Source organism: Haematobia irritans, chromosome 1 (genome assembly GCF_050003625.1).
Source record: "Haematobia irritans isolate KBUSLIRL chromosome 1, ASM5000362v1, whole genome shotgun sequence".
Taxonomy (NCBI): Eukaryota; Metazoa; Arthropoda; class Insecta; order Diptera; family Muscidae; genus Haematobia; species Haematobia irritans.
Window position 1 is genome coordinate 145,166,121 of NC_134397.1, and position 72,089 is coordinate 145,238,209.

Below are 72,089 nucleotides of genomic sequence, written 5' to 3' on the forward strand. Positions count from 1 at the left end.
TAGTGGCATCCCGATATTTCAGGTTCCTTTAGACTATTCAGTCCATTGTGATACGACAGTGGTGAATTTCTCTCTTATCACTGAGTGCTGCCCGATTCTATGTTAAGCTCAATGACAAGGGACCTACTTTTAAGTCGTATGTTAATGTCGTTAAAGTCGTATGTCTTTGAACTACGGCAATTTTTCTCTAAAAGTTAAGAAACACATTTTTGATATAAAGAAAAGAAAGTTCTTAAATCAACTGAAATATTGAATATTATATTTAAGATAAAACTGCTTCAAATATAGTCTTAGACTTATTGGTTTAAAGTCTTTTTTTTTTAATTAAGGAAACATTTGGCATTTGTTTGTACGCGGATAACTTTATTAATATACCGTGAAAGAGAAAAGAGAAATTTGATAAATGATCTAGCCATGTCCGTCTGTATCCTAATATTAATTTTATTGATCCTATATTTAAAGCCAGATGTCTTTATTTTAAGACAGCGGCATCTTTGGCTAGGAATCAACACCAAAATCTTTAATGGAAGGTCAAAACCTTTGGATCCAATTAAAGTAGTTTTTTTGTTTGAGTGTAGACCCACCATATAGCGGAAGGGAATATTCATTTGCAAAAAGTGACTGAAAACAAATTAGGGAGTTTATTAAAAACATCGGGATGAAAAGAAAAATGTAGATCTATTCAAATACTGCACTGAAAAAAATATTGTCGTGAGGCCAAATATTTTGTTTAGCGTAGAAGACGCATTTCTCTAATATAAAGTTTCCTTGTCCAAAAGTCGATAAACTTTTCAATGAAGTCGTATTGTCCTTATAATTGAGTGATTTGACTTAAAAATGGGTATGGGTATGAAAGAAAAATTTTTTAGCTAAGGTCAACTTGACTTTAATAATTCAAAAAAAATCTTTAAAATTGTCTTTAAATTTGTTGTCTTTTTGCATCTTGACTACAAACCAAAAAATCGTTCAAAAGTAGGACATGATTTTTTATTTTATTTTAGAGACGTTTTTTACTTGAAACACATCATAATTTCTACTGGAAGTTGTGTCTGAATTTGGAAAATAAAGTTGTCGTTAACTTGCTTTTAAAGGACTTTGATAGCGTATGAAGAAAAAAAGCTGCAAAAGCGAAAAATTAAAATTTGCTTCCTAGAGTAAAGTGCACAGTGTGATTTAAATTTATGTCAGCCAACTTGAAACAAAGGGACCTGGATTCTCTTTTCAACTTAACCCAATCACAATAGACGGACGGGCGAACAATTTCTCACTATCCATATCCCCATAACACTACTAATTTTCAATATCGACTACCCTGCTTATATTCGACCTACTCTATTTGTCTGAGCTACCCAACGAGCATATATCACCTCGAAAGTGTGTGAGGGTGTGTGTGTGCGCGTTTCGGTATGACAAAATTTACATACTCTACATCCACATATCATATTATTTGACTTTGTATGAATGAATGGACAGGCGAGGAGTGAGGTGATTTTTTAAAATGGTTTTCGTAAATAAATTACACAAAACAATTGACGTGAATGTGTTGCCAAGATTTATTTGAGGTAACCAAATTGGTAAATATTCGCAAATGGGTTTTGGTTCGTTTTTTATGATATGTGAATAAACAAATGTGAGTGTGTGTATGGATACATTTGAGTGTGTGTGTTCGAATGGATATTTACTTTATGCATAAATATTATGGGTAAATATTCAACATACGAACCCATTATGGCTGGAACAGCATAGTCTATGCTGGTTATCGAGAGCTTTAAACTTTCAAATGTTCGAATAGACTACAAAACGACGTTGAATAAAATTGCGGAGAATTTCAAAGAAATTGAATTTAAGGCATTTAATTTAAAAATTTATGCTTTTATTCAAAATAATTTTCAGACAATTTAAGGAAAGAATTTATATGGGAAAAGTAGCCTTAAAGTTTGATTTATTATACCCAGCGCCACGCTGTGGAACAGGTGCATATGTTTGGAACAACCAGAAGGAGACGAGATAGACACATGGTTTCTTTGGCAATAATGCTCAGGGTGGGTCCCTGGGCCATGTTTGTCTGTGAACACATTTTTGTGATCAAAGTCCAGGTCTTAGTTTTAGTCCAATTGACTTCAAATTTGGCTCAAGTATGTTTTTTGTGTCAGAATAGATCCCTATTGATTTTGGAAAAATCGGTTCAGATTTAGATATAGCTCGCATATATATCTTTCGCCCGATATGCACTCAAATGTCCCCAGAAACCAGTTTTCCCTGATTTATGTGAAATGTTGCACGGAAAGTACAATTATACATGCCAAATTTGGTTAAAGTCGGTTCAGATTTAGATATAACTCCCATATATATCTTTCGTCCGAGTCTTAGAGAGTTTTACCCCACTTTGCTTTAGATTTTTGCACAAGGAATACAGATAATAGTATCCCAAATTTGGTTGAAACTGGTTCAAATTTAGATATAGCTCCCGCATATATCTTTCGCCCGATATACACTTATAACTATGGCCCAAGAAGCCATAGTTTTACTCCGATGTACGTGAAATTTTGCACAGGTAGTAGAAATAACATTCTGACTATGCATGCCACATTTGGTATAGGTTAGGCGGCAACCAGATGTATCAGGCTCACTTAGACTATTCAGTCCATTGTGATACCACTGTGGTGAAAATTTGGTATAAATCGGTTCAGATTTAGATATAGCTCCAATATATGTCTTTCGCCCAATATGCACTTATATGGCTCGAGAAGCCAGAGTTTTGTTCCGATTTATGTGAAATGTTGCACAGAAGGTAGAATTCACTATGCATGCCAAATTTGGTTGAAATCGGTTCAGATTTAGATATAACTCCCACAAGATGGAATAGAAAATGTAGATCGGCACAAAATAGTGCAGAGTATATTATAGTCGGCCCCGCCCGACTTTAGGCTTTCCTTACATATTCTTTACTAATGTCAGAATAGATCCCTATTGATTTTGGAAAAATCGGTTCAGATTTAGATATAGCTCGCATATATATCTTTCACCCGATATGCACTCAAATGTCCCCAGAAACCAGTTTTCCCTGATTTATGTGAAATGTTTCACGGAAAGTACAATTATGCATGCCAAATTTGGTTAAAGTCGGTTCAGATTTAGATATAACTCCCATATATATCTTTCGTCCGAGTCTTAGAGAGTTTTACCCCAATTTGCTTTAGTAGAAATAACATTCTGACTATGCATGCCAAATTTGGTATAGGTTAGGCGGCAACCCGATGTATCAGGCTCACTTAGACTATTCAGTCCATTGTGATACCACTGTGGTGAAAATTTGGTATAAATCGGTTCAGATTTAGATATAGCTCCAATATATGTCTTTCGCCCAATATACACTTATATGGCTCGAGAAGCCAGAGTTTTGTTCCGATTTATGTGAAATGTTGCACAGAAGGTAGAATTCACTATGCATGTCAAATTTGGTTGAAATCGGTTCAGATTTAGATATAACTCCCACAAGATGGAATAGAAAATGTAGATCGGCACAAAATAGTGCAGAGTATATTATAGTCGGCCCCGCCCGACTTTAGGCTTTCCTTACTTATTCTTTACTAACATTGTGTTCCATCCCAGGGCGTTAGCCAGCTTAAATTTAAAGTCTATAGATTTTATAGAAGTCTAGTGAATTTTGTCCAGCTCGGTTCAGGTTTAAATATATGTATATATATGGGAACATAAACCCAACAAATTTAAAGGATATGAGATGGTATCGAAAATGTAGATCTACACAGAAAAAAATATCACCAAAATATTTCCAATTAAAAAGTTAATTGAAGTTGAATGTTTTTTCAATTAATAAATTAATTGATACAATTATCTTTTTAATCAAGATATAAACATTAAGTTAATAAGTGAATGATTGAAAATTTTAAAATTTTTAATTAAAAAATTAATTGATACAATTAACTTTTTAATCAAGTTCGGAAGACTAAGTCAGTTAAAAAAAGTGATGAACATTTCTTAATCCAAATAAAAACTCTAAGCCAATTCAGAAAGTAATTGAAAATAGTTACCTTTTAAAAATTAATAAAATAATAAAAAATTAATTGGGGTTTGCATTCAAAATCAATAAAATTTTTAATTGAATCAATTAAATTTTTAATTGAATTAATTAAAAAATTAATTGAAAATTGCTAATGACATCAATTAATTTTTTAATCAAGAATTTTTTCTATGCTCAATTAAAACTGTGATTGATACTATCATTTTCGTGATTGAAGACATTTCAATTAAAAAATTAATTGGATCAATTAATTTCGTGATTGAATCAGAATTTTTTTTTGTGTTCAAGGTAGTGCAGGGTATATTATAGTCGGCCACGCCAGACTTTAGACTTTCCTTACTTGTTATACCCACCACCATAGAATGGTGACGGGGGTATAATAAGTTTGTCATTCCGTTTGTAACACATCGAAATATCGATTTCCGACTATATAAAGTATATATATTCTTGATCAGGGAGAAATTCTAAGACGATATAACGATGTCCGTCTGTCCGTCTGTCTGTCTGTCTGTCTGTCTGTCTGTCTGTTGTAATCACGCTACAGTCTTCAATAATGAAGCAATCGTGCTGAAATTTTGCACAAACTCTTCTTTTGTCTGCAGGCAGGTCAAGTTCGAAGATGGGCTATATCGGTCCAGGTTTTGATATAGTCCCCATATAAACCGACATCCCGATTTGGGGTCTTGGGCTTATACAAATCGAAGTTTTTATCCAATTTGCCTGAAATTTGAAATCTAGAGGTATTTTATGACCATAAAGAGGTGTGCCAAAAATGGTGAGTATCGGTCCATGTTTTGGTATAGCCCCCATATAGACCGATCTCCCGATTTTACTTCTTGGGCTTATAGAAACCGCAGTTTTTATTCAATTTACCTGAAATTGGAAATCTAGAGGTATTGTAGGACCACAAATACGTGTGCCAAAAATTGTGAGTATCGGTGCATATTTTGGTATGGTCCCCATATAAAACGACCTCCCGATTTGGGGTCTTGGGCTTATAGAAACCGTAGTTTTTATCCAATTTGCCTGTAATTTGAAATCTGGAGGTATTTTATGACCATAAAGAGGTGTGCCAAAAATGGTGAGTATCGGTCCATGTTTTGGTATAGCCCCCATATAGACCGATCTCCTGATTTTACTTCTTGGGCTTATAGAAACCGCAGTTTTCATTCAATTTACCTTAAATTGGAAATCTGGAGGTATTGTAGGACCACAAATGCGTGTGCCAAAAATTGTGAGTATCGGTCCATGTTTTGGTATGGTCCCCATATAAAACGACCTCCCGATTTGGGGTCTTGGGCTTATAGAAACCGTAGGTTTTATCCAATTTGTTTGAAATTGGAAATCTAGAGGTATTTTAAGACCATAAAGTGGTGTGCCGAAAACGGTGAGTATCGGTCCATATTTTAGTATAGCCCCCATAAGAACGATCTCCCGATTTAACTCCTTGGGTTTCTAGAAACCGTAGTTTTTATCTGATTTGCCTGAAATTGTGAATATTCTGGTATTTTAGGCTCACAAAAACGTGTATCGGATTAAGTTTTTATCGGTCCATTTGGTAATGCCTCCATATAGACCGACTTCACTTCTTGAGGGTGTAGAAGGCGCACTGATCATGAAAATTGCTTGAAACTCAATGTAAAATTTCCAGATTTTTCTTCTACAGATTTAAGATTTCAAATCAAGACGTTATTTTATAATTTTTTTGCACACTTATAAGAGATGTTAATGATTCCTCTAAAACTCAAACAAAAATGGTTCTTATAAATCCAGAATCTGATGTAGTCCTCATAGGTGAAATCTTTAAATTTATCTTCGGGAAGCCCTCCTGAAATTTCAAAGGAAACCCTAATATTTGGTTCATGGTGGTGGGTATTTAAGATTCGCCCCGGCCGAACTTAGTGCTGTATATACTTGTTTTTACTAACATTGTGCTTCATGTCAAGGCGTTAGCCGGATCAAATTTTAATTGTAAATAAGTTGTAGAAGTGTAAAATTTTTGTCCAAATCAGTTCAGATTTGAAAATTTGTACACTAATAGAAAAAACTGCGTTCCACAATCGTGAATGGACGGTGATAAAATGAAACGGAAACGTTCACAAAAAATCAACACGGAATGTTCTCGATTTCGTCCACGGGCGTTCACGATTTCCTGAACGGCATTCTTTCTTCTTTGGCCATGAAAAGTGTTAAAATAATCGTAAGACGTTGTTTTGGCAACTCCGCCGGTGGTGCAAGGTAACATAGTCGGCCACGCGCGAATTCGAATTAAAATTCGTAAAATTACATTCGTCTCCTAATCTTAATTTATAGAGCCCTAATTTAAATATACCTTTATCCCCAAAAATGTCATTATGTTAAAAAAGTCAAATTTTTGGCTTTGACACTATATCAATGGTCTTAAGGAGTGGCTAAAATGTTTTGATCAAAGAAAACCTTTTTGTTTAGTACTGAAATTAGATCTTTTGTGAAGGATATGCAAAAGTAGATATGCTTCATCCATATTAACTTGTTGATATTGTATATGGAATAAGTTTTGACATACTATTATATTTTTGCATTGTGCACAAGCATATAGAGTGGGGAGTAAAACCGAGTGCATGTTTTCACTTTTTGCAATCTTTATTAAATAGAAAATGTCTAGTAAGGCCCACAAAGATTGGGTCGTTGATGGCTGGAAATAAGTTAAATGGTCAGATGAAACAAAACTAAACGGTTTTTAATCTGATGCAAAGATTATTGGTAACAACCTCCGAACATTACTGGTAATGAGCTGGTAATGACAGAGTCTCTAAAAACACCACATCACACAAACCGTAAAACATAGAGGGGGAAACTTCATGGTATGGGGATGGTGACATGCTTGGTCGTTGGTTAGTGTTAAGTAATCATGAAAAAGGAGACTACCTTGACATTGTGCAATCAAATTTGCCTGAGTTTGTGGAGGTTTGCGCTTACCTTAGGCTAGGTGAAGCCCGATGTATCAAGCTCACTTAGACTATTCAGTACATTATGATACCACAGTGGTTAACTTCTCTCTTATCACAGAGTGCTGCCCGATTCCATGTTAAGCTCAATGGACCTAATTTTTGTAGTAGTGAAACCACTTAGAGAAGCTTTGAAACACTCAGAAATGTCACCAGCATTACTGAGGTGGGATAATCCTCGGTGGGATAATTCGGTCGAAGCAGAAATCGAACCCACGACCTTGTATGCAAGGCGGGCATGCTAACCATGGCATAACGGTGGCTTCCTGCGCCTACCTTGAGGATCAAGTTGTTTTTCAAAAAGACGGCAAACATAAGCATACTTTCCTGGTTAAAAGGTGTTTGAGTTACACCGAAGAGCACAAAAAAATAGCGATGAGATCTAGAGCCAAGTTCAGCATAATTAGTCGGATATTCTAAAAGAAATAATAAAAGAAGTAAGGAAAGTCTAAAGTCGGGCGGGGCCGTCTATATTATACCCTACACCACTTTGTAGATCTAAATTTTCGATACCATATCACATCCGTCAAATCTGTTGGGGGCTATATATAAAGGTTTGTCCCAAATATATACATTTAAATATCACTCGATCTGGACAGAATTTGATAGACTTCTACAAAATCTATAGACTCAAAATTTAAGTCGGCTAATGCATTAGGGTGGAACACAATATTAGTAAAAAAAATATGTGAAACATTTAAATCTGAAGCAATTTTAAGGAAACTTCGCAAAAGTTTATTTATGATTTATCGCTCGATATATATGTATTAGAAGTTTAGGAAAATTAGAGTCATTTTTATAACTTTTCGACTAAGCAGTGGGGATTTTACAAGGAAAATTTTGGTATTTTGACCATTTTTGTCGAAATTAGAAAAACATATATATGGGAGCTATATCTAAATCTGAACTAATTGCAAATTCTACACCCTGTGCAAAATTTCAACTAAATCGGAGTTAAAAATTGGCCTCTGTGGTCATATGAGTGTAAATCGGGCGAAAGCTATATAAAGGAGATATATCCAAATCTGAACCGATTTCAACCAAATTTGGCACGCATAACTACAATGCTAATTCTACTCCCTGTGCAAAATTTCAATTAAATCGGAGTAAAAGATTGGCCACTGTGGTCATATGAGTGTAAATCGGACGAGCTATATGGGAGCTATATCTAAATCTGAACCGATTTCAATAAAATTTGACACACTTATCTATAGTACTAATTTTTTTTCTTGTGCAAAATTTCAACCAAATTGGGGTGAAACTCTGCCTTCTGGGACCGTATTAGTCCATATCGGGCGAAATATATATGGGAGCTATATCTAAATCTTAACCGATTTCTTCCAAAATAAGTAGGGTTCTATTCTAGCCAAAACACATAGGTTAGGTTAGGTTAGGTTAAAGTGGCAGCCCGATTAAGATTCAGGCTCACTTAGACTATTCAGTCCATTGTGATACCACATTAACTAAAAGTACCTATTACATATGGGCACTTCTAGTTTTAACCGCTGAACCTTCTTGATTATTTTTCTTTGTTGAACCAACCAGATTGTTCCAAAAATATTAGCAGACTGCTTAAGTTAACGTTTTCCAGATCCGCCAGTAATCTGAAGCTATATGCTCCTAAAAGTTGCTTGCGCTTTACACAAAATGCAGGACACTCACACAAGAGGTGTTTAATTGATTCTTTTTCCTCCGCATCATGACAGCTCATACAATAGTCATTATACTTCGCGCCAATAGTTTTTGCAAAATCGCCTATCAGACAGCGACCCGTTATAGCAGATATCAGGAGTGATACCTGACGTCTCGAGAACATTAGCATATCTAGTGTGCGGTTTAAGTTGAAATGGGGCCATATTTGCTTGGTGTCGTTACAACCCTTGCAATTCTCCCATCGAACATTTGCCATCGTAACAGCCTTCTCACGCAGCATGAGCTTGCAGGTAGCTAGGGGCATACCAACAAATTCTAGTTCCCCTGGAATATGTAAGGTAGTCCCTAGCCTTGCCAACTCATCCGCTTCGCAGTTCCCCGGTATGTTCCTATGGCCAGGCACCCATATTAGGTGAATATTGTACTGCTCAGCCATCTCATTGAGAGATTTGCGGCAATCGATGGCCGTTTTCGAGTTGAGGAACACAGAGTCCAAGGATTTTAATGCAGGTTGACTGTCTGAGTATATATTAATGCCCACATTTTTTGGAACATTACTTCTCAGCCAATTCGCCACCTCTCTTATTGCTAATATTTCAGCCTGAAAAACACTACAGTGATTAGGTAATCTTTTCGCTATTTGAAGTTCCATATCATTAGAATATACTCCGAAACCCACTCGTCCATACAATTTGGAGCCATCAGTGTAGAAATCTATATATTCTTTATTCCCCTGTTGGGGATTAGAGTCTCAAACTTTTTGCCGAAAAGTGGACTCGCCAAAGTGTAATCCACTACGTTAGGCACATCTGACATTATTTTGAGGACAGAACTGTGACCGTAACCATTTGCCCACCACAGCGATAGTTCGCGCAACCGCACAGCCGTTGTTGCAGCTGACTGTTTGGCCAAAATGTCTAAAGGCAATAGATGCATCATGACATTAAGGGAATTTGTTCCTGTCTTGCTGAATGCGCCTGAAATACACAAACACGCCATACGCTGAACTTTATCTAAACCAGTCGGTTTCTGAAGTGCCGGCCACCAGACTACAACACCATATAGCATTATAGGTCTAACCACTGCCGTGTATAGCCAATGCACAATTTTTGGTTTTAGTCCCCACTTTTTTCCTATTGCCTTTTTGCACGAGTACAAAGCTACAGTTGCCTTCCTCGCCCTTTCTTCAATATTAAGCTTAAAGTTCAGCTTCCTGTCCAAAATAACGCCAAGGTATTTTGCACAATCACCAAAGAGAATTTCAATACCCCCTAAGGAAATAGGCCTAACCGTGGGAGTTTTGCGATCTTTACAGTACATGACTAATTCTGTCTTTGCAGGATTTACCCCAAGACCATTGTCTTTCGCCCATTGTTCAGTCATCCGGAGGGCCCTCTGAATAATATCTCTGATTGTGGATGGGAATTTTCCCCTGAGTGCCAGAGCTACATCATCTGCGTATGCCACCACTTTTATCCTTTCTTTTTCTAGAGTAACCAGAAGGCTAGCAACATTCCAGAGAAGAGGTGATAGAACTCCTCCTTGGGGAGTGCCTCTGTTCACATACTTTTGTACTTGTGCCAAATTTGAAGTCGATTGGACTAAAACTTCGACCTAGACTTTGATTACAAAAATGTGTTCACGGACAGACGGACATGGCTATATCGACTCAGGAGCCCACCCTGAGCAATTGCCAAAGACACTATGGGTCTATCTCGTCTCCTTCTGGGTGTTGCAAACATATGCACTAACTTATAATACCCTGTTCCACGGTATGGTGCAGGGTATAAAAACTTAGTAGAAGTATGTCAAGATGAGTTAAAACCATAATTAGAAATATAGGACTATGGACTAAATACTGATTTTAATGTATTATGCATAAAGTGCAAAACTGGATTCAAACTTTTATTTTATTTTAATAAATGCATTAGTATAGGTATATAATTTACCTGAATTAATACAGTTTTGTTGATCAAGAAATAAAGTATAAATTCAAAAAAATTTTGTAGCAACTGGACTCAATAGACGGTTTTTATTAAGCAAATAAAACATACTCCTAAGTGGTCAACATACACTCGGTTTTGCTCCCCACTGTATATATTTACATGATGGTCTAATATAAATATTACACTTGATATGTGTCCCAGAATAAACATAAATTGAATACAACAAATGAAGGTCCATTCATAGGCATTGAGCTAAAAAAAATATGAAAACATGAAAACAAAATATATATCTACTCGCATGATAATAATTTCGATTTCAATTTATGTAGAATACAATTTTAATCATGAATAACATTTATATCTTTACACAAAAAATTTATAAATGAGCATACAATGAAATTGAAGGACTTACAAAAACAATTAAAAGGACATAATGCATCGCTACAGCATATATAGAATCAAAGATTTTTACATTGCTCAAAGTTTTTATGGTCCGAATACAAATATTAGTCTTTTTAACACAACAATATTTTAAGCAACCTTAAGCCAAGATTTTTTTTGAAACCTAGTATAAATATATCATTGGTCGATCTTGGGTATGCAAGGCGGACATGCTAACCATTGCACCACGATGGCTCCCAATTGCGAAATTTTTTAAATATTTGAGGAGAAACGTTTCTGATACCCGTTAGAATACACTAAAAATCATAAAAAAATATATAAAAATTATTTATTTGGACAAATTTCACAATAACATAGAAAACATTGAATTCGGATACAAATATTAGTCTTTTTAACACAACAATATTTTAAGCAACCTTAAGCCAAGATTTTTGTTTTGAAACCTAGTAGAAATATATCATTTGTCGATCTTGGATATGCAAGGCGGACATGCTAACCATTGCACCACGATGGCTCCCAATTGCGAAATTTTTTAAATATTTGAGGAGAAACGTTTCTGATAACCGTTAGAATGCACTAAAAATCATAAAAAAATATAAAAATTATTTATTTGGAAAAATTTCACAATAACATAGAAAACATTGAATTCGGATCACACTTCAAAAAGTGATTCAAATTCAGTGCAACGGTTGTTGACATGGTGAACATCTGTCATACACTGAAAAAAAGCATGCCCGGTTCCAAAAATGTTGGCTTTACTTTAACAATTTTGGTGTTGATTCCGAGCCAAAGAAGCGGAGAATACAAAAAAGGATACTTTTCTTCTCTTTTAAATTTGGGTTTTGTGTACTTGCTTCCAGGAAGCAAATTTTAATTTTTGGTTTCTTCAGCATTTTTTCTTCATTTGCCATCAAAGTCCTTTAAGAACGAGTTAACGACAACTTTATTTTCCAAATTCAGATTCGATTTCCAAAAGAATTTATGATATGTTTATACCCTGCTCCACACTGTGGAACAGGGTATTATCAATTAGTGCATATGTTTGCAACTCCCAGAAGGAGACGAGATACACGCATGGTGTCTTTGGCAAAAATGCTCAGGGTGGGCTCCTGAGTCGATATAGACATATAGTCTGTACGTCTGTCCGGTGTTTTGGCTCAGTATGTGTTTTGGCTCAGAATAGATCCCTATTGATTTTTGAAGAAATCGGTTCAGATTTAGATATAGCTCCCATATATATATTTCGCCCGATATGGACTTATATAGCCCCAGAAGCCAGAGTTTTACCCTAATTTGCTTAAAATTTTGCACAAGAAGAACAATTAGTACTATAGTCAAGTGTGCCAAATTTTATTGAAATCGGTTCAGATTTAGATATAGCTCCCACATATAGCTTTCGCCCGATTTACACTCATATGACCACAGAAGCCAATTTTTTGCTCCGATTTAGTTGAAATTTTGCACAGGGAGTAGAATTAGCATTGTAGCTATACGTGACAAATTTGGTTGAAATCGGTTGAGATTTAAATATAGCTCCAATATATAGCTTTCGGCCGATTTACACTCATATGACCACAGAAGCAAATTTTTAACTCCGATTTTGTTGAAATTTTGCACAGGGAGTAGAATTAGCATTGTTGCTATGCGTGCCAAATTTGGTTGAAATCGGTTCAGATTTAGATATAGATCCCATATATAGCTTTCGCCCGATTTACACTCATATGACCACAGAGGCCAATTTTTAACTCCGATTTTGTTGAAATTTTGCACAGGGAGTAGAATTAGCATTGTTGCTATGCGTGCCAAATTTGGTTGAAATCGGTTCAGATTTAGATATAGCTCCCATATATATGTTTTTCTGATTTCGACAAAAATGGTCAAATTCCAACATTTTCCTTGTAAAATCGCCACTGCTTAGTCGAAAAGTTGTAAAAATGACTCTAATTTTCCTAAACTTCTAATACATATATATCGAGCTATAAATCATAAATAAACCTTTTCGAAGTTTCCTTAAAATTGCTTCAGATTTAAACGTTTCCCATATTTTTTACTAACACCACCCTAGTGCATTTGCCGACTTCAATTTTGAGTCTATAGATTTTGTAGAAGTCTATCAAATTCTGTCCAGATCGAGTGATATTTAAATGTATGTATTTGGGACAAACCTTTATATATAGCCCCCAACACATTTAACGGATGTGATATGGTATCGAAAATTTAGATCTACAAAGTGGTGCAGGGTATAATATAGTCGGCCCCGCCCGACTTTAGACTTTCCTTACTTGTTATACCCACCACCATAGAATGGTGACGGGGGTATAATAAGTTTGTCATTCCGTTTGTAACGCATCGAAATATCGATTTCCGACTATATAAAGTATATATATTCTTGATCAGGTAGAAATTCTAAGACGATATAACGATGTCCGTCTGTCCGTCTGTCTGTCTGTCTGTCTGTCTGTCTGTCTGTCTGTCTGTCTGTCTGTTGTAATCACGCTACAGACTTCAATAATGAAGCAATCGTGCTGAAATTTTGCACAAGCTCGTCTTTTGTCTGCAGGCAGGTCAAGTTCGAAGATGGGATATATCAGTCCAGGTTTTGATATAGTCCCCATATAAACCGACCTCCCGATTTGGGGTCTTGGGCTTATAGAAATCGTAGTTTTTATCCAATTTGCCTGAAATTTGAAATCTGGAGGTATTTTATGACCATAAAGAGATGTGCCAAAAATGGTGAGTATCGGTCCACGTTTTGGTATAGCCCCCATATAGACCGATCTCCCGATTTTACTTCTTGGGCTTATAGAAACCGCAGTTTTTATTCAATTTACCTGAAATTTGAAATCTAGAGGTATTGTAGGACCACAAATAAGTGTGCCAAAAATTGTGAGTATCGGTCCATATTTTGGTATAGCCCCCATATAGACCGATCTCCCGATTTTACTTCTTGGGCTTATAGAAAACGCAGTTTTTATTCAATTTACCTGAAATTGGAAATCTAGAGGTATTGTAGGACCACAAATACGTGTGCCAAAAATTGTGAGTATCGGTCCATATTTTGGTATAGCCCCCATATAGACCGATCTCCCGATTTTACTTCTTGGCCTTATAGAAACCGCAGTTTTTATTCAATTTATCTGAAATTGGAAATCTAGAGGTATTGTAGGACCACAAATATGTGTGCCAAAAATTGTGAGTATCGGTCCATATTTTGGTATAGCCCCCATATAGACCGATCTCCCGATTTTACTTCTTGGGCTTATAGAAACCGCAGTTTTTATTCAATTTACCAGAAATTGGAAATCTAGAGGTATTGTAGGACCACAAATACGTGTGCCAGAAATTGTGAGTATCGGTCCATATTATGGTATAGCCCCCATATAGACCGATTCCCCAATTTGACTTCTTGGGCTTCTAGAATCCGAAGTTTTTATCCTATTTGGCTGAAATTGGAAATCTAGAGGTAATTTCGGGTCACAAAGAGGTGTGCCGAAAATGGTGAGTATCGGTCCATATTTTAGTATAGCCCCCATAAGAACGATCTCCCGATTTAACTCCTTGGGTTTCTAGAAACCGTAGTTTTTATCTGATATGCCTGAAATTGTAAATATTCTGGTATTTTAGGCTCACAAAAACGTGTATCGGATTAAGTTTTTATCGGTCCATTTGGTAATGCCTCCATATAGACCGACTTCACTTCTTGAGGGTGTAGAAGGCGCACTGATCATGAAAATTGCTTGAAACTCAATGTAAAATTTCCAGATTTTACTTCTACAGATTTAAGATTTCAAATCAAGACGTTATTTTATAATTTTCTTGCACACTTACAAGAGATGTTAATGATTCCTCTAAACCTCAAACAAAAATGGTTCTTATAAATCCAGAATCTGATATAGTCCTCATAGGTGAAATCTTTAAATTTATCTTCGGGTTGTGTCCTCCAGTCCTCAAGCCCTCCTGAAATTTCAAAGGAAACCCTAATATTTGGTTCATGGTGGTGGGTATTTAAGATTCGGCCCGGCCGAACTTACTGCTGAATATACTTGTTTTTTACTCAGATTTAGGTAATTTAACTAACGTACGCAAAAACTTACAATAGTTTACACTGAAAGTATACACTTGATGAGAGGTGTCTTTTCTTATGTATTTTCATCTGCTAAATTCGTTAATGAGGGGGGGGGGGGGGGGTATATTAACTTTGTCATTCCGTTTGTAACACATCGAAATATTGCTCTAAGACCCTATAAAGTATATATATTCTGGGTCGTGGTAAAATTGTGAGTCGATCTAAGCATGTCCGTCCGTCCGTCTGTTGAAATCACGCTAACTTCCGAACGAAACAAGCTATCGACTTGAAACTTGGCACAAGTAGTTGCTATTGATGTAGGTCGGATGGTATTGCACATGGGCCATATCGGGCCACTTTTACGTATAGCCCCCATATAAACCGACGCTCAGATTTGGATTGCGTAGCCGCTTGGAAGAGCAAAATTCATCAGATCCGGTTGAAATTTGGTACATGGTATTAGTATGTGGTCTCTAACAACCAAGCAAACATTGGTCCACATCGGTCCATAATTACATATAGTCCCCATATAAACCGATAAGCAAATTGGGCTTGTGGAGCCTCTACGAGAAGCAAATTTCATCCGATCCGGCTGAAATTTAGTGCATGGTGTAGGTATATGGTCTCTAACTACTATGCAAAATTTGATTCACATCGGTCCATAATTATATACAGTCCCCATACAAACCGATCCCCCGATTTGGCTTGCGGAGCCTCTAAGAGAAGCAAATTTCATCCGATCAGTCTGAAATTTGGTACATGGTGTTAGTATATGGTATCTAAAAACCATGCAAAAATTGGTCCACATCGGTCCATAATTATATATAGCCCCCATATACACAGAGATGGTCTGTATCAAAGTTTTTTAAGTTTGCGACTGTCGCAAAGTTGTAAACGTCGTAAACGTCACATACGCATCGTAAATGTAGGTTAGGTTAGGTTAGGTGGCAGCCCGATGTATCAGGCTCACATAGACTATTCAGTCCATTGTGATACCACATTGGTGAACTTCTCTCTTATCACTGAGTGCTGCTCGATTCTATGTTAAGCTCAATGACAAGGGACCTCCTTTTTATAGCCGAGTCCGAACGGCGTTCCACATTGCAGTGAAACCACTTAGAGAAGCTTTGAAACCCTCAGAAATGTCACCAGCATTACTGAGGTGGGATAATCCACCGCTGAAAAACTTTTTGGTGTTCGGTCGAAGCAGGAATCGAACCCACGACCTTGTGTATGCGAGGCGGGCATGCTAACCATTGCACCACGGTGGCTTCGTAAATGTAGAAAAAGTAACAAAAGTCGCAAACTCAACATACTTTAGTCGCATCAGCTAGGCAGCGAATTCGATGATATCCAAGATGATGGTATGTGCGAAGAAGTTTCAATTCTTAGGAATGTTCACAATTTTCGGTTTTAGTTCCCACATTTTTCCTATTGCATTTTGCACGAGTACAGCCCTTTCTTAGCTTTAAGTTCAGTCTCCTGTCCAATATAACCCCAAAGTATTTTGCACACCCACCAACGGGAATTTCGATACCACCTACGAAAATAGGCTTGACCGTGGGAAAACTTTCACAAATTTCTGCAGAAACTCACGGCGAATGCTGTCAAACTAAATTAAAAATGTTCACGATTTCTTCTATTCAAAATTAGGTTTTCTACAGTAGGTTTACGACTTTTGCGACATACGTATTATACCGTCGCAAATGTATGTCGCAAAAGTCACAGTTTGTGACAGGCCAACTCTACATATACACCGATCGCAAGATTTGAACTGCGGGGCCTCGTGGATGAGCACAATTCATCTGATCCGGTTGAAATTTGGAACGTGGTGTTAGTATATGGTCTCTAACAACCGTGCAGGAATTGGTCCATATCGGTCGATAAATATATATAGCCCCCATATAAACCGATCCCCAGATTTGAACTCCGGAGTCCCTTGGAAGAGCAAGTTTCATCCGATCAGGCTGAAATTTGATACATGGTGTTAGTATATGGTATCTAAAAACCATGCAAAAATTGGTCCACATCGGTCCATAATTATATATAGCCCCCATATAAAAAGCGATCCCCAGATTTGAACTTCGGAGCTTCGTGGATGAGCAAAATTCATCCAATTCGGTTGAAATTTGGTACGTGGTGTTAGTTATGGTCTCTAATAAACATGCAGGAATGGGTCTATATCGGTCCTTAATTATATGTAGCCCCCATATAAACCGATCCCCAGATTTGAACACCGGAGCCCCTTGGAAGAACAAAATACACCCGATCCGGTTGAAATTTGGTACGTGGTGAAATTTGGTACATTGCGCTAGTATGTAGCCACTAACAACCATGCCAACATTGGTCTATATCGGTCTATAGTTAGATATAGCCGATCCCCAAAAATAATCTACCAAAATTTTATGTCTATAGTAAATTTTGTCAAAATTTTGTTACTACACAAAATTTTATTACTATACAATATTTTGTCAAGATTTTATTTCTATAGAAAATTGTCAAGATTTTACTTCTATAGAAAATTTTGTCAAAATTTTATTTGTATAGAAAATTTTGTCAAAATGTTATTGCTGTAGAAAATTTTATCAATTTTTTTTTATTTCCATAGAAAATTTTGTCAAACTAAATTATATACGTATTTAATCTGCTTTTTTGTTTAATATATACCCCGTATGGACTAACTTACAACTGAGAAGACGGTGTTAAGAAGTAACCGCAACCAAAGTAATTCGATTGCTATTGACTGTCTTTAGTAGAAGTTTCTACGCAATCCATGATGGAGATTACATAAGATTCGGCCTGGCCGAACTTACGGCCGTATATACTTGTTTTATATTCTAATTGAAAAATATTAGTTGATATTTATATACCCTCCACCATAGAATGGTGGAGGGTATACATTCCGTTTGTAACACATCGAAATATTGCTTTAAGACCCTATAAAGTATATATATTCTGGGTCGTGGTGAAATTCTGAGTCGATCTAAGCATATCCGTCCGTCCTTCTGTTGAAATCACGCTAACTTCCGAACGAAACAAGCTATCGACTTGTAACTTGGCACAAGTAGTTGTTATTGAATGGGCCATATCGGTTAACTTTATCGTATAGCCCCCATATAAACGGACCCCCATATTTGAATTGCGGAGCCTATAGTTAAGAGAAGCGTATTTCCTCCGATCTGGCTGAAATTTGGTACATGGTGTTGGTATATGGTCTCTAATAACCATGAAAAAATTTGTCCACATATAGCCGCCAAATTTGGAAATTGGTACGTGGTGTTAGTATATGATCTCTAACAACCATGCCAGAATTGGTCCATATCGGTCCATAACTATATATTGCCCTTATATAAACCGATCCCCAGTTTTCACCTCCGGAGCCTCTTGCAGGAGCAAAGTTCATCCGATCCGGATCTCTAACAACCATGCAAAAATTGGTCCATATCGGTTCATAAATATGTAGCCCCCATATAAACGGATCCCCAGATTTGGCCTCCGGGGTCTCTTGGAGGAGCAAAATTCATCCGATCCGGTTGAAATTTGGTACATTTCGCTAGTGTATGACCGATAAAAACCATGCCAAAATTGGTCCGTATCGATCTGTGTTATATATAATGCCCCCAAATAAACCGATCCCTAATCACGATTGCCACTCGAGCAAAAAATAATCTACCAAAATTTTATTGCCATAGAAAATTTTGTCAAAATTTTATATTTCTATAGAATAATTTGTCAACATTTTATGTCTTTGGGAAATTTTGTCAAAATTTAATTTCTACACAAAATTTTGTCAAAATTTTATTTCTATAGAAAATTTTGTCAGAGTTTTATTTCTATAGAAAATGTTGTCGGAATTTTATTTCTGTTGAAATTTTTGTCAAAATGTTATTTCTATAGAAAATTTATGAAGCATTTCATTGTTGTATATAGCCCCCATATAAAGCGACCCCGATATTTCAATTCTGACTCTAGTTAGTTAGTTAGTTGAATCTTTATTATTTATAAATTCATCTATACAATTCAATGTTTAAAAAATTTAATTGATATAATACTTTAAATAAAGATTTTACGGCTATGACTTAACGTTCATTTTGCAATTACTTTCATTGCAAAATGAAAAATCAATTCTGGCTCTATGATTACCGCACAAAAGTTCATATCGGTTCGTAATTTTTTCTTCACTATATAGGTTAGGTTAGGTTGGCAGCCCGATTAAGATTCAGGCTCACTTAGACTATTCAGTCCATTGTGATACCACATTAACTAAAAGTACCTATTACATATGGGCACTTCTAGTTTTAACCGCTAAACCTTCTCGATTATTTTTCTTCGTTGAACCAACCAGATTGTTCCAAAAACATTAGCAGAGTGCTTAAGTTAACGTTTTCCAGATCCGCCCGTAATCTGAAGCTATATGCTCCTAAAAGTTGCTTGCGCTTGATATCTGACGTCTCGAGAACATTAGCATATCTAGTGTGCGGTTTAAGTTGAAATGGGGCCATATTTGCTTGGTGTCGTTACAACCCTTGTAATTCTCCCATCGAACATTTGCCATCATAACAGCCTTCTCACGCAGCATGAGCTTGCAGGTAGCTAGGGGCATACCAACAAATTCTAGTTCCCCTGGAATATGTAAGATAATCCCTAGCCTTGCCATTTCATCCGCTTCACAGTTCCCCGGTATGTTCCTATGGCCAGGCACCCATATTAGGTGAATATTGTATTGCTCAGCCATCTCATTGAGAGATTTGCGGCAGTCGATGGCCGTTTTCGAGTTGAGGAACACAGAGTCCAAGGATTTTATTGCAGGTTGACTGCCTGAGTATATATTAATGTCCACATATATATCCCGGTCAAGAACTGAATATATACGTATTTAATCGACCTTACTTTTGTCTACTATATATCCCGCATGGACTAACTTACAATTTAGAAGATGATGTTAAGAAGTTTTAAATGCCTTACCATCGGCCGCAACCCAAGTAATTTAATTGTGGATGACCGTCTTTAGTAGAAGTTTCTACGCAATCTATGGTGGAGGGTACATAAGATTCGGCCTGGCCGAACTTACAGCCTCACCAATGTGGTATCACAATGGACTGAATAGTCTAAGTGAGCCTGAAATATCGGGCTGCCACCTAACCTAACCTAGCCTACAGCCTTATATACTTGTTTTCTGTGAAGCATTCACCCAGAAAAAAAGTGGCTCTAATGCCAAATGAACTTTATTTTAGTTCACGAAGATTAGTTGATTTTAGTTAAATTTTGCACAATATGAATAAATGTTCCTAATTTGAATAATTTTTTGCTAACTTTAATGACGTGAACTAAAAATAAGAAAAAAGTTGTATACAAATATAGTGCACAATCTTACTAAAAAATAAAATAGTTCATATTTTCCTAAAATGGCAGAAGTTTGCTTAAATTGAGTTCATAAGTCTCTCAAATGAGTAAATTTTGCTAAAATTGTACCTGTCTCAAACTTCGTACAGCGCTAAAGACATTTTAACAATTTTAAAATCGAATTTTTTCTTCCAACATATGAAATTTTCTTAAACAACAGAAACAAATTAATTATTTTTAAAAAATTTTCTTCAATTTGACAAAAAGTATTAACATATTTCTAACATGTTGCAATTAGAAAACTATTTTAGTTAAAATTTTCTAAAATAAACCTACATTTTCTTCCACGATGGGGTCACTTTTTTTGGGTGTTGAAACAAAATGCGTATGGAGAACTTCTTGAATTTTTTGATCTCTTTAATAGCTTTCGATTGCTGGCGATGTGGAAAATATTAACTTAAGCAATCTGCTAATGTTCTTGGAGCAATCAGGTTGGTTCAACAGAAGGAACTAATCTGATGGATTCAACGATAAAAGCTATAAGTGTCTATATGTTATAGATATTTTTAGTTAATATGGTAGGACTGAATAGTCTAAGTGAACCTGAAATAAATCGGGCTGCTAGATTAACCTAACCTAGTTTGAATTCGTTTTAATCTTTCGAGTCGAAAATCATAGCAAACCAAGACTTTAGCATATGTGAAAAGATTTATTCTCTTAAACCTAGTACTGCTGTAGAGCCGTCCACCTTAATCGCTGCCATACCACACAATAACCTCCTCCATATCCCATATCGTAACCCTATTTCGTATTTGTCTTTAATTCTCTTTTCTTTAATTAACATTTATTTAGGCTTGGACAACTGTAATTTTATAACTTTTTGTGCCCAAAAGAAAATCTTAACATAAGATTTGTAATAAGCCTTCGGTTATCTTGTGATTTTATTTCTGTATGTTTATTATTCTTCATTCAATCCGAATTATTCATTAGGCTACTTAGGCGCATTTTATCATTAGCCTTTAGGCGAGAAACCACCATAAAGTGTTGACGTCACACTTGATGTTTTCCTTGCTTTCGCTCAACCTTGAAGAGTGAGTGAAAAACGCGACAGACAAAAGCTATAAAGCCGATAACGCATAATTTACCATGACATGATGATATTGTTTACAGATGTGATATGCCTTAAGGTATACTATGAAATTTCTTCTTTCAATAGTGTTGAAAATATTTTGACAATGCATGTTCAAATGTCAGGGAGCATTTATGAATTTATACATGAGTGTTTATTCACCATTTATAGAAGAAAATATTTTTCTTTATAAAACAAAAATGGGTTGAATTTTTCGTATACCACACAAATTTGGACGAATAAACGGAATTTATTTATTTGCATATTTATTATAATTAAAATTACAATAAATAAAAAGAATATTTATGCACTAGCAACTAAAGCTATCGGCTTAAACGCACTGAAAAAAAATATTGTCGTGAGGCCAATTAGTTCATGTCCTTAAACTACGAATTCAAATTTTGCTTAGCATAGAAGACGTATTTCTCGAATATAAAGTTTATTTCCTTGTCCAAAAGTCGATAAACTTTTCAATGAAGTCGTATTGTCCTTATAATTAAGTGATTTGCCTTAAAAATGGGTATCATAACATGAAAGAAAAATTTTTTGAGGTAAGGTCAACTTGACTTTAATAATTCAGAAAAATTCTTTAAAATTAATGAAATTGTCTTTAAATTTGTTGTCTTTTTGCATCTTGACTACAAAGCGAAAAATCGTTCAAAAATAGGACATGTTTTTCAACACTTTATTTTAAAGACGTTTTTTACTTAAAACATAACAAAAATTCTACTGGAAGTCGATTCCGAATTTGGAAAATAAAGTTGTCGTTAACTCTTTTTTAAGGGACTTTGATGGCTTATGAAGAAGAAAAAAACTGAAAAACGAAAAATTAAAACTTGCTTCCTATGAGCAAGTACACAAAACCCAAATTAAAAAGATAATAGTGTCTTAATAGTATACTTACATGTATTATCCGCTTCTTTGGCTCGGAATCAATACCAAAATTGTTAAAGTAAAGACAAAATCTTTAGAACCGGGCATGCTTTTTTTCAGTGCGGAACTAAAATTGTTTCTGAAGCAAAATTTAAGTTTAAAACCAATTGCTTAATATGTAGTAGTGAAGACCAGCCGAACCCGCGCACTTCGCACTCGGCAAACTCAGAGACTATTTGTTACAAAATATCGTATTTTTAGGGAACATGTTGGGTTAACTAAGTCAGCCAAATCCTTCCTTGAGGTTAAGGAAGAAGATAAAGCCGTAGTAACATACCACTGGTCCGAACACACACAATACTTTTCCTTCATCTGGAAGTCCCTTTACTGGTACAACAACTCTAAGTGCTCCTTTTCTCCCCATGGCCTTTATATTTCAAACAGATCGGAAAACTGGCTTTTTCGGTTTGAAGGGGCACATACAGTGAATATACAGGTGCAAAATGGGTTAAAAAGGTTTTCTTAGATTTCTGAACAGACAGTCGAGGAAAGGATGGTTCCTTAACACCAATTTTTTATACCCTTCACCACTACTGTGGTACAGGGTATAATAAAATTGCGCATTTGTATGTAACGCCAAGAAGGACCAATCACAGACCCATCGTTTAGTATACCGATCATCTTAGAATTAAATTCTGAGTCGATTTAGCGATGTCCGTCTGGCTGTCTGTTCATGTATTTGTGTGTGTAAAGTACAGCTCGCAATTTACGTCCGATTGTTCCCAAATTTGTTCAAAGACAATCGCTATTGTCTTTGCCATATATAGTTATAACCGATCTGCTCATAATTAGCGTGTTTATCAATCGATCTTCTTCAAATTACATACATCCGAATATTTTGTGGGTCTAGGAAAACTTACAATATATCAGTCAACTCGGTTCAGATTTAGATATAGGTTAGGTTAGGTGGCAGCCCGATGTATCAGGCTCACTTAGATTATTCAGTCCATGGTGATACCACATTGGTGAACTTCTCTCTTATCACTGAGTGCTGCCCGATTCCCTGTGAAACCCAATGACAGAGGGACCTCCTTTTTATTGCCAAGTCCGAACGGCGTTCCACATTGCAGTGAAACCACTTAGAGAAGTTTTGAAACCCTCAGATATGTCACCAGCATTACAGAGGTGGTATAATCCACCGCTGAAAAATTTTTGGTGTTCGGTCGAAGCAGGAATCGAACCCACGACCTTGTGTATACAAGGCGAGCATGGTAACCATTGCACCGCGGTGGCTCCCAGATTTAGATATAGCTCCCATATATATCTTAGACCGATTTACACTCATATGGCCACAGAGACCAAATTTTAACACCGATTCAGGTAAAATTTTGCACAGAGAGTAAAATTACCATTCTACCAATTCATGCTAAATTTGGTTGAAATCGGTTCAGATTTATATATAGCTTTCACATATATATATATATATATATATATATATATATATATATATATATATATATATATATATATATATATATATATATATATATATATATATATATATATATATATATATATATATATATATATATATATCTCTTTCGCCCGATTTGGATTCATATTACCATAGACGCCACACTTTTACTACGATTTATGTGAGGATTTTCACATGGAGTAAAATTAATATTATAGTTACTCATGCCAAATTTAGTTAAAATCGGTTCAGATTTAGATATAGCTACAATATATATCTTTCGCCCGATATGGCCATTTCATTTCAACGGAATTTTACTGCAACTGATTTTTTACACAGAGAAAAGATTTAACATATTATCGAACTGCGTCGAATTTTATCTAAATCGCGCGAGGTTGTTTATACTTCCTATAAAACAGTTTACTTTTTTTCAGTGTAAGCCGATCCCCACATTTGACCTCCGGAACTTCTCGGAGGAGTAAATTTCATCCGATCCAGTTTAAACTTGGCACGTGATGTTAATATATGCCCTCTTGCAACCGTGCAAAAATTGGTCTATATTTGTCCAAAATTATATGTAGCCCCCATATAAACCGATCCCCAGATTTGACCTACGGGACCTTTTGGAGGAGAAAGTTTCATCCGATCTCCTTGAAAATTGTTACGTGATGTTGGTATATTCCCTCGAACAATCATGCACAAATTGGTTCATATCGATCCAGAAATATATATAGCTCCCATATAAACCGACCCCCAAGATTTAACTTCGGAAGCGTAAATTGTTTCACAAGTAATTCGATTTTGGATGACAGTCTTTAGTAGAACTTTGTATGCAATCCATGGTGGAGAATACTTAAGATTCGGCCGTATTTACATTTTATATTGACTTTGTCATTCCGTCTGTAACACATCGAAATATTCCTCTAAGACCCCATAAAGTATGTATATATTCTGGGCCGTGGTGAATTTCTGAGTCGATCTAAGCATGTCCGTCATCACGCCAACTTCAGAACGAAACAAGCTACCGACTTGCATCTTGGCACAAGTAGTTGCTATTGATGTAGGTCGAATGGTATTGCAAATGGGCCATATCGGTATAGCCCCCATATCAACAGACCCCCGGATTTGGCTTGCGGATCCTCTAAGAAAAGCAAATTTCATCCGATCCGGCTGAAATTTGGTACATTGTGTTAGTATATGGTCTCTAACAACCATGCAAAAATTGGTCCATATCTTTCCATAATTATATATAGCCCCCATATAAACCCATCCCCAGATTTGACCTCCGGAGCCTCGTGGAAGAGCAAAATTCATCCGATTCGGTTGAAATTTGGTACGTGGTGTTAGTATAATATCTCTGACTACCGTACAGGAATTGGTCCATATTAGTCCATAGTTATATATAGCCCCCATAAACCGATCCCGAGATTTGGTTTTGGAGCCTCTTGGAGGAACAAATTTCATCCGAGTCAGTGGAAATTTGGTAAATTGTGCTAGTTTATGGCCGTTAACAACCATGCCTAACTAAGTCCATATCGGTCTATAGTTATATATAACCCTCAGATAAATCGATCCCCAATCACACAAAAAATCCATATCATATGAAGTTCATAATTGTATATTGCCCTCATATAAGCGACCCCCATATTTAAATTCTGGCTCTCTAAGTACCGTGCAAAAGTCCATATCGACTCGTAATTATTTGTAGACTTACCTAAACATTCCTTTTTTGTTTACACTCAAAAAAAGTTAACCTTATATTTCACTGAAGCCGATTTAACTCTCATTTAGTTCATGGAATTATTACATTCTAAGAAAGTTTCCATGACTTTAATATTTTTTGCATACGTTAATAAATTAATTAAAAAAAGAGGAAACAAGTATGTACGGCCGTAAGTTCGGCCAGGCAGAAGCTTATGTACCCTCCACCATGGATTGCGTAGAAAATTCTTCTAACCACTGCCATCCACAATTGAATTACTTAAGTTGTGGTAGCGCTTGCCGATGGCAAGGTATTTTAAAACCTCCTAACACCGTCTTCTAAATGGTATATAAATCCATACGTGGTTATATTAAATCAAAAGAGATCGATCAAATACGTATATAATTCAGTTTGACAAAATTTTCTATACACATAAAATTTTGACTAAATTTTCTATAGAAATAAAATTTTGACTAAATTTTCTATAGAAATAAAATTTTGGTAGATTATTTTTGGCTCGAGTGACAACCATGGAACCGAATAAAATTTTAACAAAATTTTCTATAGAAATAAAATTTTGGTAAATTATTTTTGGCTCGAGTGGCAATCATGATTATGGCCGATATGGACCAATTTTTGTGTGATTGGAGATCGGCTATATATAATTATGGACTGATGTGGACTAATTTTTGCATGGTTGTTAGAGACCATATACTAACACCATGTACAAAATTTCAGACGGATCGGATGAAATTTGCTTCTCTTTGAGGCTCCGCCAGCCAAATCTGGGGATCGGTTTATATGGGGGCTATATATAATTATGGACCGATGTGGACCAATTTTTTCATGGCTGTTAGAGACCATATACCAACACCATGTATCAAATTTCAGCAAGATTGGATGAAATTTGCTTCTCTTTGAGGCTCCGCAAGCCAAATCTGGAGATCGTTCGGAAGTTAGCGTGTTTTCAACAGACGGACGGACGAACGGACGGACGGACGAACATGCTTAGATCGAGAATTTCACCACGACCCAGAATATATACACTTTATGGGGTCTTAGAGCAATATTTCGATCTGTTCAAAACGGAATGAAAAAGTTAATATACCCCCATCCTATGGTAGAGGGTATAAAAATTATACACAAATGAAGCATAACTATTAACTAAAATCGTGTCTCCCGCAAAATAATTCTTAAATTTTGTAAATTTTACCAATAATTTGCCCATCTTGAACTTCGTGTGGCACTAAAGACATTCTTGCAATTTTGAACTCCAATTTTTTCCTTCAAACTATAAAATTTTCTTTAACAAGTGAAAAAAATTAATAATGTCTAATAAATTTTCTTAAATTTGTCGAAAAATATTTACTTATTTTTTTGTGATATCGGCGTGATGTCAGCGTAATACTGTTTACTTAAAATTTTCTAAAAATAATCGAAATTTTCTAAAATTAACCAAAATTGTTCTTCCTGGTGGGTTCACTGTTTTTTCAGTGTAATCAGCGTTGCCAGAATTGTTTCACTAAAAACCGCTAGATTTGTCCAAAAAACTAGCCAAAAAAAAGCTAAAAAATTTAAAAAAATAGCTAGAAAAAAAGCTAAATTTCTTTGTATCAAAAATCACATTTTGATTGAAATTTAACAAATTTAAAGGCTTTATTTCACTTAAAATGCATATTATTTTAATTGTATTCATTTTAATTCCATTTCTGTGAGACTGTAAGAAAATCTAAGTCATATTAGCTCTGTTTGCGTACTCGATACATTTTGTTTACTATCACAAATTTTTACTGGAAATCCTTCGTTTATATTTCCTAGTAAAAACATTTTTCCCAATAAGCTTGCAATTATCAGCAACAACTCCAATGTGCGATATATTGCACAATGTCACATAGAACTGCATTAGAAAATATCAATATATTTCGTTTTAACTTAATTAATGATAAATTCGTGAACGTGTACCCTTCTCCTAATATTACCCAAGAGAATAAAACCCCTTTCTAACTGTCTTGCAAGTTTATACTGAATAACTTTTATTCGAAAATTTCCCAAACAAACCTATTGTTGTCCAATTTTTGTAAATGTAAATCCATTCCATTAATAAATAGGAGATTTGTTTTAATCCTATCACTACGAATTTTTTTATTGCATTTTTCGATTATTAAAAAAATAATACCACATTCAAAACTTTATTTCCTTAATTATTTCTATGTTCGGTTCCAAAGATTTTGTACACTAAAGATTTTGGTATTGATTCCGAGTCAAATTTGAATTTATTCGTTTTTTCAGCTTTTTTTAAAAAACTTGCTAACGACAACTTAAATTTCCAAATTCAGACTCGGCTTTTTAAAATAAAATGTTGAAACACCTCTTCTATTTTTAACGCTATTTTGGTTTGTGGTCAAGATACAAAAACTCCACAAATTTAAAGACTATTTCATTAATTTTAAGAATTTTTTAGAATTGACCCTAGCCTTCTTTCATGAATAGATACCCATTTTTAAGTTGAATCACTTAACTATAAGGACAAAATGACTTTATCGGTTTTTGGACGAGAAAAAAAAGTTTATATAAGAGAAATTCAAAAATGCTATTATAACCAAAATTCGCGTTCGTATTTTAAGGACATGAAATCTTTGGCCTCACGACAATATTTTTTCAGTGTACAAATCAATTCACATCTACTATTTTAATTTAGTAATATCATAATAACTTTAGAATATTATAATAACATAAAAAGGATAAACGAGTCAAATTAATAATTTACTGACAGTTTATATAAGGAATTTGTATGGTAATAGTAGATTTAAAGTTTACGATAACTTTTATGAATACGAGGAAAAAACTTTACAACAAGGTGCATTTGCTGCAAAAATGCCCGCATAATCGCTGGAATAATTATTAATGTTTCAATTGAGCTTTGAAATGTTATTCTGGCAGCAAGGCTTAGATAAAAACGAAGTTTTATCCATATTTCAATAGGAACATGTCGAAAATAAAAAAGCCAAAAATAGCTAAACGGGTCATGAAAAAAGCCAGAAAAAAAGCTAAAAGCTAAATGCATTTTTTTCCGCTAAACGTCTTAAAAAAGCCAAATCTAGCGGGAAAAAAGCTAAATTGGCAACGCTGAGTGTAATATATACGAATTACAATTTCGAAGACGATGTTAAGAAGTTTTAAGATACCTTACCGTCGATAAGTATTACCACAACCCAAGTAATTCGATTGTGGATGACAGTCTTTCGTAGAAATTTCTACACAATCCATGGTGGAGGTGGAGTACATAAGATTCGGCCTGACCGAACTTACGGCCGTATATACTTGTTATTTTTAAATTTGGTAAAAAAATTAAAATAGGATTCAATTAATTTTCCTATGAAACAAATTAAACATGCCAATGTATTTTTAGCTTCCTCAATTAATTTGTTTGTCATTTATAATTGAAACAATATCAAATAAAAATTAATTCATTCAAGATGAAAATAAATTCGTGATTGAAGACAATTTTTTTTTCTATGTAAGCTCAACTTCTAATTCAATTGTTAATTTAATAAAAGCAAATCACATCACAAAACGAAAATTTCAATCAATTTTATTTTTATAGCACTGAATTGTAGAACAGTGGACAACTCTTCAATTCGTGGTATCATTGACCTTTTACCTCTTTGGTTACTGTATCTCCCGCCATAGAAAAACGCCATTCCACGGACATAACAAACTTTTAGCAATTTAGCAATATGCCAATACCCGTTTATATAAAAAAGAATGTAAAATGGGTCTTAAAGCTCTAAATAACACTTAACATTTTAAAGCTATTAAAAATCCATTAAAACATATAAAAATTCGCAAAAAAAAAAACTCAACATGAAATTAGCAATTTCCTCATTCTAGCCTTCCAATCATTGACTTAACGAGTAAAAGTGAGAGAGAGAGAGAGAGTCCTACACATGAACACGTTGTTCACAGTCGAAAATATACGCAGTGAATGAGTAGTCTAGGTAAATGATATACGATGAATTCTATTTGCTGTCTAACATTAGAAGCTATTCACAATCTATTGAACTCATTCGAACTCAGATTTTTTGCAACAGAGCAAAAGAGAGCCAAATAACGGATGAAAACTATTCTGTGTCATCTGCAAAGGCAAAAATGTCATGAGGTTCAGGAAAATATTCAAAATGCTCTGCAATGCAAATACAACAACAACAACAGGCCAGTTGGTGTAGTAAATTCAATTCAACCAAGATGATTATGTAGTGAAGTTAAATCGGCTTCAAACTCATACATTGGATTAGTCAGCTCCATACTAGATGCGAAATGAAGGAAAACAATGAAAATTTCCAATTTAAACATCTTTTAGAGGTTTCTTTCCATTCTGTGTTCTCAATTGCATTGCAGAGCAATGATGAGCCACAATAACAACAACATGCCATACATAAGACCATTCAACCATTCACCTTCAAGTGTCCGCATGAACTAAAATGACTTTACTTTCGCACACACTCACATACAAACATCCACTCAACCATACTCTGTTATACCCTTAACTCTCCTTTTGAGCTGTAGTCATGGGACAAATGTCCCATGTTCTGTAATTCCTCCCATTCAACCACTCGTTGATTCAACAGTTTCCTTCCTCCCATATTTTTATACAAACAAACGCACCGTGTACTTCCTGTCTCCTTAATATCCTTCTTCGTCTTCGTTTGCCCATTTACGCTGCTTGCAAGTTTATAAGCAAACAAAAATTCAGGATTTTGGCTTATGTTAGCGAATGCTCTCACGGAGAGTGAAACCAAAAATCATTAAAGTAATAACCAACCATAACAAATGTGCCAAGAGAGCATGTGAGCAAACAAGGAATATGAAAAATTTACAAAATGAGGTTAATCATTCTCCGTAAGAATCATCCTGTTGCATATAGACAATGGCCTTATAAAGTTAGCAATTACTCTGAGAAAAATTACCCTTTAGACGAATAATCTGAGAGGAAACTTAGAGAGAGAGAGATTGCGAGAATAACACATAGCTGAAAATAACTGTATTTGTTTGCATAATATTGGGATGTAATTCTCCTTCAAATATCCTTCGTTAAGTTTTTTTGTGAATACTGGTAAACAGTTTTCCCCATCTAATAATTTCCTTTTAAAGTCTGTAAAACCTTTGGGTTGTTGTCTTTAATAAGGAGTATTGACATACCGAATTCCCCATATTTTTAAAACCAAGGATATTTTTAAAAGAGCTCACAGCAGAGGGGTTACTCTAGAATATTTTCTCTTTGACAAGAAACAAAGAGATGCAAGATTATAGAAAAGGTTAAAATTTCATCATTATTTGGCTGCAGTGTGTTATGCACTTTTAACAAAAATTTCATTCAATAGAGACATTTTTGAGTACACTCAAAAAAAAAAGTAAAGGAAAGAAGGAATATTAACTAACACGAAAGTATTTTAACTAAACTATATTACAAATGCTGATATGAATATATATTTATTAGACATAATGAATTTCTTTTCACTCGCTAAGAAAATTTCCTATTTTGTTATACGTTATAAATTGCAAAATTGCATTAACACGCGAAGAAAAAACGTGAGGAAAACGTCGATATTATACCCTTCACCACTAGGTATACCAACATCTTAACGCCTTCAAATTTGTTAGGAGCTATATAAAGCTTTATTTTCCCATATACAAATATTTAAATGTGAACCGATTTGGACAAATTTTTAAACTTTCATCAAATGTCTAGACTTAAAATTTAAATTGGTTAATGGCCGGGACGGACCACAATGTTAGTAAAAACAAAAATATTGGAAATATTTAAATTGCATAAAATTTCGCAAATCTTCATTTATGATTTATAGGTCGATATATACGAATTAGAATATAGGTAAATTTAAATCGGTTTTGCGAATTTTCGACTTAGCAGTGATGATTTTACAAGGAACATGTGGGTATTTTGGCCATATTTGCTAATATCGGAAGAACATATAACAGGTTGGCTGATAAGTCCCCTGTCTAACAGAGAAAAGATCTTTTTTTTTTTGTCAAAATTCGTTTTTATTATTCAACATAGTTCCCTTCAAGAGCGATACAACGATTATAACGACCTTCCAATTTTTTGATACCATTTTGGTGGTACTCCTTCGGGTTTGTCTCAAAATAGGCCTCAGTTTCGGCGATCACCTCTTCATTGCAGCCAAATGTTTTCTAGAGGCTCTCTTTTGTAACGCTGGATCTCGGGCTGGTGATTCGGATGAAAACTTCGATGGCAACCCAAGAGGTACTGCTTTGACAACATGTAGTTGTGTCGACGCACTGGGATGATCTTGGTCTCCGCATAAAGGTGATCCAGGGGTGTACTGCGGAGACATCCTGTTGCGGTTCTAAGGGCAGCGTTCTGACAGGTCTGTATGTTATTCCACTGCGTATCGCTCGTTTAAGGTGTTCACACTGGCGCTGCATAGTTTACCACTGACCGGCCAATTGCCTTATATGTAGTTAACAAGGTTTCTTTGTCCACACCCCAAGGTTAGGTTAGGTTAGGTTATGTGGCAGCCCGATGTATCAGGCTCACTTAGACTATTCAGTCCATTGTGATACCACAGTGGTGAACTTCTCTCTTATCACTGAGTGCTGCCCGATTCCATGTTAAGCTCAATGACAAGGGACCTCCTTTTTATAGCCGAGTCCGTACGGCATTCCACATTCCAGTGAAACCACTTAGAGAAGCTTTGAAACCCTCAGAAATGTCACCAGCATTATTGAGGTGGGATAATCCACCGCTGAAAAACTTTTTGGTGTTCGGTCGTAGCAGGAATCGAACCCACGAACTTGTGTATGCAAGGCGGGCATGCTAACCATTGCACCACGGTGGCTCCCTCAGCCCACACCCCAAGTGCTGCCGGCAAGCGACTTGAGGACCTTGTTTCTACCGCGGAGCTTATCATAAATTGCAGTGGCATGGGCGGACGACTTATAAAGGCTGTCGAATGTGACCCCGAGAGTCTTGGGGTAATTTGTTGTCGGAATTGTATCGCCATCGACTCTGACATTCAACTGCCTGCGTACTTCCGCCGTCCATGTAGTCAATAGTGTGGCTGAGGATTTGGTGGGAGATATCCTCAAATTTCTTGCAGTGAAATAACTGGTAAGATCAGCGAGGTAGACATTTAATCGATCGCAAATGTCATCAACAATGGGCGCGGATGCCATGATTGTGCAATCGTCCGCATAAGACACAATCTCGACGCCGTCAGGAGGGGGTGGAATCGAGGACAGGTAGAGGTTAAACAGAGCCGGAGATATCACCCCGCCCTTGGGAACTCCCTATTTAACTCTACGGGGTTTTGACTTCTTGTCCATGTATTCCACGTGCGACTGGCGTCCACACATATAATTCAGAACCCAACGCTTCGTTCCTGCCGGTAGGGACGTGTGGCACGGTGCGTTGTGTTGGTGGAACAACACTTTTTTCTTCTTCATATGGGGACGTTTTGCCGCGATTTCGACCTTTAAACGCTCCAATAACGCCATATGTTATAATAGTCACTGTGGATGGTTTTTCCCTTCTAAAGATAATCGATAAAAATTATTCCATGTGCATCCCAAAAAATAGAGGCCATTACTTTGTCAGCAGACTTTTGAGTCTTTCCTCGCTTCGGAGACGGTTCACCGGTCGCTGTCCACTCAGCCGTCTGTCGATTGGGCTCAGGAGTGTAGTGATGGATCCATATTTCATCCATTGTCACATATCGACGGAAAAGCTCGGGTGTATTGCGAGTTAACAGCTGCAAACACCGCTCAGAATCATCAACACGTCAAATGTGAGCTCAAGCGGCGCCCATTTTGCACAGAGCTTCCGCATATCCAAATATTGATGAATGATATGACCAACACGTTCCTTTGATATCTCGATCAACTTCATTTTACGGTCATTCAAAATCATTTTGTGTATTTTTTTTTTTTTTGATGTTTTCGTCGGTAACCACCTCTTTCAGGCGTCCACTGCGTTCACCGTCCTCCGTGCTCATTTCACCACGCTTGAATTTTGTATACCAATCAATTATTGTTGATATCCCTGAGGCAGAGTCCGAAAACTCATTATCAAGCCAAGTTTTTGCTTCCACCGTATTTTTTCCTTAAAAAAAAACAGTATTTTATCAAAACACGATATTCCTTGTTTTCCATTTTTTTCACAACAACAAAAGTTGCTTCACAAAAGACGCTCTATCTCACAAACTAATTACCTTACAGACGTCAAATTTTGACACGAATCATTTGAAGGTTGGTACTACATAAAAATAACATACATTTAATACTAGCGACGCCATCTATGTGTCAGACCGGGGACTTATCAGTCAACCTGTTGTATGGGGGCTGTGTCTAATTCTGAGCCGATTTTGATAAAATTTGACACACACTGCTAAAATTTTTAATTGAGCTCTCAGTGCAAAACATCAAAATTTTCGAAATGAAACTTCTACCTCCGTGGTCATATGAATCTAAATCGGGCGAAAGATATATATGGGAGTTATATATAAATCGATTTTAACCAAATTTGGCATGTGTTGCAAGAATGTTAGTCCTACTGTCTGTGCAAAACTTAACGTAAATCGGAGTGAAATTTTGACCTCTTGTAGATATATGGTACATATTATCTCTAAATCTGAATCAATTCCAACTAAATTTGGCATGCATAGTAAAAATGTTATTTCCATTCCCTGTTCGCAATTTTAAGTAAATCGCAGGAAAATATTGATCTACGGTGATCATATCTGTAAATCGGACGATAGATATAAATGGGAGCTATATCTAAATCGCAGCCGATTTCAACTAAATTCGAATGTTATTTCTACTTCATATGCAAAATTTCACATAACTCGTTGTAAACATTTGGCCTCTGAGGCCGTAGGAGTGTAAATTGGTTGAAAGCTATATATGGGAGCTATATCTAAATCTGAACCTATTTCAACCAAATTGTGTGGATATTTATAATGTTAATTCTACCCCCTGTGCAATATTGCACGTAAATCAGAACAAAAAATTGGCCTCTAAGGCCATAGGAGTGTAAATCGGGCGAAAGCTATACGTGAGAGCTATATCTGTATCTGAACCGATTTGACTGATATTTTGCAAAATTTACGAGACTCACAAAATATTCGATTATACGAAATTGGAAGAAGATCTGTTGATAACTACGTCATTTATGACCAGATCGGTTATAAATATATATGACAGCTATATCTAAATCTGAACCGATTTTTTCCAAAATCAATAGGGATTGTCTTTGGGCCGAAAAAGGACTCTATACCAAATTTGAGTACGATCGGACTTAAACTGCGAGCTGGACTTTGCACACAAAATACATCAACAGACAGACAGATATCGCTAAATCGCCTTAGAATTTAATTCTAAGCCGATTGGTATACTAAAAGATGGGTCTATGACTTTTCCATCTCGGCGTTACGTACAAATGCACAAACATATTATACCCTGTACCACAGTAATGGTGAAGGGTATAAATAGGAAATAATTTTTACGTTTCCATACACTATAAAAATAGCCAGTAATGATAAGCTAATAAATTAGCCATTATATCGTGGCAAGTACTACGGTATGTGTACTTCATACAACAAAACAGTCACGAATGCGCACCAATGATGCAAATGCATTTTAAAATTCAAAAGACTGCATAAACCAACAAAAAAGACCTTTTTTGTGTTCGGTCGAAGCAGGGATTGAACCCACGACCCTTTGTATACAAGCGGGCATACTAACCATTGCTCCACGGTGGCCAACTAAATGTATGTTTCTGTCATATAAAGTTTCTTTACATCGGTTCGTGGGCGCCGAAACTAGGCTTTATAAATATAACTGCTTAACTGTTTGAGTTGCTTGTGCATTGATGGCTATAGCAATAATTGTCTGTTGATGACAATAACAGCTACGTAGCCCAGTGTGTTGCCTTAAAAACTGTAGGGTCCGTGGTTCGATTATCCGTCTAAGCGAAAGCTAAACTTTAAAAAATGTATAAAAGCGAATAATTCCTTCTACATTGTTTGTATTACAGAAAAAGGTACTAAGAACTAAAAAAGTGGGAAAGATGTCAGTGAATTTGCAATTAGCTATGCAAATATATAATTTTTTTTTTGAGTTAGTCTATATGAAATTGTTTTTGTATCCTGAAAAAAGAATCAACGTTTATCACAAGAAGTATATATATGGGGCACCCACACATTACCTGGTTTAAATCGAGTAGGCTTTGACTAGGTTGTGAAAGAATTCGTGCCACCCCGTATCACCCTTACGCTAATGGAGTGCTAGAACGATTCCACAGAATCTTAAAAGCCGCCATTATATGTCACAATACGACCAATTGGATGAATGTGTTACCGACGATTTTACTTGGATTACGAACTAGTTTAAGAAGTGAAGACGACTGTACACCCTCAGATCTTATTTATGGAGAAACTGTGAGAATCCCAGGCCATGGAATGAATTCATATTACAATTAAAAACAGACATGCAAGAACTGCAACCCAAAGACATTAAATTCAAATCGTCTAATACAATTTTCATGCACAAAGATTTAAACTCATGTAAACATGACTTTATTCGACTCCGTCTCCGTCTGTACATATTTCTCGATTTTAGAGTTGAATAAAAAATAAAATTTTGTTATGAGATAATTTTATATATACTTTTCTTCCAAACAAACTTCCCTACAGTGAAAAGCAAATAGTTAAATTTCGTTTGGGAGGAAAGAATTATTTTTTGAATGTAGGGCCAATGAAATTCGAAATGGATTCATTTTTGGTAATACTTACAAAAATACAAGATGGCGGGTCGACTGTATCATACCCTAAACAATTAATTTGTGTTATGTATAAATAAAGTATAAATAAGTGCACTATGACCCTATTTGTTGAAGTCAGGCCCACATATATATGATCGGAGCTACATCTAAATTTGATCCGATTTTATTCAAATTGAATAAAGTTTCTGCTTGTACCAAAAAAAGCACCCAAAATCGGTTAATAATTGACACCGGAATCTTGCGAATACCAAATACATCTACAGATAAATTTATGCCATATGTGTCGTGCGTAAACGCGCATGAGAAATAAAGTCGGTTCGTGAATTTGCGTGAATAAAATTTCTGCAAAATCACACTTACAAAAAAAATCAATATTCTTAATCGTATGGTAACTGAAATTAATTTATACTCTATACTATACCTTAGCCACTATGCAGTTTAGGATATAACAAGTATATACGGCCGTAAGTTCGGCCAGGCCGAATCTTATGTACCCTCCACCATGGATTGTGTAGAAACTTCTACGAAAAACTGTCATCCACAATCGAATTACTTGGGTTGTGGTATCTTAAAACTTCTTAACATCGTTTTCTAAATTATGAGTTAGTCCATACGTGGTATATATTAGACAAAAAAGGTATGTGTAGGTAATCCTACAAATAACTATGAATCGATATCGACTTTTGCACGGTACGTAGAAAGCCAGAATTGAAATATAGGGGTCGCTTATATGGGGGCTATTTACAGTTATGAACTTGATATGGATCAATTTTTGTGTGATTGGGGATCCATTTATCTGAGGGCTATATATAACTATAGACCGATATGGACCATGGCTGTTAACGGCCATATACTAGCACAATATACCAAATTTCAAATGAAATTTGCTCCTCCAAGAGGCTCCAAAACCAAATCTCGGGATCGATTTATATGGGGGCTATATATGATTATGGACTGATATGAACCACTTTTGGGATGGTTGTTAAATATCATATACTACCACCACGTACCAAATTTCAACCAGATCGGATGAATTTTGCTTCTCCAAAAGGCACCGGAAGTCACATCTGGGGATCGGTTTATATGGGGGCTATATATAATTATGGACTGATATGAACCAATTCCTGCATGGTTGTTGGATACCATATACTAACATCATGTACCAAATTTCAACCAAATCGGGTGAATTTTGCTCTTCCAAGGGGCTCCGGAGGTCAAATCTGGGGATCTGTTTATATGGGGGCTATATATAATTATGAACCGATGTGGACCAATTTTTGCATGGTCATTAGAGACCATATACTAACACTATGTACCAAATTTCAGCCGGATCGGATGAAATTTGCTTCTCTTAGATGCTCCGCAAGTAAAATCGGTGGATCGGTTTATATGGGGGCTATAGATAATTTGCATGGTTGTTAGAGACCATATACTAACACCATGCACAAAATTTCAGCCGGATCGGATGAAATTTGCTTCTCTTAGAGGCTCCGCAAGTAAAATCGGTGGATCGGTTTATATGGGGGCTATATATAATTATGGACCGATGTGGACCAATTTTTGCATGGTTGTTAAAGACCATATACTAACACCATGTACCAAATTTCAGCTTCTCTTAGAGGCTCCGAAAGCCAAATCGGCGGATCGGTTTATAGGGGGGGCTATATATAATTATAGACCGATGTGGACCATATACTTGCACCATGTACAAAATTTCAGCCGGATCGGATGAAATTTGCTTCTCTTAGAGGGTCCGGAAGCCAAATTTGGGGGTCCGTTTATATGGGGGCTATACGTAAAAGTGGACCGATATGGCCCATTTGCAATACCATCCAACCTACATCAATAACAACTACTTGTGCCAAGTTTGTTTCATTCGGAACTTAGCGTGATTTCAACAGACGGGCGGACGGACGGACATGCTCAGATCGACTCAGAATTTCACCACAACCCAGAATATATATACTTTATGGGGTCTTAGATCAATATTTCGATGTGTTACAAACGGAATGACAAAGTTGATATACCCCCCATCCTATAGTGGAGGATATAAAAACGAGTATGTGCCAAATTTCACAACGATAGCTTTCACTTAAACTTGTTTCCGTGTTTGACTAAAGTCCAAATTTTTGTTTGCTTAAGGACACTTTGACTTTAATATTTCTGAAAAGTTCTTCATAACTAATGAACTCTTCTTTAAATTTGTTGACGTTTCGTATCTTTGTTAAACTGAAGAAAAAATATTTACGTGATAATTTTTAGTTTGCGCAAGTTACATAATATTAAGGAAAAATTTCTTTAAAATAATGAATTTTTATTTAAAAAAAATTTATAATCTTTGATTCAAACATATTTTTATTGAATTTAGCACACGACTTTTGGAAATTTGAGACCTTCCGTTAAAGTCGTATGTCTTTGAACTAAGGCAAATATTCCTTAAAGTAAAGAAAATCATTCTTGATTTAATGAAATCGTCCTTAAATTAACTGAAATATTGAATCTTTCGATTTAAGATAATAACGCTTCAAATATAGGCTAAGGCTTATTTTGAGGATTTTGTATCTTTGGTTTAAATTTGTTTTGGAATTAAGAAAAAAAATTTACTTTGAAGTATCTGTTATAATTTGGATTTTAAAAGTGGCATTTGTTTGTACGTGAATAGCTTTATTAATATATCGCAAAAAAGATAATGAAAATTCCATAAGTTTAATTTTATTGATCCTTAAAGCTAAATAGGTTACTAAAAAATGTCATTATTTTAAAGAAGCTGCATTTTTGGGTCGAAATAAATTCCAAAACCCTTAAGGTAAGGTCAAAATCTTTGAATTCTTGTAAATTCTTCTTTTTTATGAGTGTACAAAGTAAAAAAGTGTTTAAAAATAGGAGATGTTTTTGAATACATTATTTTTTATTTTTTACTTTAAACTTAGACAATGGGCTCAAAAAGTTTCAAAACTTACATTTGGAATTTGTAACATAAAATTTTGGATTTGCAGGAAAAATTTGTATTGAATTCTCGAAGGAGACTCAATTTTCAGAATAAGCATTCAAGAAAATGGAATGCAAAGATAAGCTTTCAGTTCTCCACTCTATACCAGAGAATGAAGCTGCCGAATGAATGAAGTCGCCACCGACCATTTTTTTGCCAGTCGACGCCGCTCCCGAATATGTCGACTCATCTCGTCTCAAATCAGCCAGTTAATCAAAAATATCGATTTAAATCAGAAAAATGTATTAATGATTGTCGTAGTTTTGCCAAAATGTTGAACCTTCCACCCACAATCAATCAATTTCAAACTGCTATAATAGTTTTGCAAAAATTTAGCTCAGAAAATTTTAACTAAATGCAAATTTGATTGTAAGATTGGCTGTACAAATAATCTCATTACCATTCGAATAACTTCAAATTGACTTTATAATGGATTATTGTGCGCCGCCGAATGGACAAATTTATATCTCCATTAGCCGTCAAGCCGCCACCGCCGGAAACAAAAATGGGTTGACTTCATTCTCTGCTCTGTACAGTGTATGGTTATTGATCGAAATAGATAATATTAACCAGTCAATATGGGGCTATATCAAAATGTAAATCAAAATATAAACGTTAAGTAGTATCCTTTATGTGTCCAATATAAATTGCCGGTATGTCAGGTATAAATTGCTGTTTCTATTGGTCCAAGAAGTCGATTCGGGAAATTAGTCTGGATCTAAAATACATACAAATTTTATATTTTAATCAAATCGAATGCAAATGTGGCTTCCATGCCCTCAAATTGGGAGATAGGTTTATATGAGAGCTATAATATAACACAACCCAATATATACTAAATTTGGTATAGGTCTTTACGACTTTATTATATCGGTCTTCAAGGGGGCTTTATACCAAAAAATTTGGCACAAGTCTTTATGAGTCTAAAATACCTCTAAATTTTAAATCAAATCGGATAAAATCTGCGGCTTCCTTGCTCCCAAGAAGTAAAATCGGGAGATCGGTCTATATTGTGGGCTACACAAAACAAGGACCCATATATACCAAAATCAGCACATCTCTTAATGGGCTTTAAATACCTATAAATTTCCAATTCCATGAAAATTGCGGCTTCCATGACCTCAAGAAGTCAAAACAGGAGATCAGTCTATATGCACTCAAAAAAAATTTTACTTGGATCCAAAGATTTTGACCTTCCTTTAAGGATTTTGGTATTGGTTCCGAAACAAAGATGCGGGTTCTTTAAAATAAGGACATTTTTTGCGACCTATCTAGCTTTAAATCTAGGATCTATAAATTTAAACTTATGATACAGACCTCATTTATCGAACTTTCATTCAATTTTTCCGGTATATTAATAAAGCTATTCACATGCAAACAAATGACAGTTTAAAAATCCAAATTATGACGGATATTTCGAATTAAAAAATATTTTCTTAATTCCAAACAAACTTTAAACCAAAGATGCTAAATGCTCAAAATAAGTCTTAACCTATATTTGAAGCGTTTTTATTTTAAATCTAAAGATTCAATATGTCTGTTAATTTAAGGACCATTTATTTAAATCAAAAATGTATTTCTTTACTTTAAGGAAAATTTGCCTTAGTTTAAAGACATGCAACTTTAACGAAGGGACGCAAATTTTCAAAATGTGTGTCCTAAATTTAATGAAAACAAGTACATACGGCCGCAAGTTCGGCCAGGCCGAATCTTATGTACCCACCACCATGGATTGCGTAGAAACTTCTACGAAAGACTGTGATTTAGTCTATACATGGTATATATTAGACAATAAAGTTATGTATAGTTAAGTCTACAAATAATTACGAATAGATATGAACTTTTTGTACGTAGAGAGCAAGAATTGAAATATGGGGGTCGCTTATATGGGGGCTATATACAATTATGAACTTGATATGGACCAATTTTTGTGTGATTGGGGATCGATTTATCTGAGGGCCATATATAACTATAGACCGATATGGACCTAGTTAGGCATGGTTGTTAACGACCATATACTAGCACAATGTACCAAATTTCAACTCACTCGGATGAAATTTGCTCCTCCAAGAGGTTCCAAAACCAAATCTCGGGATCGGTTTATATGGGGCTATGTACGATTATGGACTGATATGGACCACTTTTGGCATGGTTGTTAAATATCATATACTACCACCACGTACCAAATTTCAAGCAGATCGGATGAATTTTGCTTCTCCAAAAGGCACCGGAGGTCAAATCTGGGGATCGGTTTATATGGGAGCTATATATAATTATGGACTGATAGGAACCAATTCCTGCATGGTTGTTGGATACCATATACTAACATCACGTACCAAACGGCAAGAATTTTGCTCTTCCAAGGGGCTCTGGAGGTCAAATCTGGGGATCGGTTTATATGGGGCCTATATATAATTATGGACCGATATGGACCAATTTTTGCATGGGAGTTTGAGGCCATATATTAACACCACATACCAAACCAATTCCTGCATGGTTGTTGGATACCATATACTAACATCACGTACCAAACGGCAAGAATTTTGCTCTTCCAAGGGGCTCTGGAGGTCAAATCTGGGGATCGGTTTATATGGGGCCTATATATAATTATGGACCGATATGGACCAATTTTTGCATGGGAGTTTGAGGCCGTATATTAACACCACATACCAAATTTCAACTGAATCAGATGAATTATGGTCTTCCAATAGGTTCCGGAGGTCAAATCTGGTGATCGGTTTATATGGGGGTTATATATAATTATGAACCGATGTGGACCAATTTTTGCATGGTTGTTATAGACCATATACTAACATCACGTACAAAATTTCAGCCGGATCGGATGAAATTTGCTTCTCTTAGCGGCCTCGCAAGCCAAATCGGGGGATCGGTTTATATGGGGGCTATATATAATTATGGACCGATGTCGACCAATTTTTGCATGGTTGTTAGAGACCATATACTAACACCATGTACCAAATTTCAGCCGGATCGGATGAAATTTCCTTCTCTTAGAGGCCTCGCAAGCCAAATCGGGGGATCGGTTTATATGGGGGCTATATATAATTATGGACCGATGTGGACCAATTTTTGCATGGTTGTTAGAGACTATATACTAACACCATGTACCAAATTTCAGCCGGATCGGATGAAATTTGCTTCTCTTAGAGGCCTCGCAAGCCAAATTTTGGGGTCCGTTTATATGGGGGCTATACGTAAAAGTGGACCGATATGGCCCATTTGCAATACCATCCGACCTACATCAATAACAACTACTTGTGCCAAGTTTCAAGTCGATAGCTTGTTTCGTTCGGAAGTTAGCGTGATTTCAACAGACGGACGGACGGACGGACGGACATGCTCAGATCGACTCAGAATTTCACCACGACCCAGAATATATATACTTTATGGGGTCTTAGAGCAATATTTCGATGTGTTACAAACGGAATGACAAAGTTAATATACCCCCCATCCTATGGTGGTGGGTATAAAAATTTGAAGCAATGATTATAAACTTTCTTTTAATTAAAATTTCATTATTTTAAAGAAATTTGTCCCAAATAGTGTGTAAATTGCACATCCTAAAATTGAGCTTGCGTAATCTTTAATATCACGTAAATATTTTTTTCAGTGTGGGGACTAAATCTAAACATGCACCGATGTAGTCCACCTCTGAACTTGACCTTTCTGAAGACACAATAAAATTTCAGCACGATCGCTTCATAACTAAATGTTGATTACCACAGACTGACGGAGATACTTAGATCATTTTAGAATTTCTACCCGATAAAGAATATATATAGTTTACAAAGTCGAAAATTGATATTTCGAAGTGTTATAAACGTAATTACAAACTTATTATACGTCCATCACCATCCTATGGTGGTGGACATAAAAAAACACAGCTATTTGTACACATTTCTAAAAATATATTGAACATTTCATGTTATTTCCCCATAGACATTTATGAGTATCTCAATAATTTTGGTATCTGAATATCACATCTATATATTTTCTAAACTTTTCTATTTGTTATTTTTTTAATAAGTCTCGTTAAAAGCTATGTTGTTTTTCATTCGCCATTCGCCACGGGTGTAAATTTATTGATAATATTTTTATTCGTAACTTTGTGTTGTTATCGCTGCTTTTTGTGGAGTCCTCCAAATGTTTGATGACATTTGTTTTGTGGTCCTTGCTGAACGATGATTGCTGATGTCGTTATTGTTTTCATTTTAATTCCATTTGATTTCCATTTTTTTTTTTGTTTTGCATTCTTTGTTTATCATTTATTGCCTTGTTTGTTTATTGTATTTAAATTGGTCGTGGGCACTTCTATAACTGACTTCCCGCTAGGACCATTTAACAATATACTAGAAGCCGAGCAGACTTTAGTTCGTCAAAAAAGAAATGACTTTTTTCGCGTTATCTCAATGATACAGTGTTACAACGAAGAGTTGTATTATTATTCTGGGAATTTGTCTTGTTCCGGGAAATCGATAAGTTTTGTACGATTTTCGGAAATCCCGTTTAAAAAAGAAAAATATGTGATTTTTTATACCCTCCACCATAGGAATGGGGGGTATATTATCTTTGTCATTCCGTTTGTAACACATCGACTTATTGCTCTAAGACCCTATAAAATATATATTCTGGGTCGTGGTAAAATTCTGAGTCGATCTAAGCATGTCCGTCCGTCTGTTGAAATCACGCTAACTTCCGAACGAAACAAACTATCGACTTCAAACTTGGCACAAGTAGTTATTATTGATGTAGGTCGGATGGTATTGCAAATGGGCCATATCGGTCCACTTTTACGTATAGCCCCCATATAAACAGACCCCCAGATTTAGATTGCGGAGCCTATAAGAGTAGCATATTTCATCCGATCTGGCTGAAATTTGGTACATGGTGTAAGTATATGGTCTCTAATAAACATGCAAAAATTGGTTCATATCGGTCCATAATTATATATAGCCCCCATATAAACCGATCCTTATATTTGAACTCCGGAGCCTCTTAGAGGAGCAAAATTAATCCGATCCACAACCATGCAAAAATTGGTACATATCGATCCATAATTATATACAACCCCATATAAAGCGATCCCCAGATTTGGTTTGCGGATCCTCTAAGAGCAGCCAATTTCATCCGATCCGGATGAAATTTGGTACATTGTGTTAGTATATGGTCTCTAACAACCATGCAAAACCGATCCCCAGATTTGAACCGGAGCCTCTTGGAGGCTCTAACAAACACGCAAGAATTGGTCCATATCGGTCCATAATTATATATAGCCCCCATATAAACCGATCCCCAGATCTGACCTCCGGCGCCTCTTGCAGGAGCAAAATTTATCCGATCCGGTTGAAATTTGGTACATGGTGTTAATATATGGTCTCTAACAACCATGCAAGAATTGGTCCATATCGGTCTATAATTATATATAGCCCTCATATAAACCGTTCCCCAGATTTGATCTCCGGAGCCTCTTGGAGAAGCAAATTTCATCCGATCCGGCTGAAATTTGGTGCATGGTGTTAGTATATGGTCTCTAACAACCATGCTAATTATCTATAGCCCCTATATAAACCGATCCGCCGATTTGGCTTTCGGAGCCTCTAAGAGAAGCAAATTTCATCCGATCCGGCTGAAATTTGGTACATAGTGTTAGTATATGGTCTCTAATGACCATGCAAAAATTGGTCCACATCGGTGCATAATTATATATAGCCTCCATATAAACCGATCACCAGATTTGACCTCCGGAGCCTCTTGAAGGAGCAAAATTCATCCGATCCGGTTGAAATTTGCAACGTGATGTTAGTATATGGCCACTAAAAACCATGCCAAAATTGGTCCATATATAGCCGATCCCCAATCACACAAAAATCCATATCGGTTCATATCGGTTCATGTTTAATCATGGTTGCCACTCGAGCCAAAAGTAATCTACCAAAATTTTATTTTTTTGAGAAAATTTTGTCAAAATTTTATTTTTATGGAAAATTTTGTCAAAGTTTTATCCCTATAGAAAATTTTGCCAAATTTTATTTCTATTGAAAATTTTGGCAAAATTTTATTTCTATAGAAAATGTTGTCAAAATTTTAATTCTATAGAGAATGTTGTCAAAATTTTAATTCTCTTGAAAATTTTGTCAAAATTTTATTACTGTAGAAGATTTTGTCAAAATTTTATTTCCATAGAAAATGTTGTCAAAATTTTCTTTTGACAATCACACAAAAATCCATATCGGTCCATATCGGTTCATGTTTAATCATGGTTGCCACTCGAGCCAAAAATAATCTACCAAAATTTTATTTTTTTGAGAAAATTTTGTCAAAATTTTATTTTTATGGAAAATTTTGTCAAAGTTTTATTCCTATAGAAAATTTTGTCAAATTTTATTTCTATTGAAAATTTTGGCAAAATTTTATTTCTATAGAAAATGTTGTCAAAATTTTAATTCTATAGAGAATGTTGTCAAAATTTTAATTCTCTTGAAAATTTTGTCAAAATTTTATTACTGTAGAAGATTTTGTCAAAATTTTATTTCCATAGAAAATGTTGTCAAAATTTTCTTTTGACAAAATTTTATTTCTATAGAAAATATTGTCAAAATTTTATTTCTATAGAAAATTTTGTGAAAATTTTATTTCTATAGAAAATTGTATCAACATTTTATTTCTATATAAAATTTTATTTCTATAGAAAATTTTGTCCAAATTTTACTTCTATAGAAAATGTTATCAACATTTTATTTTGTCAACATTTTATTTCTATGGAAGCTTTAATCAAAATTTTATTTCTATAGAAAATTTTGTCAAATTTAATATATACCACATATGAAGTACCTTGCAATTTAGAAGACGGTGTTACCTTGCCGATGGCAAGGTATCTTATACCTTGCCATCGGCAAGTGATACCGCAACCCAAGTAATTCGATTGTGGATGACAGTCTTCAGTAGAAGTTTATACGCAATCCATGGTGGAGGGTACATAAGCTTCGGCCTGGCCGAACTTACGGCCGTATATACATGTTTAACATTCAAAATTCTTACAGTGTAATCGATCTCTTTAAGTAACAGTCAGAAGATACCATATATGTTAATTAAAACCCTTCTTGTCTCTCAGACAGATATTGGGAGTGATTACTAATGTCTTACGTATCATGTGTGCGATTTATATCTAAATAGTGTCATCAGACTTTGTACTCCTACTACACAGAAAAAAATAAAAGAATAGAACTACCTCGGGCGAAAATTGAACTAAAAAGAATATAGTCCATATTGGTATGTAATAGTCCATATTGGTATGTACTAAGATGGATTTGTATAAATCTTTTTACAATAAACGATAAACGTGCAATTTTGAGATTGGCATAAGTCTCCAGTAAATGAATTGTCATGCAAAAAAAATTGTCCGATATTATTCAGGGCCCTTTCTATTATTTTTTTTCATGCACATTAACAGATTTCATAGGCAAAAAATCACTCCATTTAATTATGATAGTTGGGCCGCAATTTAACAAATAAATTTCAGAAGAAATTCATGTAGCTTTTTACTTATTTAGGGTAGGTCCTCAAAATTTAACTTTTTATGCCAACCACCATGGAATAGTGATGGGGGTATAATAAGCAGAGATGGTCCGAATGATAGCAAGATGGTTGGTTGGATGAAAAATGTGGAACGCTGCACGATTTTGCATGTCATATTTTAAGTTTTCGACAGTCAAAAAGTTGTAAACGTCACATATACGTTTTAAAACATAAATAAGCATAGTAAGTGTCATAAAACCTCACGATATTCTTAAAATTGGTTTTTAATTTTTTTCAATATTCGTATATATTTCCGAATTTTTAATTTTTGTAAGTGTCATAACACCTCAGGAGATTCTTAAAATTGGTAATTACATTTTTTTCAATATTCGTATATATTTACGAATTTTTAATTTTTATACCCTCCACCATAGGATGGGGGTATATTAACTTTGTCATTCTGTTTGTAACACATCGAAATATTGCTCTAAGACCCCATAAAGTATACATATATTCTGGGTCGTGGTGAAATTCTGAGTCGATATGAGCATGTCCGTCCGTCCGTCTGTTGAAATCACGCTAACTTCCGAACGAAACAACCTATCGACTTGAAACTTGGCACAAGTAGTTGTTATTGATGTAGGTCGGATGGTATTGCAAATAGGCCATATCGGTCCACTTTTACGTATAGCCCCCATATAAACGGACCCCCAAATTTGGCTTGCGATCTCTAACAACCGTGCAAAAATTGGTCCATATCGGTCCACTTTTACGTATAGCCCCCATATAAACGGATCCCCAATTTCATCCGATCAGGCTGGTACATGGAATAAGTATATGGTCTCTAACAACCATGCAAAAATTGGTCCACATCGGCCCATAATTATATATAGCCCCCATATAAACCGATCCCCCGATTTGGCTTGCGATTGCTCTAAGAGAAGCAAATTTCATCCGATCTGGCTGAAATTTGGTACATGGCGTTAGTATATGGTCTCTAACAACCGTGCAAAAATTGGTCCATATCGGTCCACTTTTACGTATAGCCCCCATAAAAACGGACCCCTAAATTTGGTTTGCGATTACTCTAAGAGAAGCAAATTTCATCCGATCAGGCTGAAATTTAGTACATGGTGTTAGTATATGGTCTCTAACAACCATGCAAAAATTGGTCCACATCGGTTCATAATTATATATAGCCCCCATATTAACCGATCCCCCGATTTGGCTTGCGGAGCCTCTAAGAGAAGTAAATTTCATCCGATCTGGCTGAAATTTGGTACATGGTGTTGGTATATGTTATCTAATGACCATGCAAAAATTGGTCCACATCGACCCTAATTATATATAGCCCCAATATAAGCCGATCCCAGATTTGACCTCCGGAGCCTCTTAGAGGAGCAAAATTCATCCGATCCGGTTGAAATTTGGTACGTGGTGTTAGTATATGGTCTCTAACAACCATGCAAGAATTGGTCCATATCGGTCCTTAATTATAAATAGCCCCCATATAAATCGATCCCCAGATTTGTCCTCCGTAGCCTCTTGGAGGAGCAAAATTCATCCGATCCGGTTGAAATTTGGAACATGGTGTTAGAATGTGGTCTCTAACAAACACGCAAGAATTGGTCCATATCGGTCCATAATTATATATAGCTCCCATATAAACCGTTCCTCAGATTTGATCTCCGGAGCCTCTTGAAGGAGCAAAATTCATCCGATCCGGTTGAAATTTGCAACGTGGTGTTAGTATAAGGCCGCTAATAACCATGCCAAAATTGGTCCATATCGGTCTATAGTTATATATAGACGATCCCCAATTACACAAAAATTGGTCCATATCGGTTCATAACCATGGTTGCCACTCCAGCCAAAAATAATCTACCAAAATTTTATTTTTATAGAAAACATTGTCAAAATGTTATTATTTCTGTAGAACATTTTGTCAAAATTTTATTTCTATAGAAAATTTTTTCCAAATTTTATTTCTATAGAAAATTTTGTCAAAATTTTACTTCTATAGAAAATGTTGTCAAAATTTTATTTCTATAGAAACTTTAAACTTAATTATATACGTAGTTAGTCGGCCTTTTTTAGTTTAATATATACCACGTATGGACTATGTGGTATATATTACGGTGTTAGGAAGTTTTAAGATACCTTGCCATCGGCTTCAGTAGAAGTTTCTACGCAATCCATGGTGGAGGGTACATAGGCTTCGGCCTGGCCGAACTTACTTTCATATAAGAAAATTTTAATTTTTTATACCCTGCGCCACACTGTGGAACATATGTGCAGTGCATATGTTTGTAACACCCAGAAGGAGACGAGATAGACACATGGTGTCTTTGGCAACAATGCTCAAGGTGGGTCCCTGAGTCGATATAACCATGTCCGTCCGTCCGTCCGTCTGTCTGTGAACACATTTTTGTGGTCAAAGTCCAGGTCGCAATTTAAGTCCAATCGATTTCAAATTTGGCACATGTTCCTAATTTGGGTCAGAATAGAACCCTAATGATTTTGGAAGAAATCGGTTCAGATTTATATATAGCATATACATCTTTCGCCCGATATGCACTTATATGGACCCAGCGGCCAGAGTTTTATACCGATTTGCTTGAAATTTTGTACAAGCATAACACTTAGTCGTATAGTCAAGTGTGCAAAATTTGATTGAAATCGGTTCAGGTTTAGATATAGCTCCCATATATATATATATATATATATATATATATATATATATATATATATATATATATATATATATATATATATATATATATATATATATATATATATATATATATATATATATATATATATATATATATATATATATATATATATCGCCCGATATGCACTCAGAAGCCAGAGTTTTATCTCGATTAGCTTCAATTTTTGCACAAGGAGTACAATTGGTAGTATAGTCATGTGTGCCAAATTTTATACGGTTCAGATTTAGATATAGCTTCCATATATATTTTTTGCCCGATATGGACTGGAAGAGTTTTGGCCCAATTTGGTTGAAATTTTGCCCTAGGAGTACAATTAGTAATATAGTCATGTGTGCCAAATTTGATTAAAATCGGTTCAGATTTATATATAGCTCCCATATATATGCTTTTCTGATTTCGACAAAAATGGTCAATATACCAACATTTTTTTGTAAAATCGCCACTGCTTAGTCGAAAAGTTGTAAAAATGACTCTGATTTTCCTATACTACTAATACATATATATCGAGCAATAAATCATAAATAAACTTTTGCGAAGTTCCTTAAAATTGCTTCAGATTTAAATGTTTCCCATATTTTTTACTAAAATTGTGTTCCACCCTAGTGCATTAGCAAACTTAAATTTTGAGTCTATAGATTTTGTAAAAGTCTATCAAATTCTGTCCAAATCGAGTGATATTTAAATGTATGTATTTGGGACAAACCTTTATATATAGCACCCAACACATTTGACGGATGTGAAATGGTATCGAAAATTTAGATGTACAAAGTGGTGCAGGGTATAATATAGTCGGCCTCGCCCGACTTTAGACTTTCCTTACTTGTTTAATAATAGAAACATACACTTGAAAATCTTTTGAAAAAACGTTTTCGAATTTTTCTTCAAATAAAACGAATCGGGCGAAAGGTATACACACAGAAAAAAAGTAAACTATATTATGGGAAAAATTAACTATGTCGTGCGAAAATTGATCTAAATTGTATTCCGAATTTTGAGATTCTTTAAATTAACGAAAATTTTCCTAAATTTTTGGATTTTTAACTACACCATTTACGAAATGCATTTTTCTCGAAAAGCAAAAATTAACTAAAAATAAAGAAAAAATCTTAGGCGCCAGATCATTCCCATTTTAACGACGCAGTAGTTCATTCTTACTATTTTTGAGAAGTGTACGAAAAACTTCTTCTGTTTTGGTAAGAATTGAACTACTTAATATGTCATTGAAATTTTACTGCCATTTAGTTCATAAAATTTTTGAGACATACCTGGAATAAAGAAAAAATCTTTGGGCTGGGGAAAATTTCTAACAAAGTTTTAAAAATTAACTAAAACAAAGTAAAATTTTTGCAATAAATATTAGTTCATTTTTGGCATCAGTTTTACAACAGACTTTTTTCTGTGTGGGAGTTATAAATAAATCTGAACCGATTTAGATACTTTGTATGTTTACACACACTTCTTTGGCTTCTAGAAACCCCAATTTTTATCAGATTTTCCTGAAAATGAATATGTAAAGGGTGATACGGTCAAAATTTGGTCAATATAAACTTGACGTATTTCTTTCAATTTTGCATTTAAAAAACCTGAACACCCCTCATTTTGAAGGTGTGTGTGTGTGTAGAATGTTGCTCCTATTTTGATTTTGGAATTCACTCTTCAGTTGTCAAAATGCCGTCCAAGCAAGAAGAGCAGCGTATCAAAATTTTGCTCGCGCATCGCGAAAATCCGAGCTACTCGCACGCAAAGCTGGCAAAATCGCTAAAAGTTGCCAAATCAACCGTTACAAATGTAATTAAAGTGTTTGGAGAACGTTTGTCGAGAGCCAGGAAGTCTGGATCGGGGGGAAATCGAAAACCGGAAGCCGCTGAGACGACAAAGAGATTTGCCGGTAGTTTCAAGCGAAACCCTAACCTCTCTCTCCGAGATGCCCCAAATAAGCTGGGTGTATCGTCTACAACCGTGCATCGAGCCAAAAAACGAGCCGGACTATCGACTTACAAGAAGGTAGTGACTCCAAATCGCGATGATAAACAAAATACGACGGCCAAAGCGCGATCCCGGAGGCTGTACACGACGATGCTGACGAAGTTTGACTGCGTGGTAATGGACGACGAAACCTACGTCAAAGCCGACTACAAGCAGCTTCCGGGACAGGAGTTTTATACGGCAAAAGGAAGGGGAAAGGTAATAGATATTTTTAAGCACATAAAACTGTCAAAGTACGCAAGGAAATATCTGGTTTGGCAACCCATCTGTACCTGTGGCTTGAAAAGCAGCATTTTCATAGCTTCCGGGACTGTCAACCAAGAAGTTTACGTGAAAGAGTGTTTGAATAAACGTCTGCTGCTTTTCCCGAAGAAACACGGTTGTTCCGTACTGTTTTGGCCGGATTTGGCATCTTGCCATTACGGAACCCTCCCAATACGCCAGAGCTCCGCCCAATTGAGAACTACTGGGCTATTGTCAAGCGGAAGATAAAGAAGACCAAAAAAACTGCTAAGCACGAGCAGCAGTTCAAGGCAAACTGGCTTTCTGCGGCGAAGAAGGTGGACAAGGTGGCTGTACAAAATCTGATGGCAGGTGTCAAGCGTGAGGCCCGGCAATTCGGATTTGGAAAAGCGAAAGCCTAACTGAATATTTTTCCTGAATTTTATACTAATTGAACTTGAAAAAGAAATTTAATTTGATTTTTTAAATAAACGATTTCACCGATTTACACTCGTTTTCCCTTGACCAAATTTTGACCGTATCACCCTTTAGACGTATTTTAATTTCTAAAATAGGTGTGCCAGACTTCGTGCATATCGGTCCATGTTTTGTAAAGACCCCATATAGACCGTTCTCCCGATTTGATTCCTTTAGCTTCTAGACTCCGCAATTTATGCCTGAAATTCGAAATCTGGAGGTATTTTTAGTACACAAAGACCAGTGCCGAATTTTGTTTATATTGATTCATATTTTCATAAATCAGCCATTTAGACCGATCTCCCGTCTTGAATTCATGGTTTTATCAGATTGTACTAAAATTGTAAATCTTGAAGTATGCTAGAACCAAAACTTTGGGTTAAATCGTAAGTGTTTAATATAATTCTCATATACACCAGTCTCCCGATTCCCGCCCATAAAATTGTAGATACAGGCTTGGAATAAAGAAAATAAAAATTAAACAAAATAATATTTTTGCAATAAACATAAGTTATTTATACGTTTAACAACGGAAAATTTTTCCATTTCTGAGTCGTTGCTATAAAAATTCATCATTTTCGTAACACTGTCCACAACTAACTTCCATCTTGTGGTTCCTTTCGACGGTGGTTTCGATTGCGCTTTGTATGCTCTTTGGGGGTTTGTTTATTTGAGAATATATTTGAATTTTAAAATCGCTCCATGTGAATACCGCCCACTAAGATGGGTAGTCATGAAATGTCCATGAACCAGCAGCAGCTAAAATCAATTCAATGGCATTGACAATGGTAATAGGAATAAGTTATTGTTTTCTTTCTTCTTGGGCTATTGTCATTTTGCATGGCTAGATTTGCCCTTCAATGTGTTTTTCTGTGGTGTCCTGGACTCATGTTTATGGTTTTGTTTTTCCTTGTCAAGCTTAAGTAGATGTCCTCTCGTCCGCTATGATGCTTTGGTGTCTGTATTTCAATAGTATTTGGGGGTTGTATACATTTTTAGATATTTTTAGTTTTTGTTTACGAAAACCTCTGCATGACATCGATGGTAGAAAATAGAAAGCGCTTAAACTTGGTAGGTTTCAAAACATTCGTCGTAGGCATTGTAAACGGAATCGAAAAGTCAATGTCTCACCTTTTCTTAACACGGTTGCCAATCGAGCCAAAAATAATCTACCAAAATTTGGAGAAATTTTTGCCAAAACCTACCAAACAAAAAACAAGTATATACAGCAGTAAGTTCGGCCGGGCCGAATCTTAAATACCTGCCACCATGAATCAAATATTATAGTTTCCTTTGAAATTTGAGGGGAGTTCAACGAGTACACTTCACGAAGATCAATTTAAAGATTCTACCTATGAAGACTAGATCAGATTCTGAATTTATTTTAAATTTTCTTTGAGACATCATAAACATATCGTATAATTGATGAAATAATGCCTTGATTTGAAATCTTAAATTTGTAGATTTTTACCCCCATTATTTAAATAATTACGAGAAGTAAAATCTGGAAATTTTACATTCAGTTTCAAGCAATTTTCATTTTTCACGGGAGCCACCGTGGTGCAATGGTCACCTTGCCCGCCTTGCATACACAAGGTCGTGGGTTCGATTCCTACTACGACCGAACACCAAAAAGTTTTTCAGCGGTGGATTATCCCACCTCAGTAATGCTGGTGACATTTCTGAGGGTTTCAAAGCTTCTCTAAGTGGTTTCACTGGAATGTGGAACGCCGTTCGGACTCGGCCATAAAAAGGAGGTCCCTTGTCATTGAGCTTAACATGGAATCGGGCAGCACTCAGTGATAAGAGAGAAGTTCACGACTGTGGTATCACAATGGACTGAATAGTCTAAGTGAGCCTGATACATCGGGCTGCCACATAACCTAACCTAACCTAAGCAATTTTCATAATCATTTCACCTTCTGTACCCTCAAGTAGTGAAATCGGTCTACATTACCTTACCAAATGGACCGATAACAACTAAATCCTATACACGTTTTTGTGAGTCTAAAATTCAGACAAATCGGATAAAAACTGCGATTTCTATATACTAAAACATGGACTGGTACTCACCGTTCTCGGCACACCTCTTTATGGTCCAAAAATACTTCTAGATTTAAAATTTCAGGCACATTGGATAAAAACTACGGTTTCTAGAATCCCAAACAATAAAATGATTCCTTGCACACCTATTTATAGTCCTAAAAAAACTCAAGATTTTCAATTTTAGGCAAATTGGACAACAACTACGATTTCTACAAGCCCAAAAAGTAAAATCGGGAGATCGGTCTATATGGGGGCTATACTATACCATTGACCGATATTCACCATATGGGGTAAAAACTACGGTTTCTAGAAGCCCAAGAACTAAAATCGAGCGATCGGTCTATATGGGAACTATATCAAAACCTGGATCGGTATATAGCCCAGCTTCGAAACTGACCTGCCTACAAACAAAAGACGAATCTGTGCCAAATTTCAGCATGTTTGCTTCATTATTGAAGACTGTAGCGTGATTACAACAGACAGACAGCCATACAGACGGACATGGTTATATCGTCTTAGAATTTCTCCCTGATCAAGAATATATATACTTTATATAGTCGGAAATCGATATTTCGATGTGTTACAAACGGAATGACAAACTTATTGTACCCCCGTCACCATTCAATTTATGTTAGAAGATCTTCTCAAAATTTTATATTTATAGACAATTTTGTCAAAATTTTATTTCTATAGAAAATTTTGTCAAAATTTTATGTCTATAGAAAATTTTGTCAAAATTTTATGTCTATAGAAAATTTTGTCAAAATTTTATGTCTATAGAAAATTTTGTCAAAATTTTATTTCTATAGAAAATTTTGTCAAAATTTTATTTCTATAGAAAATTTTGTCAAAATTTTATTTCTATCGAAAATTTTGTAAAAATTTTATTTCTATCGAAAATTTTGTAAAAATTTTATTTCTGTAGAAAATTTTGTCAAAAATTTATTTTTATAAAAATATTTATCAAAAATTTATTCCTATAGAAAAATTTTATTTCCATAGAAAATTTTGTCAAAATTTTATTTCTATAGAAAATTTTGTCACAATTTTATATCTATAGAAAATTTTGTCAAAATTTTATTTCTATAGAAAATTTTGTCAAAATTTTATTTCTATAGAAAATTTTGTCAAAATTTTATTTCTATAGACAATTTTGTCAAAATTTTATTCCTATAGACAATTTTGTCAAAATTTTATTTCTATAGAAAATTTTGTCAAAATTTTATTTCTATAGACAATTTTGTCAAAATTTTATTTCTATAGACAATTTTGTCAAAATTTAATTTCTATAGAAAATTTTGTCAAAAATTTATTTTGTTTTGTTATTGTTGGTTTTGTTCTTTAAGCCTTGTTGTTGTTTTTTTATTGCAGCTTAAAACCATACATTGACTAAACTACATGTGTAGCTTAACCAACAGAGGAAAAGAATGTTTGTCAAATTTATTTGGGCAAAGCCCTATAGACTGCAAGATGGTTGGATGGACGCACGTTTCGGAATTACCACATTCCTCATCAGCATCCTCTACTTGCAGCAAAACTATCAACCAATTATCAGAATAAATTCAGGCAGTTTATTAAACCCAACAAAAACCACACTTCTTTACCACTGTTGGTTAAGCTACACATGTAGTTTAGTCAATTTATGGTTTTAAGCTGCAATAAAAAACAACAACAAAAATTTATTTTTATAAAAATATTTATCAAAAATTTATTCCTATAGAAAATTTTGTCACAATTTTATTTCTGTTGAAAATTTTGTCAAAATTTTATTTCTATAGAAAATTTTGTCAAAATTTTATTTCTATAGAAAATTTTGTCAAAATTTTATTTCTATAGAAAATTTTGTAAAAATTTTATTTCTATAGAAAATTTTACCAAAATTTTAGTTCTATAGAAAATTTTGTCAAAAATTTAGTTTTATAAAAATATTTATCAAAAATTTATTCCTATAGAAAATTTTGTCAAAATTTTATTTCTATAGAAAATTTTGTCAAAATTTTATTTCTATAGAAAATTTTGTCAAAATTTTATTTCTATAGAAAATTTTGTCAAAATTTTATTTCTATAGAAAATTTTGTCAAAATTGTATATCTATAGAAAATTTTGTCAAAATTTTTTTTCTATAGAAAATTTTACCAAAATTTTATTTGTATAGAAAATTTTACCAAAATTTTATTTCTATAGAAAATTTTGTAAAAATTTTATTTCTATAGAAAATTTTGTAAAAATTTTCTTTCTATAGAAAATTTTGTCAAAAATTTATTTTTATAAAAATATTTATAAAAATTTATTCCTATAGAAAATTTAGTCAAAACTTTATTTCTATAGAAAATTTTGTCAAAATTGTATTTCTATAGAAAGTTTTATCAAAATTTTATATCTATAGAAAATTTTGTCAAACTTTTATTTCTATAGAAAATTTGGTCAAAATTTTATTTCTATAGAAAATTTTGTCAATTTGTTTCTATAGAAAATTTTGTCAAAATTTTATTTCTTTAATAAATTTTGTCAAGATGTTATTTCTATAAAAAATTTTGTCAAAATTTTATTTCTATAGAACATTTTGTCAAAATTTTATTTCTATAGGAAATGATGTCAAAATTGTATTTTTATAAAAAATTTTGTCATTTACATTCGATGTGACCAATTCATCCCCCATATAAACTGATCTCCTATATAAACTGATCCATCCCCCCATATAAACTGATCCACAGATTTGAATTCCGGAACTGCACAGTGGTCGATCCCTTTGGCCAAAAATAAAAAATCAAAGTTAGAAATTTGTCAAAAAGTTTGGCACCACTCTTTCTCATGCAAACAAGGTTTTACAATGTGTATTTGTTTTTGTTTTATTCCGTCTGTACTCTTTAAGAACGGCTTCAAAAGAGAGAGCAAGTAAGCAGTTGGTTTTTGAAGTGTGAAAAAGTATAACATTAAGTGCACTTTTAAATAAGTAAAACAAAAGAAAAAAACAATTATATCGAAATAAATCGAAATGAATATTGAATTAAATGGTATTAACTATATATTAAAATAAAAAAAATATATAAAACTTGTTTTAAATTTGTTATAAAATCAATTTTTCTCAGTCTCATTGTTTCGTGTTCGTTCGTTCTTATATGTAAATTTTATGTAGAGTTTTAGTTGTGTTCCCCCCTGAAGTCTCCAATGGGATTTTTATACCCACCACCATAGAATGGTGACGGGGGTATAATAAGTTTGTAACGCATCGAAATATCGATTTCCGACTATATAAAGTATATATATTCTTGATCAGGTAGAAATTCTAAGACGATATAACGATGTCCGTCTGTCCGTCTGTCTGTCTGTCTGTCTGTCTGTCTGTCTGTTGTAATCACGCTACAGACTTCAATAATGAAGCAATCGTGCTGAAATTTTGCACAAGCTCGTCTTTTGTCTGCAGGCAGGTCAAGTTCGAAGATGGGATATATCAGTCCAGGTTTTGATATAGTCCCCATATAAACCGACCTCCCGATTTGGGGTCTTGGGCTTATAGAAATCGTAGTTTTTATCCAATTTGCCTGAAATTTGAAATCTGGAGGTATTTTATGACCATAAAGAGATGTGCCAAAAATGGTGAGTATCGGTCCACGTTTTGGTATAGCCCCCATATAGACCGATCTCCCGATTTTACTTCTTGGCCTTATAGAAACCGCAGTTTTTATTCAATTTATCTGAAATTGGAAATCTAGAGGTATTGTAGGACCACAAATATGTGTGCCAAAAATTGTGAGTATCGGTCCATATTTTGGTATAGCCCCCATATAGACCGATCTCCCGATTTTACTTCTTGGGCTTATAGAAACCGCAGTTTTTATTCAATTTACCAGAAATTGGAAATCTAGAGGTATTGTAGGACCACAAATACGTGTGCCAGAAATTGTGAGTATCGGTCCATATTATGGTATAGCCCCCATATAGACCGATTCCCCAATTTGACTTCTTGGGCTTCTAGAATCCGAAGTTTTTATCCTATTTGGCTGAAATTGGAAATCTAGAGGTAATTTCGGGTCACAAAGAGGTGTGCCGAAAATGGTGAGTATCGGTCCATATTTTAGTATAGCCCCCATAAGAACGATCTCCCGATTTAACTCCTTGGGTTTCTAGAAACCGTAGTTTTTATCTGATATGCCTGAAATTGTAAATATTCTGGTATTTTAGGCTCACAAAAACGTGTATCGGATTAAGTTTTTATCGGTCCATTTGGTAATGCCTCCATATAGACCGACTTCACTTCTTGAGGGTGTAGAAGGCGCACTGATCATGAAAATTGCTTGAAACTCAATGTAAAATTTCCAGATTTTACTTCTACAGATTTAAGATTTCAAATCAAGACGTTATTTTATAATTTTCTTGCACACTTACAAGAGATGTTAATGATTCCTCTAAACCTCAAACAAAAATGGTTCTTATAAATCCAGAATCTGATATAGTCCTCATAGGTGAAATCTTTAAATTTATCTTCGGGTTGTGTCCTCAAGTCCTCAAGCCCTCCTGAAATTTCAAAGGAAACCCTAATATTTGGTTCATGGTGGTGGGTATTTAAGATTCGGCCCGGCCGAACTTACTGCTGTATATACTTGTTTGTGATTTATTAGTTAATATTTCAAGATTCCAAATTGATAAAACTCAGCTGCTTTCTTTTGCCCCCCCTTTGTGCTATCTCCCTAATACCGAAGTGGTCTTGTTTCTTTATATCCAAATATGAATTTTTGTGTGGTGTTTGTTACCACTAGTTTACACTGAAAATCTACATTTGATGGCTTTTCTTATGTATTTTGATCTGCTGAATTCGAAACTGAAGGTTTAAAAAATTGTTTATGAAACCGTTTTTGGATATCCCGTTATTTTTAGTTTTTCTGACTTTTTTCACTAAACAAATTATACCTCGAGCTAGAAATGTCCGAGTATATCGTTGTTTGTACTTGAATGCAAGGTATTGAGATGTCAAACAAACGTGTATAATAAAATTTATGATAAATTAAGTGGTTCAAAATATATCGATGAAAATAGGGCGAATTTTCCAAACAATCTTGTTTTACAACTTCATGAAAATCGGATAAAAACTACTGCCCTTGGAGTAAAATCGGTAGATCGGTCCGTTACATCTATTTGTGATCTTAAAATAATTCTAGATTTTAAATTTAGGCAAATCGGATAGAAAGTACGTTTTCTAGAAGCCCAAAAAATAAAATCGGAAGATCGGTATATATAGGGGCTATACCAACACATGAACCTATAATCATCATTTTCTTCACACCTATTTGTGGTTCTAAAATACCTCTGTATTTGAAGTTGAAGGCAAATCGTATAGAAAATACGGTTTCTAGAAGCCCAAGAAGTAAAATCGGGATATCGGTCTATAAGGGGGCTATATAAATACATGGACCGATAGACACCGTTTTTGGCACTCCTATTTGCGGTTCTAAAATATCTCTAGATTTCCAATTTCAGCCAAATCGGATAGAAAATACAGTTTCTAGAAGCCCAAGAAGTAAAATCGGGAGATCGGTCTATATGGGGGGCTATACCAAAACTTCGTCAATCAATCCAATTTTATCATTAAATAGTCCTGACATAATTATAAAGCCGTGACCTAAGTTTCACGATGATACCTATACTGGAAGTATTTTTGGCCGCTAACTCTATATAGCACCGACCACTGTGAGCTGGTTCACTAACTTACAAATTGGAAGGCAATATTAAGATGTCTAATGATACCTTGCCATCGGCAAGTGTTACCACAATCCAATTAATTCGATTCAGGATTACAGCCTTTAGTATAGGTGTCTACACAATCCAATATGGAGGGTACATAAGATTCGACCTGGCCGAACTTACGGCAGTATATACTTGTTTGTTTTTAGAAGCTATGTTAAGATTTAGCTGGCTTCCTCAAAAATATCTTTACTCTGAAGAAACATCATCTTTGGCCAAGAATCAATACCAACATCTTTAAGGGGAGGTCAAACTCTTTGAACCGAAGCAAACTTTTTTTCTGATTGTACTGAAGAATATTTGAACAAAACCTTCTTCTATAAGCTACTCAGTAGCTCTGAGATCATTAGATAAAAATCTTGCATTTTGACCTACTAGCCTATAGAACTTACTGGTGACTATCTGAACAATGTTGTCTTCTATAAGCTTGTTGGCTTCTCTGTAGCTCTCAAATAATTATATAGAAAAAAAACTTCCATTTTGACCCATTGTCCCACAGAATCTAGTTTCGTCATTTAGACCTATCAGAGATACTAGTCATCAACATGCCAACTTAAACCTGAATTGTCCACCGTGTATTACACAGTGCGTACATTGTTCATTACTTAAGTCAATTGGTTTGTGGGTCAATCGTAAAAATTTGCATAAAATAATATTGTGATTGGCGTTTACATCCCCAAGGAGAGTCGGGGCCAGCGCAAATATCAACCCCAAAGTCAATCGAATCGCCAACAAAAGGAAACGAGGAAAAATTATTTATTTTCTCAATTTGTTTTCCATTTCGCTGTTATCTTTGTTTTAAAATCTATACGATTATATTATGGATGCTACGAGCAAAGAGGCAACGGCCATTTCATCCACATCCATGACCAAGGCACCAAGGCACCAAGAGATATTTTTATTTGTTATCAGACCCTTATCCGGATAGCAAAGCACAGAGGCTGCCTGCCTACAATCACTCAGTCAATCATCTTTCACAATTCCATGGTGTTTGATTTGGTGGTTGGGTTCTTCCTTTGAGGTTTGTTTTTTTGTATCGGCCATACGATCTTACCCTCCGATTTTTATATTGGTGGGCCATATTTCTTTTTTTTTTATATTTCCCATTGATAAATCATAAATATGTATAATCTTTAATTAAAATTGAAAAATCTCGTTTGCTTATTCCCACCAATATTGGGGTGGGGGAGGATGTCCAGCAAATGCGCCGATCCGTCCATATCAATTGAGGCAGGATGTTTTAATGCAGAAAAATATCGGAATATTAAAACAACAACGAACGCAAATTAATATTCCTCTGCATGTCGAATGAATCAATTGGGTAAACATTTTAATTAAATATTTTTTAGGTTTACTTGTGATTTTTTTTCTTCTGCTTCTTTGTTGTTAATTGAAGTTTACAATCTTATCTTGAACTTTTGCTAAAGGTTAACAAATCATCCGTATTTGGCAGACAAAGCAATTGATTGTATATCTAATGCATAAATAAATGATGAATACCATAGAAAATTTAAGCCAAATATTGGTGGTCTGATAAGCAAGAAACGTCCATAAGAAACGAACAGAAGAGCCGAAATTTACCCGCCTCATATCGACAGATGTAAGCCTAAGGCAGCAATTGACTCTTACTACCCTGCAAAAAAACGTAGCCACAAAAGCAATGCATATGTTCTATTTGAATCGAGAAGTAGTGCTAATTTGGATCAGAAGCGATGCATTTTACACGGGTTTGTCATAGGGAGAAGTGACTTTTTCAGCATCCGCTGCATTGATTTCGAATAAATTGTTCAGATATTATTCTATTTCTATATCTCGGATTTCATTAAAAAAAAATCCCACCAAAAAATTTGGAAGTTCTTCTGAAGACACAACTTTAAAAGCACTTCCAAAAATGTCCTCCCAAAGATATTCTTTATTTTAACTGCACAGGAAGTCCATTTGAGTCAGTTTTTTATGGCTATATTTTTTCATAGTTTTAATGAAAAATTTACAATTTTTTGGTTTCAAATTGTTTAACAACAGGTTAAGAATCAATAAAATAGTAAAAATTATTTAAATTTTGCAGAAAAAAAATGTTAAATCCGTTCTAGAAAAATTGCGAATTTTGGAAAATATTTAATGTCAAACGTTCCAGACAAGCATTAGAATGTATTATTAATCACAAAAAAATTTTAAAATTATTTATTTGTCAACATTTTACAAAATTTTTTAATTCACACAGAATTCGCAAAACATCTCAAGAAATGATGCAAATTCAGTGGTACGGCTGTTAAAATGGTGGACGTCCGTCCTGTGACAAGCCGATGTTAAATTCAACGCTTCTGCGCCAATTCTGCACTACTTCCACACTGAAAAAAAGCATACTCGGTTCCAAAGATTTTGTCTTTACTTTAAAAAAATTGGTATTGATTCCTAGCCAAAGAAGCGGAGAATACAAGTAAGGATACTTTTAAGACACAATTCTCTCTTAAATTTAGGTTTTGTGTACTTGCTTCTAGGAAGCAAATTTTAATTTTTCGCTTTCTCAGCTTTTTTTCTTCATATGATATCAAAGTCCTTTAAAAACGAATTAACGGCAACTTTATTTTCCAAATTAAGACTCGACTTCCAGTAGAAATTATGCTATGTTTGAAGCAAAAAACTTCTTTAAAATAAAGTTTTGAAAAACATGTCCTATATTTGAACGATTTTTTGCTTTGTAGTCAAGATGAAAACAGACAACAAATTTAAAGACAATTTCATTAAATTTAATGATTTTTTCTGAATTATTAAAGTCAAGTTGACCTTAGCCTATAAATTTTTTCTTTCATGTTAAGATACCCATTTTTAAGTCAAATCACTTAATTATAAGGACAATACGACTTCATTGAAATGTTTATCGACTTTTGGACAAGGAAAATAACTTTATTTTAGAGAAATGCGTCTTCTATGCTAAGCAAAATTTGTATTCGTATTTTAAAGACATGAAATCTTTGACCTCACGACAATATTTTTTTCAGTGCAGATCCAAAAACCACATTTTCACCACTTTTTTTGCTGTGATAAAGAAAAAAATTGAAAAAATAATTTTTTATTTTTTCGATTTTTATCTCTACAGGATAATAATGACAAGGATGTCCCTTGTCATTGACCTAAACATAGAATCGGGCTGCACTAATTGATAAGAGAAATGTTCAGCTCGTGTGGCATCACAGTGGACTAAACATTACACAACCCAGTAAAAAAAATTGGAACTGCACAACTTTAAAAGCAGTTCCAAAAATGTCCTTCCAAAGATTTTATTTAACTACACGGGAAGTTCTTTAACTCAATTTTTTATAACTCGCTTTTTATACCCACCACCATAGAATGGTGATGGGTATAAACAGTTTGTCATTCCGTTTGTAATACATCGAAATATCGATTTCCGACTATATAAAGTATATATATTCTTGATCAGGGAGAAATTGTAAGACGATATAAGCATGTCCGTCTGGCCGTCTGTCTCTTTTATTCACGCTACAGTCTTCAATAATGGCGCTATCGTCCTGAAATTTGGCACAGATTCGTCTTTTGTCTGTCATTCAGACTTAGCCTGTCATTCAGGCTAAGTTCGAAGATGGGCTATATCGGTACAGGTTTTGATATAGCTCCCATTTAAACCGATCTCCCGATTTGGGGTTTTGGGCTTCTAGAAATCGTAGTTTCTATCCGATTTGTCTGAAATTGGAAATCTAGAGGTATTTTAGAACCACAAATAGGTGTGTCGAAAATGGAGTGTATCGGTGCATGTTTGGTATAGGCCACATATAGACCGGTCTCCCGATTTTATTTCTTGGGCTTCTAGAAACGGCATTTTCAATCCGATTTGCCTGAAATTTGAAATATAGATGTATTTTAGGACCATAAATATGTATGGCGAAGATGATGAGTATCGGTCCATATTTTGGTATAGCCCCCATATAGACCAATCTCCCGATTTTACTCCTTGGGCTTCTAGAATCCATAGTTTTTATCAAATTTGCCTGAAATTGGAAATCCAGAGGTATTTTAGGAGAATAAAGAGGTGTGCCAACCATTCAAAAATTGGTCCACATCGGTCCATAATTATATATAGCCCCCATATAAACCGATCCCCCGATTTGGCTTGCGGAGCCTCTAAGAGAAGCAAATTTCATCCGATCCGGCTGAAATTTGGTACATGGTGTAAGCATATGGTCTCTAACAACCATGCAAAAATTGATCAACATCGGTCCATAATTATATATAGCCGCCATATAAACCGATCACCAGATTTGACCTCCGGAGCCCCTTGGAAGACCAAAATTCATGTGATTCAGTTCAAATTTGGTACGTGGTGTTAATATATGGCCTCAAACTCCCATGCAAAAATTGGTCAAAATCGGTCCATAATTATATAGAGCCCCCATTTAAACCGATCCCCAGATTTGACCTCCGGAGCCCCTTGGAAGAGCAAAATTCATCCGATTCGGATGAAATTTGGTACGTGATGTTAGTATATGGTATCCAACAACCATGCAGGAATTGGTTCCTATCAGTCAATAATTATATATAACCCCCATATATACCGATCCACAGATTTGAACTCCGGTGCCTTTTGGAGAAGCAAAATTCATCCGATCTGGTTGCAATTTGGTACGTGGTGGTAGTATATGACATTTAACAACCATGGCAAAAGTGGTCCATATCAGTCCATAAACATATATTGCCCCAAATAAACACCGATCCCGAGATTTGGTTTTGGAGCCTCTTGGAGGAGCAAATTTCATCCGAGTCAGTTGAAATTTGGTACATTGTGCTAGTATATGGCCGTTAACAACCGTGCCTAACTAGGTCCATATCGGTCTATAGTTATATATAGCCCTCAGATAAATCGATCCCCAATCACAAAAAATTGGTCCATATCAAGTTCATAATTGTATATAGCCCCCATATAACATATGGACTAACTCACAATTTAGAAAACGATGTTAAGAAGTTTTAATATACCACAACCCAAGTAATTCGATTGTGGATGACAGTCTTTCGTAGAAGTTTCTACGCAACCCATGGTGGAGGGTGCATAAGATTCGGCCTGGCCGAACTTACGGCCGTATATACTTGGTTTTTTTTTTTTTTCATTTAAAGCTTCTAATCAATTGTGGAAGCTATGTAAGATTGATATTAACCAAACTTTGCATTGTTTTTACTTGTTTTATATAGTTTGCATGTATCCCTAAGGATACTTAACTTAAATGTATCTTTCCGCTTTTCAATACCTATAATATGAACAAAGCTATATTTTTTTTCTCCTCAGGATTTCCCCCTTCGGATATATAACAGGCTTTACCACCTGTACATCTATGTATATAATGGCAAAACATTTTCCTCTTGTTTGAAGTCATCCATTTAATTCAAATTTAAAATATCCTCATATAACTAGTGTGCACAAAACTAACTACTAATTGAATTTAAATTCATAATTTACTTATAAGACATGAGCATACCATTGGCCCCAAAGCTATTTAGGAATTATGGCCGAACATATCGGTGTAGAATTTTAAAAAGATTTGCACGTGCGAAAAGTTCAACATAAAGTTTTCTTGATAATTTAATTATGTTTATTATCTGTAATTGGACAATCAACAATGGCTGAAACATTTCCACAACTTTTTTAATAGTCTATGCCTGGAAGCATGGCTTTTTGTTAGCCTATGTATATTAGCTAGACGCTCTTTAGTGGTGGTGTATTTCCCATACTAAACATACATATAAAGTATCAATATTGCTGGAGAGAATGTAAAAAAGTTAAAACCTAATATGACGTTTATAATTATTTTGACATATTCAAAAAAAAAGAAGACATCCAATTTGGAAGTGACAGGTTTGTGTTCTTACAATGCACATTAAAGGACTGAAATGGGAATTGGTGGTTTACCATTTATTTTTGAGTTGCGTTCATATAAACGGCATTGTGTCGAATTTTTAAAAGATTAGACTACTTTGTGCCAACAACATGCATACACGCAAAAAAATACATCTTTCCTCACAAACGAAATTTTAGACAAACAAATATTATTTATCGTTTGCTATAAGGAAGTTTGTTAGGAAACAAAATTTTAGAATATTATTATAAAGACTAACTCAAAGCATTGAATTTTCTTCCCTCATATCTTTCCCATTTCTTTAGTCGTCAGCTCTCATTTATGTAATACAAGCAATTCAGAAGCAAATATTCATCTTTCTGCATATCTTTTTCACTTTCACATGATTCTTATGTTCTCAATCTTTTTCTGTAATACACACAATGCAGAAACATTTTGATTTTATATATTTTTTAGGGATTTTCGGCGGACCTCATAATTTGTAAACAAACACACTATCCACCAGGTCATGTAGCTGCTATTGTCTTCAACAAGGAATTATCTCATCAGCGCAAACAGCCAATGATGAATAATATACCTTTTTTAGAGAACAACTTCGACGAAATTTCATTTTACATGTTAAGAGGTAAAAACCTCAAGGGTTTCGATTTCACTAATTTTGACCATATAACCTTATTAATCAACCGATCTTACTCAAATATGCCACTATATAATCCTTTATAGCATCAACTAAGTCTGCAGCAATTCATTTAAATTCGTTCAGATTTACACGCAAAAAAAAATTATTCTTTCCTCCCAAACGAAATTTTAGACAAACAAAGTTCGTTTCTCATTTGCTTTTCGCTGTAAGGAAGTGTATTTGGAAGAAAAGTATATACTTTTTGTGATAAACGTTTATTCTTTTCCAGGATGTAAAAACAATTTCATAAAGATTAACTCAAAAAAAAACATTGTCTTCTTGCTAATTGCATTTTCCCTCACATCTTTCTCACATCCACGAGGTTTTTTAGTTCTTAACACATTTTTCTGTAATACCAACAATGTAGAAGAAATTATACGATTTTATAAATTTTTAAATTTTTTTTTTACCTTTCGCCTGGACGGAGAATCGAACCGCAGACCATGCACTTTGTAAGCCAACACACTAACCACTGAGCTATGTACCTGTTATGGTCATCAATAGATAATTATCCATATAAGTTATATTTATATAGCATAGCTTGCGGCGCCCACGAACCGAATGAACAAAGTTTATTTAACAGAAACAAACATTTAGTTTGGCACCGTGGAGCAGTGTTTGCTACGTCCGACCAAAGTTTTTTTTTTTGTTTTTTTTTACATATATTCCAGATATATTCGGAAGATTCCGAAAAAACATTACATTGTAGTATATTAAATTTTGAAATGTAAAATGTGTCTTATTAAAGACCTAAAGTCAGAAAAGAACAATGATTGATATAAACGAAATGGACTGTGTTGTTGTTTCAAAAATAACTTTTTTTTATTGAAAAAATAAAAATTTTGTAACAAACCAATTTTTTCTCTTATATATATATATATATATATATATATATATATATATATATATATATATATATATATATATATATATATATATATATATATATATATATATATATATATATATATATCTATATATATATATATATATATATATATATATATATATATATATATATATATATATATATATATATATATATATATATATATATATATATATATATATATATATATATATATATATATATATGTATGTATGTATATACATCTTATTATGAAATAATGTTTTAACTCAATGTGCTTTAAATTACTAAACAACATTAGTATTCAATGAAAATTTTGGACTGTAGATCGCCGAGCTGATGAAGCAGGATCGTCCAGCAAAAAAAAAAACATTACCATTGGCGGTGGTAATATACCATAATGGTGTGGGGTTGTTTTTCTGGCCAAGGAATGGGCCCAACTGGAATTGGCTATAAACAAATCCTGAATGATATCATGTTTCCATTTGTTGAAGGAAACATTCCCCTAGCGTGGAGGTTCCAACATCACAATGACCTAAACCAAACCTCCAAGGTTGTTACCTAGTGGCTATTTTCGACATACACTTAAAGTTTTAAAATGGCCTGCCCAATCCCCAGACTTAAACCCCCATAGACAATCTGTGGAATATATTAGATATCAAAACAAGTATATACGACCGTAAGTTCGGCCAGGCCGAAGCTTATGTACCCTGCACCATGGATTGCGTAGAAACTTCTACTGAAGACTGTCATCCACAATCGAATTACTTGGGTTGCGGTAACACTTGCCGATGGCAAAGTAAATATCTTAAAACTTCCTAACACCGTCTTCTAAATTACAAGGTAGTCCATACGTAGTATACGTATATAATTAAGTTTAAAGTTTCTATTGAAATAAAATTTTGACAACATTTTCTATAGAAGTAAAATTTGGAAACAAATTTTCTATAGAAATAAAATTTGGAAAAAAATTTCTATAGAAATAAAATTTTGACAAAATTTTCCATAGAAATAAACTGTTGACAAAATTTTCTATAGAAATAAAATTTTTACAAAATTTTCTATAGAAATAAAATTTTGACAAAATTTTCTATAGAAATAAAATTTTGACAAAATTGTTTATAGAAATAACATTTTGACAATGTTTTCCATAAAACTAAAATTTTGGTAGATTATTTTTGGCTCGAGTGGCAACCATGAATATGAACCGATATGGACCAATTTTTGTGTGATTGGGCATCGGCTATATATATAGACCGACATAGACCAATCCTTGCATGTTTGTTAGAGACCACATTCTAACACCATGTTCCAAATTTCAACCGTATCGGATGAATTTTGCTCCTCCGAGAGGCTCCGGAGGACAAATCTGGGAATCGATTTATATGGGCGCTATATATAATTATGGACCGATGTGGACCAATTTTTGCATGGTCATTAGAGAACATATACCAACACCATGTACCAAATTTCAGCCGGATCGGATGAAATTTTCGTTTCTTAGAGGCTCCGCAAGCCAAATCGGGGGATCGGTTTATATGGGGGCTATATATAATTATGGACCGATGTGGACCAATTTTTGCATGGTCATTAGAGAACATATACCAATACCATGTACCAAATTTCAGCCGAATCGTATGAAATTTGCTTCTCTTAGAGGCTCCACAACCCAAATCGGGGGATCGGTTTATATGGGGGCTATATATAATTATGAACCGATGTGGACCAATTTTTTCATGGATGTTAGAGACCATATACTAAAATCATGTACCAAATTTCAGCCGGATCGGATGAAATTTGGTTCTCTTAGAGGCTCCGCAAGCCAAATCGGGGGATCGGTTTATATGGGGGCTATATGTAATTATGGACCGATATGGACCAATTTTTGCATGGTTGTTAGAGACCATATACTAACACCATGTACCAAATTTCAGCCGGCTCGGATGAAACTTGCTTCTCTTAGAGCGATCACAAGCCAAATTTGGGGGTCCGTTTATATGGGGGCTATACGAAAAAGTGGACCGATATGGACCAATTTTTGCATAGTTATTAGAGACCATATACTAACACAATGTACCAAATTTTAGCCGGATCGGATGAAATTTGCTTCTCTTATAGGCCTCGCAAGCCAAATTTGGGGGTACGTTTATATGGGGGCTATACGTAAAAGTGGACCGATATGGCCCATTTGCAATACCATCCGACCTACATCAATAACAACTACTTGTGCCAAGTTTCAAGTCGATAGCTTGTTTCGTTCGGAAGTTAGCGTGATTTCAACAGACGGACGGACGGACGACATGCTCAGATCGACTCAGAATTTCACCACGACCCACAATATATATACTTTATGGGGTCTTAGCGCAATATTTCGATGTGTTACAAACGGAATGACAAAGTTAATATACCCCCATCCTATGGTGGAGGGTATAATACTACTCGCAATTATACCAACATCATCCACAATCGAATTACATGGGTTGTGGTAATACTTACCCATGCCAAGGAATCTTAAAATTTCTTAACATCGTCTTCTAAATTTTTATTAGACAAAGACAAGTATAAACAAGTACGTTCGGCCAGGCCGAATCTTATGTACCCACCCCCATGGATTGCGTTGAAACTTCTGCGAAAGACTGTCATCTACAATCGAATTACTTGCGTTGTGGTAATACTTACCGATGGCAAGGTATCTTAAAACTTCTTAACATCGTTTTCTAAATTGTGAGTTAGTCCATACGTGGTATATATTAGACAAAAAAGTTATGTATAGGTAAGTCTACAAATAATTACGAATCGATATGGACTTTTGCACGGTACGTGGAGACCCAGAATTGAAATATGGGGGTCGCTTATATGTTGGCTACAATTATGAACTTGATATGGACCAATTTTTGTGTGATTGGGGATCGATTTATCTGAGGGCTATATATAACTATAGACCGATATGGACCTAGCTAGGCATGGTTGTTAACGGCCATATACTAGCACAATGTACCAAATTTATACTGACTCGGATGAAATTTGCTCCTCCTAGAGGCTCCAAAACCAAGTCTCGGGATCGGTATATATGGGGGCTATAATATCATATACTAACACCACGTACCAAATTTCAACCAGATCGGATGAATTTTGCTTCTCCAAGAGGCTCCAAAACCAAATCTCGGGATGGGTATATATTGGGCTATATATAATTATGGACTAATATGAACCAATTCCTGCATGGTTGTTGGATACCATATACGAACATCACGTACCAAATTTCAATCTGGGGATCGGTTTATATGGGGGCTATATATAATTATGGACCGATTTCGACCAATTTTTGCATTGGTGTTTGAGGCCATATATTAACACGACATACCAAATTTCAACTGAATCAGATGAATTTTGGTCTTCCAAGAGGTTCCGGAGGTCAAATCTGGGGATCGGTTTATATGTGGGCTATATATAATTATGGACCGATATGGATCCATTTTTGCATAGTTTGTTAGAGACTATATACTTACACCATGTACCAAATTTCAGCCGGATCGGATGAAATTTGCTTCTCTTAGAGGATTCACAAGCCAAATCTGGGGGTCCGTTTATATGAGGGCTATACGTAAAAGTGGACCGATATGGCCCATTTCCAATACCATCCGACCTACATCAATAAGAACTACTTATGTCAAGTTTCAAGTCGATAGCTTTTTTCGTGCGGAAGTTAGCGCGATTTCAACAGACGGACGAACATGCTTAGATCGACTCAGAATTTCACCACGACCACGACCCATAAAGTATATATACTTTATGGGGTCTTAGAGCAATATTTCGATGTGTTACAAACGGAATGTCAAAGTTAATATACCCCCATCCTATGGTGGAGGGTATAAAAGAAGATTAAATACGTGTATAATTCAGTTCTTGACCGGTATATATGCGAACCTATATGAACTTTTGCTCGGTATTTAGAGAGGCAGAATTGATATATGGGGGCCGCTTTATATGGGGGCAATTACAATTATACAATTATGAACCGATATGGATCAATTTTTGTGTGATGGGGGATCGGATCGGCTATATATAACTATAGACCGACATGGACCAAGTTTTGCATGGTTGTTAGCAGCCATATACTAGCATAATGTACCAAATTCCAACCGAAACGGTTGAATTTTGTTCCTCCAATAGGCTCCTGAGATCAAATCTGGGGGTTATATACAATTATGGACCGATATGAACCAATTTTTGCATTGTTGTTAGAGACCACATACTAACACCACGTATCAAATTTCAACCGGATTGGGTGAAATTTGTTTCTCTAAGAGGCTCCGCAAACCAAATCAGGGGGTCGGTTTATATGGGGGCTATACGTAAAACTGGTCCGATATAGCCATTTCCAACACCATCCGACCTACATCAATAACAACTATTTGTGCCAAGTTTCAAGTCGGTAGCTTATTTCGTTCGGAATTTAGTGTGATTTCAACAGACGGACGGACGACTAGCTCGACTCAGGATTTCACCACG